Here is a 72089-nt window from a genome sequence, read left to right as displayed (position 1 = left end):
TTGTGCACTCTGAGCCATTTGGCAAGGAGGCTCGGTTGCTATGGAACTTGGAGGGGCTGGCCGAGAGCTTCATGAGGCCGGAGCTAAGTATGATGCTAGCAAGACCTTAGTGCCGGAGGTGAATGGTTTATCACAATTTTGTGAGGGCCGAACGGCAACAGGTATTTCTTTGGCTCCCTCCTCTTTTGGTTTTAATCTAAGTGTGGTTGATGTACAAGATGCACCATTTAACCATCCTAATCGGCAAGTCCATAATGGGCAAGTTGGTCATAAGACCCATGGGGGTGATAATCCTAATCGGCTACTCCGTGGTGGGGGGGCTGGTCATAGGACCCATGATGGTGGTTTTTCGAGTACATCTACTGCACTTAGAGGGCAAGAAATGCAATACAAAGATGAGGGTTTTGTAGCTAAATCCCCATGTGTCTCTTCTTCAATCTTGCAAAGTTTGGGAATTGCTCCGTCCACTAATCACTCTACACCTAGAGCTTCGGGTTTGGGTAATTTGGAGTGGTTGGGGCTGGGCAATTTTCGAGCATAAATACAAGCCTAAGTGTTGGTAACATGATAACTAAAAGCCATGACATGGGAGGTAACACTTCAATATTGTTTGGCCGTTTTGGGGACATGTTGTCGACACCTAGTAGCTTAGGGGATAGTATTGGTGTGGGTGGTTTGGAAGCTACACAAACTAGTGAGCCCATGTCATCTTTGCATACCCCACAAGAGGGTGTTATTAGGGGCAAGCAAAATCTATTGCTCACCCCTAATAACACCCTAAACCCGAGACATGCCACCAATGGAAAAGGTGAGCATGCCTCGGGTTCTGCCGTGTCCAATGCTTGGGCACGGCTTGCTGCTTTGCACGCTAAGAATGCCACCCCAAAGGTGGCATCATGCTTGGATAATACGGCCCAGGTAAGTAGCTCGGCATTGGCCATGAGCTCAAGTACACCTCCTTCCGTTGCTAGTCTTTTTGCTTCTACGGGTCTGCCAGCTCAAAAGGTTAATGTAGGCCTTAACCTGGGACTCTGTATTTAAGAGAAAATGGTTGAAATTTATAAAGGGGAGGCCTGCATAACCTTTGAGGATAAAGAGGTGCAACAAATGAATAAAATAGGGGAAACCTTGCTTATTGGAAAATTCTCTTATGGCAGGCCCGTTCTTTCCGTTATAAGGGAACACTTTGCCAAGCGTTTAAAGTTGAAAGGAACTGTGACTATTGGCTTAGTGGACCCGCGCCACGTGTCTCTTGCTTTCTCTAATCCGGAAGATTGCATTAACACGTTGGTTAAGGGTCAAATTCTCTTTAACGGAAATTGACCGATGCGGCTCTTTAGGTGGACAATGGACTTTGACACAAGGTATGAGACGTCATTGGCTCCGGTGTGGGTGCTTTTGCCTAACCTTAAAGCCAATTGCTTCTCAGAACCTTGTCTCAAACAGATTGTTAAACCTATTGGCAAGTTGCTACAGGTGGACACGCCTACGGCTAAGTTTACTCGGCCAAATGTGGCTAGAGTTAAAGTTGAGATTGATTTGCTGAAACCCCTATGCCGTAAGGTGTTTATTCGGTTAGGGACTGCACGCCCGGACTGGGAGCCCGTGGGGTTTTGGCAAATGATTGAGTATGAGCGTGTCCCCCCGTACTGTTTGAATTGCAGGAAACAGGGCCACTTGGCGAATAGTTGTCGTGTTTCTGGTGGTGGAGCCCGCGCCCCGCGCACTACGGCTCCGCAAGTGCCGGCATCAGTGGTTGATGTTGGTCCTTGTCCCACGGTGGAGGCCCATCAGGCTGACCCGAAATCGGGTGGCCAGGGCCGGGGCACAGCTACCGTGTTGGATCATCGGGACATGACTGCTAATCAAAGAAAAAAGCAAAGTAATAAAGAAAGACAGGTTAAAGGCAAGTCCCCGGTTGTTGATAATAGTCGGGGACCAAGTGCAGGTACGGGTAATCTAGTGTGGCAGGCCCAATCTACTAGCCGGGCTAGTGCCCCGGTTCCGGTTAGTAATGGGTTTGCTGCGCTACAGGATGACAGCCTTGCCTCTGAGGAGGTTATTGTGGAGGCTTCAGAGAATGGCCAGGTGCCATCCACCCCGGTTGAGGCCGGGAAATCTGTTTGTATGACACCGTATGGAATGGGGAGTGGTCTTTCATCTGGCCGCTTGTCTACTATTCCAGAGGGTAACGAGGATGCGAGCCTCTATACGGGAGAGCGGGCGGATATTCAGAGCCCGCAGCAGGTATCTTTCTCTTTTACTCCTTCTCCTGTTTCGAATCCTATTTTTTACGGTCCCCTCGAGCTGGGGACGCCGCCATGCACACCTCCGAGTGATACTCTTTGGTTGGCGGCTCAAACGCCCGATTTTGCCCCGGAGGCCCCGTGGGGGTCTAGGAGGGGGAGGGAAAGGGCGTGGTCAGATACTGACGTCCCGGTGGCTGATCATGAACCGGAGGAATGGGCCTCGGGTTCTGACACAGAATATGAGAATCTAGACCTCTGGGAAGGGATTGGCTCAGTGAGACGTCGGTATAGCTTTATGAGGCAAGAGGGGGACCCCCCTGAAGGGCTGGGTGTTTTATCTTCTATATGAAACTAGTTTTATCTTCTATATGAAACTACTCGTCTGGAATGTGAGGGGGGTGTCCTCTCGGGGTTCTTCTCGCAGGATCCGTGTCTTGTTGAGAATGCATTCTCCTTTTATCTTATGTCTGCTCGAGCCTTTCAGTTCGCCTGATTGGCTTGAGTTTTTTAGAATTCGCTTTAATTTTGATAATGTTTTTTCTTCTGCTAGTAATAAAATTTGGCTTTTCTGGAATAATGATTTTGCAGTAACATTTGAGAGTCAAACTGAGCAGTGTGTTACGATTTCATGTGTACATTCTACCGTGCTCATGCCTTTTTGGCTCTCATTTGTTTATGCCAAAACCAAGGAGCGCCTCCGGGACCCGTTGTGGGCTGAGTTGAAACATGTATTCTCTTTGATTCCTGGAGGGGTTCCTTGGTCAGTCGCAGGTGATTTTAATTGCTTGTTAAGTGTGGACGAGAAAAAAGGTGGGCTCCTGTATTCACATCGGAAGACTACTGACTTTCAGGAGTGTGTCAGTGCGTGTGACTTGATTGACGCAACCTACTACGGCTCTTGTTTCACTTGGTGGAATGGGCGGCGTAGGGAGGCGGCTATATGGATGCGTTTGGATCGGTTTCTCTTTACTTCGGTATGGGAATCGGTTTTCAAAACGTCTGTACGGCACTTGTCAAAGTCCACGTCTGACCACAGTCCATTGCTGATATCCTGTGATTTATTGAGTACGCAGGTAATACCGAAGCACTTTGTGTTCTTAAATGTGTGGATCAAGCACGAGGGCTTTTTGAGGGTGGTGCGTGATAGCTGGGAGGTCCCTGTGGAGGGGGGCCCTATGTTTGTAATGGCCACCAAGTTGAATAGATTGAGTAAGGTTCTGAGCAGGTGGAGCAAGACTGAATTTGGGGACATTTTTGTAAAGCTCCGGGAGTATGAGGATAGTGTTCCGACCCTTGAGGCTGCCTTGCAGCAACACCCGGATGATGAAAATGCTTTAACTGAATATAAAAAGGGTGTTGCTTTGCTGCAGAAACAGATTGCAATTGAGGAGGAATATTGGCAGCAAAAGGCGCGTGTCACCGAGGTTCAGGATGGGGATAGGAACTCCCGATTCTTTCACTCTATTGTTAAGGAACGCAGGCGTAAGCTATACATACACAGGGTGAAAAATGGGGAGGGGGTTTGGCTGGAGGACAGGCAGGGAATTGCTGATCAAGCAGTTTCTTTCTTTGAGCATATGTTTACTGCCGAAATTGGAGGGTTTGATTTGGACAGATTGGATTGTGTCCCGCGGTTGGTTACTGACGAGGATAATGAACAGTTGACAGTAGTGCCAGAAGTGGGTGAGATAAAAGCGGTGGTTATGCAGATGAACTCTTCGAGTGCGGCAGGGCCGGATGGTTTCTCGGGGGCCTTTTATAAGGCTTGCTGGGATATTATTCAGGATGATGTTGTTAGTATGGTTCGGAGCTACTTTGCAGGGCAGGACTTTACCAGGGCTATCACGCACACATCCATCGTCCTTTTGCCAAAGAAGCCGAGCCTGGAGACTTTTGCAGATTATAGACCTATCAGTTTGTGCAATTTCAGTAGCAAGTTGGTTACGAAGCTCATGGTGGTTCGGATGGCTACGGTTTTGCCCCGAGTGTTGTCCCCGCAGCAGAGTGGGTTTGTAGCTGGTCGGTCCATCACGGACAATGTTCCGCTCGCTTCTGAGATGTGCCATGCTTTGAGTTTGCAGAACCTGGACATTGTGCTGAAACTGGATATGGCTAAGGCATATGATCGGGTTTCGTGGTTTTTCTTGACTTCGGTGATGCGCCGCCTGGGTTTCAGTGAGATTTGGATAGATATGGTGTTCCGGGCTGTGTCGAATGTTTGGTACTCCGTGATTGTAAATGGGGTAAAGGAAGGTTTTTTCACATCTACGCGGGGCCTCAAGCAAGGGGATCCTTTGTCCCTGACTTTGTTTGTGATTGCAGCCGAAGTTTTATCTGTTTACCTTGCTCGGGTTTATGATGGCACCGCTGTGCCCCGGTTTACACAGCCGCCGGGGACACCTCATATACATCACCTGGCTTATGCGGATGACGTGATTATTTTTAGTACAGCCAGGTTGGGTGCGATTCAGGAAGTAATTAAGGCATTGAAGGAGTACGAGGAGATTTCGGGACAGTTGGTGAGCTTTCAGAAGAGTGCATTTTATGTGCACCCTTGTACTCCGGCTTGTGAGATTGACAGCATTCGCAGGGCAACAGGTTGTGTGCATAAAGAGTTTCCATTTACCTATCTGGGTTGCCCTGTATATCTGGGCCGCAAGAAATGTATCTATTTCGCCTCCGTTGTGGATAAAGTTAAGGCTAAATGTTTAAGTTGGCAACGGCGGGTGCTTTCGAAGGGTAGGAAGGCGATCTTGATATCCTTAGTTCTACAGGCCATTCCTTTGCACCTTTTCTCGGCCTGCGCACCCCCTAAGCAGGTAATCAGGGACTTGGAAAGATGCTACGCGAGTTTCTGTTGGAAAGAATCGGGGGGTGCCCGGTATCATTGGAGTTCGTGGAAAACTCTGTCCCGTCCCAAAAAGGAGGAGTTGGTTTCCTGGACTTGGATATCATGGTAAGAGCAGCCAGCGCGAAATTGTGGTGGAATTTCCGCACGGAGCATACACTTTGGTCAGATTTTATGAGGGCCAAGTATTGCAGCCGGGTGCACCCGGTTGCTAAGTTGGTTCAGACTACTGATTCGCACACCTGGAAGCGGATGTTGATGGTTCGTGATGAGGTTGAGGGGGTCTTGACTTGGCGGTTGTTCCGAGGCTGGGTTAATTTCTGGTGGGACAACTGGTCGGGTCTGGGCCCACTCGGCAGACTGTATCCATCTCGGGGGGTTTCCTACTCCCGGGAGTTGCTTCTGGATTATGTGCGGGACGGTGAGCTTGATTTGACTGGCCATGATGACTTGGCTTATGCGGGGGTTAATGCGGACTTGTCCCGAATGGGGCAGGGACCGCGTGACATCCCACTTTGGACCGTGGCTTCTGATGGTATGTTTTCTTACTCCTCTGCTAAGGCCTTCCTTAGGCCTGCTATGCCCACTGCACCGGATCCTCTCTTAGCTAAATGTTGGCGCAAACACCTTCCGTTTAAGGTGTCCTTCCTGGCTTGGAGAGTGTTCCGAGGGCGGCTTCCCACAGATGACATCTTGTCTCGTTTCGGTCATGTGATTGTTTCGAGGTGTTGGTGTTGTCCAGCCCCGGTTCCTAAGTCTATTGATCATATTTTTTATTCCGGGGAAACGGCAGGATCTGTTTGGAGATATGTTTTGGCGTCCCTTGGCCTCCAGTCGCGACATCGGAGTCTTGGGACATTGATTGCGAGTTGGGGCCGGGGAGGGGCGCGTAACCCTTTATTTTCCTTTGCTGTTAGCAGGTTGCCGTATTTGATTTTGTGGGAGCTGTGGAAACACCGTAATGGGTGTATGCATGGACGGGACACCCCTAGCATTGTGCGAGTGATGCATGGGGTCGCAAAGGGGGTGGCGGAATGTCTGTTTAGGCGGTGGCCTATGCAGCATATCCTACCCTCTAATTGGAGGACGATTGTGGCATACTTGGAGGCACATGTGCCGAGGAGGGTTGTTAGGACGGTCAGGTGGTCACCTCCCGCTGCTGGGGCATTAAAGATTAATCTATCTCTTTCAGCGGCAGTAGGGGGGGGGGGGGCTGCGGCCGTGGTGCGCAATCAGGCGGGTGGTTTTTGCTATGGGATTGCCTGGTCTGGACATGGGGAGCATGCTCGGGGGATGTTCCGGGTCCTGTTCTCGTGTCTGGAGTGGTGCCTGGCCGGGGGTTATACAGAGATTGTAATGGAGTCCACGTGGGCGGAGCTGTGTAGTTATGTTGATCTTTCTTTTCGCCCGCCGTGGTTTCTGGACGACGTGGTGTCCAGGCTTCGATTCCTGTGTTCCTGTGGGATAGTTACTGCTGTCTTGTGCCCGTCTAGGGCCAATCTTCCTGTACGGACATTAGCTGATTGGGTGGTTGACAAGCCGGGGGAGGCCATTTTCGGGACCTTAATGATCTGCCGCCTAGGGTGCGGTCTCTGTTGATACACGATGACATACCCTATGTGTTTTTTGAGATAGATGATCCCCCGTGATTCTGGCCTGCTTGTGTCTTTCTTTGATGTTTTGAAAAAAGTTTTGAAAAATGAAAAAAGAAGAAAATGAAAAAATGGAAAAAAGAGAAAAAAGAGATTGAAAAAAGAGATAAAAGAAAAAGAGGGAATGAAAAGATATGAGTGGAAAAGAATTTGAGAGAATGGAAAGAATTTGAGTGGTAAAATGAGGGATTGGTAGGAAAAGAAAGAGCGGAGTTGAGCTAAAAACAGAGAGTGTGTGAGGTGTTCCTGGAGGCTATGAGGTTCCGCTGGTCGGGACTGAGTCTCAACGTAAGGTGTTGGCGGTATAACATGGCACCCTAGTCCGGGCTGAACGGTGCACCGGGCAGGACTAATCAAATCCGTTGACCTAGTCAGGCTTGCTGCTGGCCAATAGTAGCCGAGTTCCCTCCGGGCTCCAGGGGGGATGGGACTTGGAGGCTATGAAGTTCTGCTGGTCGGGACTGAGTCTCAACGTAAGGTGTTGGCGGTACAACATGGCACCCTAGTCTGGGCTGAACGGTGCACCAGACAAGACTAATCAAATCCGTTGACCTGGTCAGGCTTGCTGCTGGCCAATAGTAGCCGAGTTCCTTCTGGACTCCGGGGGGGACGGGTCCTATTTGGGGGGTTGCTGTTTGTTCACGTCAGCCTGTTAATACCTATACACTCACCTGATGGGAAAGATGGAAATAGCTGGGGTCGAGGAAACATGATGCTTGCTTGTTCTATCTTGTTTTCTATTTTGCAGGTTTGTTTCTTTGGCCTCCGAGGCATATACTGGTCTATAGGTTTTTTTGGTTCCGCCTTTGTAGGCATTCTTTGAGATAGACCAGGCCTCAACGTTAGTGCAAGCGGTAAGAAATTGCATCCTGGCCCGGGCTGAACGGTGGCCGGGTAGGTGTTTTTCAAATCCGTTGGCGGTAGTTCAGGCTTGCTGCTGGCCCATAGTAGCTAATCCCGTTAGGTTTGGTTCTGGTTCGTGCTGGTGCTGATCGGGGTTCGATGCTATTGGCTGCCTTGTTCTATGTTGCTTTATCTGTTGGCCTGTGATTGCCTTGTACTATTTATGTATTGTTTTGACCGAGGCCTGTGTGCCGGCATTTCTGAGTGATGTTAGGCCTTTACCATATTTTGCTGGATTGGTGTGTATTATTGCTTTTAACAGGGCAGTCAATTGCACCCTAGGAGATGTTGCGTTTGTGGTTGCAGCCCGGTTGGACTGCATTGTAGTGCCGTGATGCTATGTGCAGTTGGCAGGGAGGCGCTATGGTTCGTGACAGGCAAGTGGCTGTTCCCCTTGTCACTTATCTCCACGCTTATATGGTGGACCGTGATGCAGCTGGGTTATATTTACATTCATATTTTTTCGAGCAGCTGCGCATTTACTTAGTAGTATTTTGTGATTTTCGTTTTCATTGTAGTCTTTGGTCTAGTGTTAGTCATCTAGCATGGGACTTGGGGCATGTATGTTATAGCCCCGGGGGCCTTCGTTATGTAATCTCGTTTTATTTTTCTAGCTTAACATTAAATAGTGGGATTTTGGTCATGTGTGGCCTAATCCCTTGGACGTTGTATTGGCTTCGGCCTTTCTTTTGTTATTAATAAAGTATGCTTTACTTAAAAAAAAAATCCCTAAACCCTAAACCCTAAACCCTGGTTCTATAAAGCTCAATTTTTCATATTCTGAGGCGTTGGGTGGGTCTGCTGCCTTGGTACGTAATCGGGGGGGGGGGGGGTCTCTGCTACGGCCTAGCCATTTCGGTAGACGACGGGTTTCGGGACTTTTTCCAGGTTATGCACCGCTCTCTTGAATGGTGTTTGGCCGAGGGTTTTAGATCCCTGGTCCTAGAGTCTGTTTTGCCCGAGCTTAAGGGTTATGTAGACCCCACTACACCTAGTCCATGGGTCTTTGACTCTGATGTGTCACGACTCCGGTTTCTTTGTTCCTGTGCATCTGTTTCTGTTCATCAGTGTTTGCCGCAGGGTAATCTCCCGGTGGCTGCATTGGCAGATTGGGTTGGGGACAAGGATGGGGAGTTTATTTTCCGTAATTTGTCAGATTTACCACCGAGGGTGCGTGCGTTGCTGCTTCATGATGATATCCCATCGGTGGTTTTTGATGATTACGACCCGCCTTGAGCTACGGTTTGCTTTGATGAATTGTATCACTTTTTGTAATGAAAAAAGAGAAAAGAAAATTTTATTAGAAAAAAAAGAAAGAAATGAAAAAGAAAAAAGAGAAAAAAGAGAAATGAGGAATGAAAGAAATGAGGGGAAAAGAAGATGAGAGAAAGAAAGAGTGGTAAAATGACGGAATACAGAAAGGAAAAGAAAGAGTTGAGGTGAGCTAAAAACAGAGAGTGTGTGAGGTGTTCTTGGAGGCTATGAAGTCTTGCTTGTCGGGACCGAGTCTCAACGTAAGGTGTTGGCGGTACAACATGGCACCCTAGTCTGGGCTGAACGGTGCACCATGCAGGACTAATCAAATCCGTTGACCTGGTCAGGCTTGCTGCTGGCCAATAGTAGCCGAGTCCCTTCCGGGCCCCGGGAGGGACGAGACTTGGAGGCGATGAGGTTCTGCTGGTCGGGACTGAGCCTCAACGTAAGGTGTTGGCGGTACAACATGGCACCCTAGTCTGGGCTGAACGGTGCACCAGGCAGGACTAATCAAATCCGTTGACCTGGTCAGGCTTGCTGCTGGCCAATAGTAGCCGAGTTCCTTCTGGACTCCGGGGGGGACGGGTCTTAATTTGGGGGGTTTGCTGTTTGTTCGCGTCAGCCTGTTAATGCCTATACACTCACCTTATGAGGAGATTGAAATAGTTGGGGTCAAGGGAACAGGATGCTTGTTTGTTCTATCTTGTTTTCTATCTTTGCAGGTTGTTGTTTCTTTGGCCTCCGAGGCATTGACTGGTCTATAGGCTTCTTTGGTTCCGCCTTTGCAGGCATCTTTTAAGATAGACCACGCCTCAACGTTGGTGCAAGCGGTAAGAAATTGCATCCTGGCCCGGGCTGAACGGTGGCCGGGTAGGGGTTTTTCAAATCCGTTGGCGGTAGTCCATGCTTGCTGCTGGCCCATAGTAGCTAATCCCGTTAGGGTTGGTTCTGGTTCGTTGCTGGTGCTGATCGGGGATGATGCTACTGGCTGCTCTGTTATATTGGCCTGTGAGCTGTCTTGTGCTACTTATGTTATTTCTGGACTTAGGCCTCTGTGCCGATATTTGCCTTTATATTTAGATGGGGAGGTGTGTATTATTTCTTTGTAACAGGGCAGTCAATAGCACCCCAGGAGATGTTGCAGTTGCGGTTGCAGCCCGGTTAGATTGCATTATAGTGCTGGGACGCTATGGTGCAGCTGGCGGGGAAGTGCTATGGCGCATGACACGCAAGGTGGCTTTTCCCCTTGTCACCCATCTACATGTATATGATGGGCTGTGATGCTGACATACTATACTTGATTCTCATTCATCGAGCAGGCGTGCAATCTACATACTACATACTACTTTAACATTCTTTTATTATTTATTATTACTTAGCCTAGTGTTTGGTCTAGTGTTAGTGTTATGCTAGCATGGGACTTGGGGCCGCGCATAGCCCCGGGGGCCTTCGTCTGTAATCTTTATTTACTCTTTTTAGTTTAGGTTAGTTAGTAGGATTTAGGCCATGTGGGGTCTAAGTCCTTCCGAACGTTGTTTTGGCTTCGGCCTCTCTTTTTCTTTTAATAAAGTATGACTTTATTTTAAAAAAAAAAAAAAAAAAACCCTGGGGCCTTCGTTTGTAATTTTTATTTACTTGTTGTTTTTTGGGGGTTTAGGCCATGTAGGGCCTAACTCTCCTGGACCTTGTAATGGCTTTATGCCTTTGCTTATCAATAAAGTTATCTTTGCTTTAAAAAAAAAAAACCCTAAACCCTAAACCCTAAACCCTAATCCCCACCAAGCAGCTTTCTCTCTCCTGAGCTCTGGCGATTGCGAGAAAATTCGCGATTGCCATCGTAAATTTCCTACGGCCGAATTTGCAGAGATTGCCACCTTAATTCCGGTGACAACATAGTCCATTGGTGACAGCTTCTTCTTCGAGACGTGCATGGAGGTGGGTGACCCACCTCCGGAGCCTCCAGAGACCGTCGAACAGATGATTAGCGCGGAAGATTTTCTTCGACGATGCCTTGACGATCTGCGTCGCGCGGGCTTCGCGGTCCCAGTCTCGGCGATTACACGTATTGCGACAGGTCCGGATGCGATGTCGCAGCCGGAGTGCGATCGTCCATCCACAGGCGGCCTTCTCAATCGCGACTCTGTGTCGACACAGAGGACGCAAATCCATCATGGTAGATCGCAACACTCCCCTACGGTTTTCAATACGAATCCTAATCGGCAGGTCGCTTCTCATATTCAAGCAACCCGTTCGGAGACCATGGCTGTCTTAGTACCGCCCTTTGCAATATCGGTCGTGCATCAACCAGTCGAAGGCGACACGCAGGGCCCTCAGACTCAAGCTCCGGTGGTTCTCTCCCATCCGGCGTTGATCGCACACGCCAGAACTCAACCGGCGCTGGAGGTTGCAGCACCGGTCACCCCCTCTCCCTTTGTGTTCTCATCAACTAGCTCTGGAATGCGACTGCCTGTTCACGCCCCACAAATTGGTGATGGTGTGGTCACGGTAGGATATGCAAATTCGAACATAAGCTTGAGACCACAAACTGGAGTGGAGTCAGGTATTGCTCTAGCTGCATCTATGGGTACTGATTTATTTAATCCGCATGTTTTGAATGGCTTGGTTGCATCACATAATGCTAATCCTTTAAATAATGATGCCTTAGTGAATAATTTACCTACTTTTGATAATGTTGCTATTGGCAGACATAATGATGCTTTGAATTTGTTGGGTAGTGGTACTAACTTGCCTGCCACTACCACTTTTAATGAGTTTGCTGTTAGTCATGTTACTTTGCCATTTTTGCATGCTTCAAATTCTTTAAATAATCCCACAGATATTACTTTCCCTACTTCTACAATGGTGGGCAGTGATGGTACAATAACCTATGCTGCCATTCCATCTAATGTGGGTGATAATGCCACGCTAGTGGCAGTACACCCAAATAATCCATCTAATATTAGCTTGGCCACTTTGGATGGCAATGCTACGGGAAATGCACTTAGTATTGAGAATTTAGTAGAAAGTAACAATGCTCCTAACACAAATAGCACTGTGGAATTATATAATAGGGTGACACCTATGCAGACTGTAGCTAGCAGTTCTGCCCCTGATGCTTTAAATAATGCTACTAGGAATATTTTGTCTATTGATTCAAATTTGCAAGGTACTCGCCCCCCCTCCTAATTCGAACCCCATAGCAAATACTAATAATGTTTCTACGGTTGGGGCGAACAATGGCAACTTGCATATTCCTACTAACCATTCAGGTCACGGCCATAATTCACGTGCGGCTCAAGGTGGTCAGAGGTTAAATCAACCTCATTCGCGCTTAAATGCACAAGTTCCAGGTATGCAATCACGTTCCTTTGCTCAATTATTTACAGCTTCAAACCCGGGCGGTCATAATGTGTCAATTTCGAGTCCAATCCCCGTGCCCATTATTTCTGAAAAAGTTGTTGAAATGCATCGTGGGGAACCATGCATTACATTTGAAGATAATGAAATCCAACAAATGAATAAAATTGAAAATATTATGCTAATTGGTAAATTTTCGCATGGTAAACCGCTTCTAGCTGAAATACGGGCCTATTTTGCCAAAACTTTTGTGTTACGTGGGACTGTTGAAATTGGTTTGATGGATCCTAGACATGTGTTTTTGGCATTCTCAAATCCTGATGATTGTGTGGATATTTTGATCAAAGGTCAAATTTCTTTTAATGGTAAATATCCTATGCGATTGTTTCGTTGGACTGCAGATTTTGATACTCGTTTTGAAACTTCTTTGGCCCCTGTGTGGGCTTTGTTGCCTAATTTAAAAGCTAATTGTTTTTCTATTCCATGCCTGAAACAAATTTTTAAGCCAATTGGCCGATTTTTACATGTTGATGCTGCAACTGCTAAATTTTCTAGGCCTAATGTGGCTAAGGTTAAGGTAGAGGTTGACCTCCTTTTGCCACTAAGGACTAGAATGTTCATCAGAATGGGTAGTAAAAAACCTGGTAAAGAGGATGAGGGATTTTGGCAAAATATTGAATATGAGAAAGTCCCCCCTTATTGTCTAACCTGCAGGAAACAAGGGCATTCAGCCCCTTCATGCCGTTCCGGAGTTAGGCCTTCAGGTCCCTCTGGTGGTCATGGCCAACCACCACGAGGTCCACCACCAGGCCAACCACCTGGCCAACCACCAGGCCCATTACCACCAGACGGTGGTGGAGGCGGTGGTGGCCCCACTAATCCGCCCCTGCCCCCCGTGCGGCCCCGCCTTCTGGTGGAGGCAATCAGGGGATAGGAGGTGGGGTTGGTCGGCAACCGGGCACTCAGAACCATGCACCTCAGGAAAATGCAGGATGGAATCAACGCCAAAGGAGAAATACATCTAAAAGACGGAGACAAGATAAGGGCAAGGACCCGGTTATTGATCGAGGACGGGATCATGTGACTTTCTCACTCCCCCAAGGTAGGGATATGCCTGGAATTTCAGGTGTTGCACCTGAGCTAGGCTTGTCACGTTCCCAACCTCCGGCTCCAGCCCCTATCTTTACTAGCAATGCTTTTAATCTTTTGCAGGATGAACAGGTTACAGAACAGGCTCAAGAGGTCCATACTCAAAATGATCAGGAACTTGAGTTGGCCCAGGATTTTGATACGGCTTTAGATGACCACTTGGCCTCGGTTCTCGGTCAGGGTGAGGTTCCTCAGGACCCTAATGCTCCATCGCAAGAGGACCGTATAAATCAGTCACTTGAGGGGCTGAACACACAGTCCCAAATAAACATGGGGCCTTTATCTGCTCAGGGCATTGCCCAGGATTCACCACAGGTAGATACTCGATCACAAGAGGGTCCTCACTCTCTAGAGGGGATGAATATACAGTCTCCTTTACCAGCTGGTCAGGGCTTAGCCCAAGTTCCATCACAGGTAGATAATCAGTCCCCGAATAATGGGGGAGGTTCTTCTAATCTTCTATCTACTCCAGGAACTGCTAACTCTACTGGTCAGGTTTGTTCTACTCCTTTAATTGCTCCAGACTCTGAGGGCCTGTTGACGCCAGTACGGGGTGGGGGGACTGGATTGTGTAATTTGAACACAACCCGGAACACCATTCCCACCGTGTCTCCAGGTGTCCAGCCGGTTAGGCGCCCTCGGAGGACTCGGTCAGCGTCGGAGCGCTCCAACGTTGCTGGGTTCTACCGCGAGGCGTCTGATGATGATGATAGTGATTCTTCCGTCGCCGGTAGAGTTGCTACCTTTGAGTCTGTGGGGCGTAATAGGAAGCCGGTAGGTCATGGCTCGCCTCCGAGGGTCATTCGTGCGCCCTTCGGTGGCAAGTTTACTACATCTCAAGTACAGCGGGAGCGGAGTAGTGCGGCCTTAGGCACGCCTAGCTCTACTCAGTCCCCATCCTTTTGATGATGCAGTTCCTTATTTGGAACGTGCGGGGTATTGCCTCGCAGGGCTCATTTCAGAGATTGCATCTGCTGCTCAGAAAACATAAGCCTTTTATTTTATGCCTCCTTGAACCGTTTTGTAGTAATGATAGGTTGGATGGCTTTAGACTGTGACTTGGCTTTGACTTTGCTTTTGCAGGGGTTAATGACAAGTTATGGCTCTTTTGGAACTCTGACCATGTTTTGAATTTTGAATCTGATTCTGATCAATCGGTATCTGTCTCTTGTGGTCATGCTACTATTCCTTCTGCTTTCTGGCTTTCATTTGTGTATGCTAAGACTAGGGATCGCCTAAGGGTTCCTTTATGGGATGAGCTAATCGCAGTCTCAAATAGGATCCCTGCTGGTGTCCCTTGGTCTGTGGTGGGGGATTTTAACTGTTTGCTTAATGTGGACGAGAAAAAAGGGGGGCTTCCTTATTCTCATAGGAAGACCACTGATTTTCGAGAGTGTGTCAGTGCATGTGATCTGATTGACTCTTCGGCCTACGGCTCCCCTTACACTTGGTGGAATGGGAGGCGTAAGGACGATGCCATATGGATGCGCTTGGATCGATTTCTTTACACTTCAGTGTGGGAATCGATATTCAGGTCATCCGTTATGCATTTGTCTAGGACCACGTTTGACCACTGTCCGTTACTTGTTACTTTTGAGGTTATAACTACCCAACCTATTCCAAAACACTTTAGCTTTCTTAATGTGTGGACCAAACACGAGGATTTTCAGCGTGTGGTTAGAGAAAGTTGGGATGCGCCTGTTGAGGGTGCTCCAATGTATGTCTTGGCTACTAAGCTGTCCAGGTTAAAGAAGGCCCTTGCTCCTTGGAGTAGGGAAACCTTTCGTAATATTTTTTCTAAGTTGCAGGAATTGGAAGATAAGGTGCAGGCATTGGAAGAGGTGTTACAACAAAATCCAAATGATGATAGGGCACTCATTGACTATAAGGAGAGCGTTGCTCTTCTGCAAAGACAGATTTCTATCGAGGAAGAATATTGGCAACAGAAGGCTCACATGGTGGCCGTTCAGGAGGGTGACAGGAACTCCAAGTTTTTTCACTCGACGGTAAAAGAGCGAAGAAGGAAACTCTATATTCATAAGGTAAAAGATGACACAGGACAATGGATTGAGGATAGACAGGGGATAGCACAAAATGCTGTCTCCTTTTTTGAAAGTCTATTCACTGCGGAGGCAGGTAACTTTGATTTGTCTAAACTTGACTGTGTACAACGTCTTGTGACTGATGATGAGAATGCTAGGCTTATTTCTATCCCTGAGGAGGAGGAGATTAAAAATGTTATGTTTGCCATGAATTCTGTTAGTGCCGCAGGCCCAGACGGGTTTTCTGGGGCATTCTATAAATCTTGTTGGGAAATTGTTAAGGGGGATGTGGTTAATATGGTCAGGAGTTACTTCCTTGGTAGGGAGTTCACCAGGTCCATTACTCACACCTCTATTGTGCTATTGCCCAAAAAAGCAAGCCCGGAGACATTTGCTGACTATAGACCAATTAGCTTGTGCAATTTTAGTAGTAAAATTGTCACTAAGTTAATGGTAGTCAGGTTGGCTCCTGTTCTCCCGAGATTGTTGTCTCCTCATCAAAGTGGTTTCGTCTCGGGGCGGTCAATCACTGATAATATTCTACTTGCTTCTGAGATGTGCCATGGTATTACGCTAGGAAACCAGGATGTAGTGCTGAAGCTAGACATGGCTAAGGCCTATGACCGGGTATCTTGGTTTTTCCTTGTATCTGTGATGCGTAAGATGGGTTTCTCTGAAGTTTGGATTGACTTGGTTTATCGTGCTGTTTCTAATGTGTGGTACTCTGTCATTGTCAATGGGGTCAAAGAGGGTTTCTTTACCTCGTCCCGTGGATTGAGGCAAGGAGACCCACTTTCCCCTAGTCTTTTCATAATTGCTGCAGAGGTACTCTCTACTTTCCTCGCCCGAGTCCATCAGGACGAGGCTATCCCTAGATTCTCTCAGCCTCCTGGTACTCCTCATATTCATCACTTAGCTTACGCTGACGATGTTATTATTTTTAGTACTGGGAGACAGGGGGCAATCTGCAAAGTTATCCGTGCTTTAAAAGATTATGAAGGGATTTCTGGCCAAATGGTCAGCTTCCCTAAGAGTGCTTTTTATATGCACCCTGACACCTCGGATCGGGTAATTCGTAGGATTGGGGACATCACTAGATGCATACATAGATCCTTCCCTTTCACTTATCTTGGGTGCCCTATTTATGTGGGGAGGAAGAAATGTGTTTATTTTTCATCTGTTGTGGACAAGGTAAAGGCCAAATGCCTTGGGTGGCAGTGGCGGCTGCTATCTAAGGGGGGGGGGGGGAAAGCAATTTTAATTACTTCTGTTTTGCAGGCTATTCCTTTACATCTTTTTGCAGCTTATGCTTCTCCTAAGCAGGTTATTCGGGACCTGGAGCGGTGTTTTGCCGCCTTCTTTTGGAGGCAATCAGGAGGTGCACGCTACAATTGGGCTTCATGGAAAATGCTCTCCCTACCTAAAAAAGAGGGGGGAGTGGGCTTCCTTGATCTCGACCTGATGGTGCGGGCATCTAGTGCAAAGCTTTGGTGGAATTTCCACAGGGTGTATTCACTTTGGGGGAGTTTCATGACTGCTAAGTACTGCAGTCGAGTTCACCCGGTGGCGAAACTAGTGCAAAGCTCCGATTCACACACTTGGAAGCGAATGCTCAGCGTCAGGAATGAGGTAGAGGCAGTATTAGGTTGGCGCCTGACTCACAGGGATGTTAATCTCTGGTGGGATAACTGGTCCGGCCTCGGCACACTAGGGCGCCTTTACCCCTTCCCGGGGGTGGATGTAACACCCCTGATTTTCAAGACATTTAAAACTTAATAATAAAGGTAACATCTCATTAAATCCCAAAGCGTAACATAAGTGTACGGGGTGCTATGCCACACCTGGGCTAGAGAACCCAGGTGCACAGGCTGTCTAACTACTATCCTCCGAAATATAAATGCATAATATGGCACGCAGGCCGAAAGGGAAACTATACTACTTCTACGCTCCAGTTCTAGCGCGCTCCAGTGCTCTAATCCTCTGTGCCTGAAAGCCAAATATATCTGTTCAGCGAGAGATGCTGGTAACCCACTCCAACGCGTTGAAATACAATACATATAGAGATATATATAGATATACGAAAACCATTTTGAGCATGAAGATATATCCTACGAACTCTAGCTTTAAAACCGGGAATGACTCGACAGATAAGGCCATACACGAGCAACAGTCATAACGAGCATATGCAGTTTACAACAGATAAGGCAGTTAAGGCAAGGCATAGACAATAATCATAACCCAATATGAACAATCCCCAATATAAATCCCATAGTCACAACCCCAAGATACTCATAATAACAACTCATCCATATCTCATCACATAGCACACTTTGTTGGCGCCACAGGACCAATCGCATGCCCATACATGAGGGTCAGCGCATATAGCTCTGACACGGCCCCGCAGCACCCTGCCCCGTATCCACACGGAGGAGTTGTTCGCTTTGGCTCCCAATGAACCACAGCTCACAAGAATGTGTAATCTGACTGTAGCCAGGAAACCCATCTGACTACAGCCAGCTTCCGAGCCGCTGCTCGGGAGAATGTCATCTGATTGCAGCCAGGAATTCCCATCTGACTACCACCAGCTTCTGGGCCGCTGCCCAGGATAACGTCACCTGACTGCAGCCAGGAAACCCATCTGACTACAGCCAGCCTCCGAACCCTCTGTTCGGGATAACCAATCCGATCCTTTACCGAATTGGCCACACGCACACATAACACATAGCAAACACATGCAACCCACATTACACGTTGGGAAGGGGAATAAACGTATAACGAAACCTATGCGTGATCCATCACATACTAAGAATAGCCCTAAGGGGTTCATACTTCTTCCACCTAGGCCAACCGGGTACCAATTCAACCAGCATGCAATATAACAGACTCATAAACCTACGAACGGTACCCGAAACATCAAACTAGACATACGCACGATAAACGGGGTCCGTTGGGACACCACGGGGGTCGGGGAAACATCAAACGGGGAAGCCGGGGTCCCAAGGGGGGGTTAATTCCAGCGGGTAGCCGGTGGGTGGGGGTCACCCGCCGGCTGCCCGCCGGAACAGTATTTCCGGGCAGCGGGTTGCCGGTGGGCAGCTGCCCGCCCGCCGGCTGCCCGCTGCCGGAACAGTAAAACCGGCCGTGGGTAGGTGGCGGGTCCCCTACCCCCCACCTACCCCCCACTGACTCCTTTCACAACTTTTTCGTCCCGGGAACCGATGTGGAACCCGAAACCATGCTTAGACACCGTACAACGCAATTAACGGCAACACGTAGACAATAAACGGATCGAATATGAGAAACGAGCAACACTTATCCTATCATGCTTTTCTAAACATAATCAACTCCCAAACATGCGATTTCCCACCCGATAATCCCAGAATAACATCATACGATATAACCTAGGGTTCTAATCACTTTTACGTTAACAAGAATACGATTCGTCTTCTAATTGCAAGATTCGGTAAGAACAACACCTAATCATCAAGGATACCAATTAATCATCAAGAACATCATAATTATCAAGAACAACACATACTCATCAAGAATACCAATTAATCATCAAGAACATCATAATTATCAAGAAACTCCCAACATCAAGATTATCAAGATTCCCCATGGAATCATCAATTCAACATCAATAATAATACTCATCATAATCACGCCATTCATAATCAATTGGGGAAACCCTAAGGGAAATCATAACTATAAAAATAGGTTTTGTTGAGACATGGGTTACCTCTTAGCCTTAATTAATTCCTTGGCTATGAAGGATCTTCCTTTAAGCTTTCTTGCTTTCTTGATTTCTTCTAAGGGGATTCTTGGAGTTCTCCTGGGGTGATGGGCGTTTATGCGTGTGGGGGGTTTCTAGGTGCTCCCTAAGTTCCCTATTTATAGATCTAGGGGTTTATTTGGAGTTTATTCCTATTGGGTTTAGGGTTTGGGTTTATATAATTGGGCCCATGGGCTATGGTGGCCTTTCTCCCTAATTAACCAATATACTTTATTCTTTCTCCTGGTTTATTAATTAATTAATTAATTAATCCGTTGGTTTTAGGATCCGTAACACGGGGTGTTACACTCTCCCCCCCTTAACAGGAAGCTTCGTCCCCGAAGCTTGGCCCCGGGTGACAGAAAGAAAGGAAAGTTTTCCCTTAGTTACCTGGAGTGAACAGCTCGGGGTACCGCTCCTTCATTGTGTCCTTAAGTTCCCATGTGGCTTCCTCGGTCCCGTGGTTGGTCCAGAGAACCTTCACCATTTCCACGACTCGGTTCCGGGTAGTTCTTGTTTTGGTGTCCAGGATTCTTACGGGTTTCTCTTCGTATACTAGTGACTCGTCGAGGTCCACGGTCTCGTGTTGGAGTACGTGGCTTGGGTCGTGTATGTATTTCTTTAGCTGAGATACGTGGAACACGTCGTGTACTCGTTCCAGCTCGACGGGTAAGGCGAGACGGTAGGCCAATTCTCCGATTCTCTCCACGATTTCGTACGGCCCGATGAACCGGGGGCTGAGTTTCCCTTTTCTCCCGAACCTCATTACCCCTCGTGTGGGCGAGATCCTTAGCCAGACCTTGTCCCCGGGGTTGAATTCGGCTTGCTTCCACTTTAGGTCGGCGTAAGACTTCTGGCGGTCTTGGGCGGCCTTCATCCTTTCCTGGATGTGTTTGACCTTAGCTATGGTGTCTTGTAGGTATTGGGGGCCCAGTGTTACCGGGTTGACCATATCTTCCCAACATAATGGGGTTCTACATTTCTGACCATACAATGCTTCGTAGGGTGCCATGCGAATGCTCGCGTGGTAGCTGTTGTTGTACGAGAACTCGATGAGGTCTAGGTGTTCTTCCCACGTCCCTCGGAAGTCGAGCGTGCAGGCTCTTAGCATGTCTTCGAGGGTTTGGATGGTTCTTTCGGTTTGGCCGTCTGTGGTGGGGTGAAAGGCTGTGCTTAGCTTTAGTTGCGTCCCCAACGCCGCTTGTAGTGATTTCCAGAATTGCGAGAGGAACCTGGAATCTCGGTCGGACACAATGTTTCGGGGAACTCCGTGGTATTTCACTACCCGGTTTACGTAAGCTTGGGCTAGTTGCGTCATCGTCCATGTTTCTTTCATGGCAATGAATCGCGCTGTCTTGGTCAGTCGATCCACTATGACCCAGATTTTATCCTTACCGGTTTTCGTTGGCGGTAGCCCTCCGACGAAGTCCATGGATATGGAATCCCATTTTCCTTGTGGTATTTCAAGGGGTTGTACGAGTCCCTTGGGTTTGCATCGTTCGGCTTTTACCCTTTGGCAATTCAGACACTTGGCCACAAACTCTGCGATTTCCTTTTTCATATTCGGCCACCAAAACGATTTCTTTATGTCTTGGTATAATTTGTCACCGCCTGGGTGGACGGAGTAAGGGGAGTTGTGTCCTTCCTCCAAGATCCGCTGTTTCAAGTGGGGGTGCGTTGAGGGTACACACCACCTCCCTTTGTAGCGGAGGCTGCCGTCTGGGTGTGCTTCGAAGGGGCCCTCTTTCCCTCGGGTTAGGTCGTGGCGGATTTTATCTAGTTCCGGGTCCTGTTGTTGTCCCGATTTGATTTCCTCGAAGAGGGTGGGCACGGCCTGTGTGTTGAGTAGATAGGCATTGGGGCGAGTTTGTCCCTGCTCTATTATTTCCAAGTGTAGCCTTTGGAAGTCCCTGTACAGATGGTCCGGTAGGACCCACGTGGTGTTAAGGGAATGATTCGTCTTTCGGCTTAGGGCGTCCGCCACCACGTTGGCTTTTCCCTCGTGGTATTGAATGTCTAGGTCGTAGTCCTTTATGAGTTCCAGCCATCTTCGTTGTCTCATGTTTAGGTCTTTTTGTGAAAAGATGTACTTCAGGCTCTTATGGTCGGTGTAGATCTTGCATTGTACCCCATACAAGTAGTGCCTCCAGATTTTTAGTGCGAATACGATAGCGGCTAGCTCGAGGTCATGGGTGGGGTAATTCTCTTCGTGGGTTTTGAGTTGTCTGGATGCGTAAGCTATTACCTTGCCATTTTGCATTAGTACGCATCCTAACCCCTTCTTGGATGCGTCGCTGTAGACTTCAAACCCTTCCGATCCGGAGGGTATGGCTAGCACGGGTGCAGTGGTTAGTTTATCCTTTAATTCTTGGAAGGCCGAGATGCAGCCGTTGTCCCAACGGAAGGGGGTTTCCTTTTTCATGAGCTTAATGAGGGGTTGGGCTATCTTGGTGAAGTCGGGTACGAACCTCCTGTAGTAGCCCGCTAGACCTAGGAAGCTTCGGACTTCCGAGAGTGAGTTCGGCGTGGTCCATTCTTTAACGGCGCGAACCTTAGCGGGGTCCACCCTAATCCCTTCTTTGGTTATCACGTGGCCCAAGAAGGCTACACTGTCTTGCCAGAATTCGCACTTGGAGAATTTAGCGTAGAGTTGGTTCTCCCTGAGGGTTTGCAGAGATATGCGAAGGTGCTTCTCATGATCTTCTTTATTTCGGGAGTAGACTAGGATGTCGTCAATGAACACGATGACGAAGTCATCCAGGTGAGGTCGGAATACTCGATTCATGAGGTCCATGAATATGGCAGGCGCGTTAGTGAGGCCGAAAGGCATTACGGTAAACTCGTAGTGGCCGTAACGTGTCCGGAAGGCCGTTTTCTGGATGTCTTGTTTGGCCACTTGGATTTGGTGATACCCGGATCTTAGGTCGATCTTTGAGAATACCCCTGCCCCTTTGAGTTGGTCGAATAAGTCATCTATTCGGGGAAGGGGGTACCTATTCTTTATAGTAACTTGGTTGAGTTCCCGGTAGTCGATGCACAGGCGCATGCTCCCATCCTTCTTCTTAACGAATAGTACTGGTGCCCCCCATGGAGAGGTGCTGGGCCGGATGTAACCCTTATCTAGCAGTTCTTGGAGTTGTGTTTTCAGTTCCTTCATTTCCTTTGGTGCTAGCCGGTAGGGTGGTTTAGAGATCGGGGCGGCGCCCGGCATGAGGTCTATGGTGAACTCGACCTCTCTGGTCGGGGGTGCCCCGGGAATCTCGTCTGAGAAGACGTCGGTGAACTCGTTCACCACTGGGATGGCTTGTGGTTCAGGTGTTTTGGCGTTGAGGTCTTCGACTGAGCATAAGAAGACCTCGTTTCCTTGGCCCAGATACTTCTTAATTTTCATCATGTTTATCAGCTTGATCCCTGGATCCTGGCGGGCACTGCGGTACGACACCCTCTTACCGTTTGGCCCCCGTAGGACCACCTTCTGCTCTCCGCACAGGATTTGTGCTTGGAACTTCCCTAGCCAATCCATGCCCAAGATCACTTGCATCCCATCCAATTGAAACTGGATCAGGTTACTGGGGAATTCCACTCCCTGAATGGTGATCATTACCTGCTCGTACATGCGATCACATTTTATGACCTCGCCTGAGGCCACCTTGACTTGGAGTCGGACCTTGGTGGTGGCGTTAAGACCGAGCTGGGCGGCGAACTCGGTTGCTATAAACGAGTTGGTAGCCCCTGAGTCGAATAATATGACAGCTGGGGTGGCGTGCACTAGGAAGGTTCCGGAGACTATGTTGCTGTCTCCGATCCTGGCCTTGCTTAGGGTGAGGATTCTTCCCCGGGTAGTCGGCGCGATGGTTTGGTCAAGTGAGGCGGTCTTGGGGTTCTTAGCTTCCTTGGCGAGAATTGGGCGACTACCTTCGGGTTTCCTTTTATACCCCAGTCGCATCCCTGGAGGCGGGTCCGCTATCTGTTGTAGTTGACATGCCTTGGCATAGGCCTCTCCGAGGGTCTTCGGTTCTTGGGCGGCCAAGGACCTCTGGTGTTCGGGCTTGAGGCCTGTTAGGAATTTCCTGACTTTGATCCCTTCGGTGGGTACTAGCTCGGGGGCGAGGCGAGCCAGTTGGCAGAATCGTCGGTAGTATTCTGAGACCGGGGCCGTCCCCTGTCTTAGATTGAGGAATTCCTCGCACATGGCGGCCTTCAGGTGATTGGGGTAGAACTGTTCTCGTAATCGCGTCTTTAAGTCCTCCCAGTTGAATCCGGGGTCTTGCTCGTACATAGGCCCCTCGCGGGCCCACCAGTTGTCGGCCTCGTGCTTGAAATAGAAGGAGGCTATCCTGACCCGGTGGCGTTCGGGGCATTGGGTCGTCCTGAGCACCTTGTCGAATGTCTCAATCCATTCTTCGAGGGTTGTGGGGTCTTCGTCTCCCGAGAGGGTGGGTGGTCGGTGTGTCGAGACTTGGTGGTGGATTTCCAAGTTCTCGTCTGTTGGCAGAGGTTGGGGTGCGATGGTACTTAGTGCCTGGGCAATTTGGGTCAGGCGTTGTAGGGCTTGAGTCAAGATTTCTTGAGAGGGGTGTCCCGGTGCTCCTGACTGTTTCTTCTTGGGTGCCATTCCTGGCGATTAAAGGTTGATGTTATTTTGTGTTTCGATCTTGATATAATAAGTGGGGAAGGGATTCCTAATAGTAGAGAGGAATAAAGTGAGGGGAGGTTATGTGTAGGTTTCACAGTCTCACCGCGCGTCCTAAGATTCCTGAGTCCTATGTTCCTAAATACTTAGAGTTTCAAGCTTAATGTCCTAAAGTCCGGTCTTAAGAATCTTTCCTAGGGTCAAACTTAGGCTCTGATACCAACTGTAACACCCCTGATTTTCAAGACATTTAAAACATAATAATAAAGGTAACATCTCATTAAATCCCAAAGCGTAACATAAGTGTACGGGGTGCTATGCCACACCTGGGCTAGAGAACCCAGGTGCACAGGCTGTCTAACTACTATCCTCTGAAATATAAATGCATAATATGGCACGCAGGCTAAAAGGGAAACTATACTACTTCTACGCTCCAGTTCTAGCGCGCTCCAGTGCTCTAATCCTCTGTGCCTGAAAGCCAAATATATCTGTTCAGCGAGAGATGCTGGTAACCCACTCCAACGCGTTGAAATACAATACATATAGAGATATATATAGATATACGAAAACCATTTTGAGCATGAAGATATATCCTACGAACTCTAGCTTTAAAACCGGGAATGACTCGACAGATAAGGCCATACACGAGCAACAGTCATAACGAGCATATGCAGTTTACAACAGATAAGGCAGTTAAGGCAAGGCATAGACAATAATCATAACCCAATATGAACAATCCCCAATATAAATCCCATAGTCACAACCCCAAGATACTCATAATAACAACTCATCCATATCTCATCACATAGCACACTTTGTTGGCGCCACAGGACCAATCGCATGCCCATACATGAGGGTCAGCGCATATAGCTCTGACACGGCCCCGCAGCACCCTGCCCCGTATCCACACGGAGGAGTTGTTCGCTTTGGCTCCCAATGAACCGCAGCTCACAAGAATGTGTAATCTGACTGTAGCCAGGAAACCCATCTGACTACAGCCAGCTTCCGAGCCGCTGCTCGGGAGAATGTCATCTGATTGCAGCCAGGAATTCCCATCTGACTACCACCAGCTTCTGGGCCGCTGCCCAGGATAACGTCACCTGACTGCAGCCAGGAAACCCATCTGACTACAGCCAGCCTCCGAACCCTCTGTTCGGGATAACCAATCCGATCCTTTACCGAATTGGCCACACGCACACATAACACATAGCAAACACATGCAACCCACATTACACGTTGGGAAGGGGAATAAACGTATAACGAAACCTATGCGTGATCCATCACATACTAAGAATAGCCCTAAGGGGTTCATACTTCTTCCACCTAGGCTAACCGGGTACCAATTCAACCAGCATGCAATATAACAGACTCATAAACCTACGAACGGTACCCGAAACATCAAACTAGACATACGCACGATAAACGGGGTCCGTTGGGACACCACGGGGGTCGGGGAAACATCAAACGGGGAAGCCGGGGTCCCAAGGGGGGGTTAATTCCAGCGGGTAGCCGGTGGGTGGGGGTCACCCGCCGGCTGCCCGCCGGAACAGTATTTCCGGGCAGCGGGTTGCCGGTGGGCAGCTGCCCGCCCGTCGGCTGCCCGCTGCCGGAACAGTAAAACCGGTCGTGGGTAGGTGGCGGGTCCCCTACCCCCACCTACCCCCCACTGACTCCTTTCACAACTTTTTCGTCCCGGGAACCGATGTGGAACCCGAAACCATGCTTAGACACCGTACAACGCAATTAACGGCAACACGTAGACAATAAACGGATCGAATATGAGAAACGAGCAACACTTATCCTATCATGCTTTTCTAAACATAATCAACTCCCAAACATGCGATTTCCCACCCGATAATCCCAGAATAACATCATACGATATAACCTAGGGTTCTAATCACTTTTACGTTAACAAGAATACGATTCGTCTTCTAATTGCAAGATTCGGTAAGAACAACACCTAATCATCAAGGATACCAATTAATCATCAAGAACATCATAATTATCAAGAACAACACATACTCATCAAGAATACCAATTAATCATCAAGAACATCATAATTATCAAGAAACTCCCAACATCAAGATTATCAAGATTCCCCATGGAATCATCAATTCAACATCAATAATAATACTCATCATAATCACGCCATTCATAATCAATTGGGGAAACCCTAAGGGAAATCATAACTATAAAAATAGGTTTTGTTGAGACATGGGTTACCTCTTAGCCTTAATTAATTCCTTGGCTATGAAGGATCTTCCTTTAAGCTTTCTTGCTTTCTTGATTTCTTCTAAGGGGATTCTTGGAGTTCTCCTGGGGTGATGAGCGTTTATGCGTGTGGGGGGTTTCTAGGTGCTCCCTAAGTTCCCTATTTATAGATCTAGGGGTTTATTTGGAGTTTATTCCTATTGGGTTTAGGGTTTGGGTTTATATAATTGGGCCCATGGGCTATGGTGGCCTTTCTCCCTAATTAACCAATATACTTTATTCTTTCTCCTGGTTTATTAATTAATTAATTAATTAATCCGTTGGTTTTAGGATCCGTAACACGGGGTGTTACAGTGGAGTACTCTGGTGATCTACAGTCTGACTTCATTCAGAACGGGGAGTTGGACCTTTCACCGTATGATGATCTTCTGCCGCCTGGACTGGAGGCTGACATGTCCCGGCTTGGTCAAAGAGTAGCTGACATCCCTATTTGGCGGGTGGCTACGGACGGTTTGTTTTCTTTTTCCTCTGCAAAATCTTTATTGAGACCTGAACCGCTCCATTCAGATCCTCTTTTGAGTGCATGTTGGCATAAGCATTTTCCCTTTAAGGTGTCATTTCTTGCTTGGCGTGTGTTAAGGGGTCGCTTGCCCACTGATGATGCCATGGCTAGATTTGGGCACCTTATCGTTTCCAGATGCTGGTGCTGCAATAACCCTGTTAGGGAAACTATTGATCACATCTTTTATGCGGGAGACACTGCTAGGGATGTATGGGGGTTTTTTTATGGGATCACTCGGCTTGCGGTTCAGTCATCGAGGTCTACGGACGCTCTTGACTGGGTGGAAGCGAGTGGTTTCGCATAACCGTCTTGTTGCTTTTGTTATTTGCAGGTTGCCTTATCTTATCCTTTGGGAGTTATGGAAGCACAGGAACACATGCTTACATGGCAGAGGGTCGCCCAGTGTATCTCGAGTGGTGTATGGCGTTGCCAAAGGGGTGGCAGAATGCCTCTTTAGGCGATGGCCGCAGGAACACATCCTGCCACCTAATTGGCCGGTCATTCTGTCCTACATTGATTCCGCTGTACCGCGGCGAGTGGTTCGGGCTGTTAGATGGGATCCCCCTCCCGATGGTTCTATAAAGCTCAATTTTTCATATTCTGAGTTGTTGGGTGGGATTGCTGCCTTGGTGCGTAATCGGGGGGGGGGGGGGGGGGGGTGGTTTCTGCTACGGCTTAGGCATTTCTGCAGTCGATGGGCTTCGGGACTTTTTCCATGGTATGCACCGCTCTCTTGAATGGTGTTTAGCTGAGGGTTTTAGGTCCCTGGTCCTTGAGTCTGTATTGCCTGAGCTTAAGGGTTATGTAGACCCCACTGTACCTAGTCCATGGGTTTTTTACTCTGAGGTGTCACGACTCCGTTTTCTTTGTTCCTGTGCATCTGTTTCTGTTCTCCAGTGTTTGCCACAGGGTAATCTCCCGGTGGCTGCATTGGTCGATTGGGTTGGGGATAAGGATGAGGAGTTTATTTTCCGTAATTTGTCAGACTTACCACCGAGGGTGTGTGCGTTGCTAGTTCATGATGATATCCCATCGGTGGTTTTTTATGATTATGACCCGCCTTGAGCTACGGTTTGCTTTGACGAATTGTATCACTTTTTGTAATGAAGAATGAGAAAAGAAAATTTTATTAGAAAAAAAAAAGAGAGAAAAAAGAGAAATGAGGAATGAAAGAAAAGAAATGAGGGGAAAAGAATATGAGAGAAAGAAAGAGTGGTAAAATGAGGGATTACAGAAAGAAAAAGAAAGAGTTGAGGTGAGCTAAAAACAGAGAGTGTGTGAGGTGTTCTTGGAGGCTATGAAGTCTTGCTTGTCGGGACCGAGTCTCAACGTAAGGTGTTGGCGGTACAACATGGCACCCTAGTCTGGGCTGAACGGTGCACCAGGCAGGACTAATCAAATCCGTTGACCTGGTCAGGCTTGCTGCTGGCCAATAGTAGCCGAGTGTAACACCCCGTGTTACGGCCTTCAATCCCGGATTAATTATTAAATTAATCCCGTTAATAATAATTAAATATGATTTAATTCGGTTAGGTTTCCTTTAATTAATTAATAAAGGTCCACCATGAACCGTGAACCCTTGCCTAAATTAGAGTCCTAAGCCTATTAGGAATAAAGAAAGTAAACCCTTTACTATTCAGATTCTAATTAGGAATCCTAGACCTAGTTATCTATTAGGAATAAAGGAAGTAGGCCTTTTACTATTCAGACTACGATTAGGATTCCCTTTAATTAATTAATATGGTCCACTATGGACCATGGACCCTTATCCCTAAACCCAATCCTTAGTTCCAAAAGGAATAGAATTAGCAAGCCTATAATATTAGTTCCTAACCAGGACTCTTAAATATATAAATAGGGGACTTAAGAGGCACCTAGAACCCCCCACCATAATAAACGTTCCACCACCCCAAAGTGCTCCAAGAATCCCCTTAGAAGAAATCAAGAAAGCAAGAAAGCTTAAAGAAAGACCCTTCATAGCCAAGGAATTAATTAAGGCTAAGAGGTAACCCATGTCTCAACAAAACCTATTTTCATAGCTATGATTTCCCCTTAGGGTTTCCCCCATATTATTGTGAATGGCGAGATTATGGTGATTATTATTGATGTTGATTTGATGATTCCATGGGGAATCTTGATAATCTTGATAATTGGGAGTTTCTTGATAATAATGATGTTCTTGATGATTAATTGGGATTTTGATGATTATGTGTTGTTCTTGATGATTATGATGTTCTTGATGATTAATTGGTATCCTTGATGATTATGTGTTGTTCCTACCGAATCTTGCAATTAGAAGACGAACCGTATTCTTGTTGATATAAAAGTGATTAGAACCCTAGGTTGTATCGTATGATCTTATTCTTGGATTATCGGGTGGGAAATCGCATGTTTGGGTGTTGATTATGTTTAGAAAAGCATGATAGGTTATGTGCCGTTCGTTTCTCGTATTTGATCCGTTAATTGGCTACGTGTTGTCGTTAATTGCGTGGTAAAGTGTCTAAGCATGGTTTCGGGTTCCACAACGGTTCCCGGGGCGCAATTGATGAAAAAGAGTCAGTGGGGGGTAGGTGGGGGGGTAGGGGACCCGCCACCTACCCACGACCAAGAATTACCGCCTGGCAGCGGGTCGCCGGCGGGCGGGCAGCTGCCCGCCGGCGACCCGCTGCCCGGAACAGTAAAACCGGCGGGCAGCCGGCGGGTGGCCCACCACCCACCGGCTACCCGCTGGAAATTCGTCCCACCCGGGACCCCGGCTTCCCCGTTTGATGTTCCCCGTTCCCCGTGGTGTCCCAACGGACTCCGTTATCGTGCCTATGTCTAGTTTGATGTTTCGGGTACCATTCGTAGGTTTATGAGTCTATTATATTGCATGCTAGTTGAATTGGTATCCCGTTGACCTAGGTGGAAGAAGTATGAACCCCTTAGGACTATTCTTAGTATGTGATGGATCACGCATAGGTTTTGTTATACGCTTTCTCCCCCTTCCCAATGTGTAATGTGGGTTGCATGTGCTTGCTATGTGTTATGTGTGCGTGTTGCCCCAATTCGGTTGCGATCGGATTGGTTATCCTGAGCTGCGGTTCAGAAGCCGGCTACAGTCAGATGGGAATTCCTGGTTGCAGTCGGATGACGGTATCCTGGGCTGCGGTCCAGAAGCTGGTTGTAGTCAGATGGGAATTCCTGGCTGCAATCAGGTGACATCTTTCCTGAGCTGCGGTTCAGAGGCTGGCTGTAGTCAGATGGGAATTCCTGGCTACAGTCAGATGACACACTCCCTTGGGCTGCGGTCCACTGTTTGGTTGCGATCAAACACTATGATGAGCTGCGGTTCATCGGTCGGTTGCGATCGACCCCTCCGTGTTGCGATACGGGGCAGGGTGCTGCGGGGCCGTGTCAGAGTTATATGCGCTGACCCTCATGTATGGGCATGCGATTGGTCCTGTGGCGCCAACAAAGTGTGTTATGTGTTGTGATATGGATGAGTTGTGATTATGAGTGTCTTGGGGGATGTGACTATGGGATTTATATTGGGGATTGTTCATGTTGGGTTATGATCATTGTTTATGCTTTGCCTTATCTGCCTTATCTGTTGTGAACTGCATATGCTCGTTATAACTGTGCTTGTGTCTGGCTTTATCTGTCGAGTCATTCCCGGTTTTAAAACTAGAGTTCGTAGGATATATCTTCATGCTCAAAATGGTTTTCGTATATCTATATATATCTCTATATGTATTGTATTTCAACGCGTTGGAGTGGGTTACCAGCATCTCTGGCTGAACAGATATATTTGGCTTTCAGGCACAGAAGATTAAGTCACTGGAGTGCGCTAGAACTTAGAAGTAGATAGTTTCCCTTTTGGCCTGCGTGCCACGTTTACATATTTACGGTTTGAGGATATTAGTTAGTTAGCCTGTGCACTTGGGTTCTCTAGCCCAGGTGTGGCATAGCACCCCGAACGCTTGTATTTATATCTTGGGATTTAATAAGATTCTACCTTTATTATAAGTTTTAAATGTCTTGAAAATCTGGGGTGTTACAGTTGGTATCAGAGCCTAAGTTTGACCCTAGGATAAGACTCTTAAGACCGGACTTTAGGACACTAGGCTTGAACTCTAGGTACTTAGGAACATAGGATCCAGGAATCTTAGGACGCGCAGTGAGATTGTGAAACCTACACATAACCTCCCCTCACTTCATCCCTCTCTAACTTAAAGGAACCTCCCCCTACGCTTACCACACCAGGTAAGGGTGCGAATAGATAAGTTTACTTCCACAACTGGGTAACGTACACTTACCCGATAAATCGCCTCGTCCTAACTCCCGTCAAAAGACTTGACAAGGACCCTGACCAAAGAAAAGGAAGATTTGGATGACTACTAAGAAGAGGCGTTACAGTCAGGACTGCTAAAAGGGACGGACTGCAATACGCACCAACCCAGGGTAACCACGATAACCCCCGAGTCAGACAAATGACATGCACCTTCCGACAAGTTGCCTTATCTCGGCGAACCCGGGTTGCGGCTACAACAAACAGGAAGGAGAACTAGGACACCTATTAAAGTAGCAAAGGAACGACACCATTAGTCGAATCCTTGGGTGCAAGGTAAGTACATCGCGACACCTTGAAACCCCACCACCCCAATTTAAAATATCATCCGCCCTGAAACCCCAGCATCTTGATACCCCTATTTGTTGAAAACACCCACCCCGAATCCTTAATTACCTTAAGAGAAAATTCACAACCGTCATGACCTTGCTCACCCTTTGTTACGCTTAACCCAAACCCTCGGAAACCCTAAATTGTTATTGCCCTTACTCTAAGTTCTTATCCTTACTCCGTTTGGAAACCCTGTTAAAAACGTAGAGCAGCATAAGGCCCTTACCCTGCCTAGGGGCGTGAAGAACCGACATTCATTGATTCAATATTAAAATAAGTTGTTAGATAGGAATCGGCGAAGTAGGTGGAGGTTACGAATACGTATCACCCCACCCTTGCACGAAAACTGTGAAGGCTTCACGAGAAATCATAGCCTGTACGTACGCCACCGAAGAACGCCATGCATTGACAAGAGCGGGCAAACAAATACGTTCAATGTGTCAGGGGCCCTCGCTACAGAAAACATCGTCAAATAGGTGCAACAGGCCGAACCTCGAGGAGGACATAAATACTTGCTAAGAATTTCATCCACCAAGGAAGGGATGAAACCCAATAGAACAAGAAAGACTAACCCGAAACCCCCCTTACCCTTAAGAACCCTCGGCGAGGATTAGGAGTCAAGACCTAGGGGTTTGACCCACTAAACCGACTGGGTCCAGACTTCTGGACATCCGAGGGGAACGTGCACGGAAACCATCACGAGAATTCCCCTGGAAGCCATAGAAACGAAGGGGACTTCGACACGGGAAGAGAAGATCAAACGAAAATCTTAGAATCAAACAAAGCCAAGGAAAAGGGATCACCAGTTCGACTGCACGCCAAAACCAAGCCCCAAACAGGCATAATCACTCAAAGCCAAGAGTCCTTAGTCCCTTTCCCTCCCCTTGCCAATCAAGTACCATTTCGTTAAAGAATCCGTCCTATCACTCCAAACCTCGCTCTTGATCCCTCATTACAGACGAACCCGTACAAGGTGGCAACCTTCCTTCCTGTATTACGACCTTGAGACATCGACCCTATCCGCCCCTCGACTTTGAAACCTAGCCCTTGCACTCCTTACACCCCTTTAAACCCAGACCAAGAAAACATAGATATATATATATGTATGTATATCTACCTCTAGAACTCGTGCTTAAGGATCAATGAACATTGTACGATGGGTCATCCTATGTATCCAAGTCCCTTTTATTGTGCACAAGGGCGTGGGACTTGTCAGGACATGAATCTGTGCATTTTTGGGGTCTTTCCCGAAGGAATTGACTATTCCTAATCACTTTCCCGCGGGTCCCCAACGGGTCCTTGACGGGACCTTGGCGGGTCCTTGGCAGGAGCTTGGCAGGCGGACGACTGCCCACCTCGCGCCCACTGGTACAATGTGCTGATTTCTTAACCCCTCATTTTATTGATTTGTGGCGCACTTGTGTGCCTCGATTGAGGAATGTGAGTCTTGGGTAAGGAACCATGGACCACCTAAACATAGTGTCCTACGTAAAAGACCTTGACGCACGAGACACCATCGGGAAATCACAATCAATTACATTGCACGAGTAATTGAAATCGGATCCTACGATACAACCGACTAGGGATGTTTGGCGTAAAGGATTGCGCAAACCAAGGAGGCGAGTTGGGAACTCGTACTAAGAACCCACGAAAACCTTAAAAGTCAAATGCTAAGGAGGGATCGGGACTCCTCCAAACCATGGACATCGTTCGAGCAAATCAGAGGACTCCTTACAAGTTGTATGGAATCAAGAACTACGTATCCCATGGTGCTAAGCAAAAGGGTGAAGAACACATTTCGCACCAAGACTTCAAGGGTCATTAAGGACCTACAAGGAGATGGGGTGACTCGTAAATTCGCCGAGTCATCCCACAACGAGATTTGGTAACCGACTGCGCTTTAAAAGAAAAAGGGCACGCAAGGACACCTTCATCATTAAGAATAACACAAACAGGGCACAACAATGCTGAACCTCGGGTAAGACATGAAGTCTTACTAAGAATTTCATCCACTAAAGAGGAGATGAAATTCAATAAGAAGAGAAATTCAACCCAAAATCCATCGACTCCCAAGAGACTTTGGGAAGAATTTGGGAAATGCACCCTAAGAGATTGGCTTGGTTGACCCAACTCGCTCAAGACCTTGGGCGCATTAAAGAAGTAAGTGTTGAATCACCACGGGAAATTCCCTCAAGAAAGAAGAGAAGGATGAAACCTTAGCCTGGGAAGCAAGGTCTAACAAGGATCTTAAAGTCAAGCAAGCACCAACACCAAGGAAGGAGGATCATCAGCTCGTCGGCGCATCGTGATCAAAGCATCTAACCAGATTATTCACTTGGGATCGAGAAACCTTAACCCATCCTAGCCGAATTCCTTTCCCTCCCTCGGAAAATCGGCCCCTTCCTTATTTCAAAACCCTTTCTACCCTTCAGACCCCATTCTCAATCCCATGTTTTAACGATTCCATACAAGTGGCAACCTCACAACCTAAGTTGCAATCTCGAAAACTTGATCCTAATTCCTGAATTCACCATGTCCTCAAGTTTGAAACCCACTCTCGTTAACCCTGCAATGATTTCCAAGCTTCGGGGATGAAGCTTCTTGTAAGGGGGGAAGAGTGTAACACCCCGTGTTACGGCCTTCAATCCCGGATTAATTATTAAATTAATCCCGTTAATAATAATTAAATATGATTTAATTCGGTTAGGTTTCCTTTAATTAATTAATAAAGGTCCACCATGAACCGTGAACCCTTGCCTAAATTAGAGTCCTAAGCCTATTAGGAATAAAGAAAGTAAACCCTTTACAATTCAGATTCTAATTAGGAATCCTAGACCTAGTTATCTATTAGGAATAAAGGAAGTAGGCCTTTTACTATTCAGACTACGATTAGGATTCCCTTTAATTAATTAATATGGTCCACTATGGACCATGGACCCTTATCCCTAAACCCAATCCTTAGTTCCAAAAGGAATAGAATTAGCAAGCCTATAATATTAGTTCCTAACCAGGACTCTTAAATATATAAATAGGGGACTTAAGAGGCACCTAGAACCCCCCACCATAATAAACGTTCCACCACCCCAAAGTGCTCCAAGAATCCCCTTAGAAGAAATCAAGAAAGCAAGAAAGCTTAAAGAAAGACCCTTCATAGCCAAGGAATTAATTAAGGCTAAGAGGTAACCCATGTCTCAACAAAACCTATTTTCATAGCTATGATTTCCCCTTAGGGTTTCCCCCATATTATTGTGAATGGCGAGATTATGGTGATTATTATTGATGTTGATTTGATGATTCCATGGGGAATCTTGATAATCTTGATAATTGGGAGTTTCTTGATAATAATGATGTTCTTGATGATTAATTGGGATTTTGATGATTATGTGTTGTTCTTGATGATTATGATGTTCTTGATGATTAATTGGTATCCTTGATGATTATGTGTTGTTCCTACCGAATCTTGCAATTAGAAGACGAACCGTATTCTTGTTGATATAAAAGTGATTAGAACCCTAGGTTGTATCGTATGATCTTATTCTTGGATTATCGGGTGGGAAATCGCATGTTTGGGTGTTGATTATGTTTAGAAAAGCATGATAGGTTATGTGCCGTTCGTTTCTCGTATTTGATCCGTTAATTGGCTACGTGTTGTCGTTAATTGCGTGGTAAAGTGTCTAAGCATGGTTTCGGGTTCCACAACGGTTCCCGGGGCGCAATTGATGAAAAAGAGTCAGTGGGGGGTAGGTGGGGGGGTAGGGGACCCGCCACCTACCCACGACCAAGAATTACCGCCTGGCAGCGGGTCGCCGGCGGGCGGGCAGCTGCCCGCCGGCGACCCGCTGCCCGGAACACTAAAACCGGCGGGCAGCCGGCGGGTGGCCCACCACCCACCGGCTACCCGCTGGAAATTCGTCCCACCCGGGACCCCGGCTTCCCCGTTTGATGTTCCCCGTTCCCCGTGGTGTCCCAACGGACTCCGTTATAGTGCCTATGTCTAGTTTGATGTTTCGGGTACCGTTCGTAGGTTTATGAGTCTATTATATTGCATGCTAGTTGAATTGGTATCCCGTTGACCTAGGTGGAAGAAGTATGAACCCCTTAGGACTATTCTTAGTATGTGATGGATCACGCATAGGTTTTGTTATACGCTTTCTCCCCCTTCCCAATGTGTAATGTGGGTTGCATGTGCTTGCTATGTGTTATGTGTGCGTGTTGCCCCAATTCGGTTGCGATCGGATTGGTTATCCTGAGCTGCGGTTCAGAAGCCGGCTACAGTCAGATGGGAATTCCTGGCTGCAGTCGAATGACGGTATCCTGGGCTGCGGTCCAGAAGCTGGTTGTAGTCAGATGGGAATTCCTGGCTGCAATCAGGTGACATCTTTCCTGAGCTGCGGTTCAGAGGCTGGCTGTAGTCAGATGGGAATTCCTGGCTACAGTCAGATGACACACTCTATTGGGCTGCGGTCCACTGTTTGGTTGCGATCAAACACTATGATGAGCTGCGGTTCATCGGTCGGTTGCGATCGACCCCTCCGTGTTGCGATACGGGGCAGGGTGCTGCGGGGCCGTGTCAGAGCTATATGCGCTGACCCTCATGTATGGGCATGCGATTGGTCCTGTGGCGCCAACAAAGTGTGTTATGTGTTGTGATATGGATGAGTTGTGATTATGAGTGTCTTGGGGGATGTGACTATGGGATTTATATTGGGGATTGTTCATGTTGGGTTATGATCATTGTTTATGCTTTGCCTTATCTGCCTTATCTGTTGTGAACTGCATATGCTCGTTATAACTGTGCTTGTGTCTGGCTTTATCTGTCGAGTCATTCCCGGTTTTAAAACTAGAGTTCGTAGGATATATCTTCATGCTCAAAATGGTTTTCGTATATCTATATATATCTCTATATGTATTGTATTTCAACGCGTTGGAGTGGGTTACCAGCATCTCTGGCTGAACAGATATATTTGGCTTTCAGGCACAGAAGATTAAGTCACTGGAGTGCGCTAGAACTTAGAAGTAGATAGTTTCCCTTTTGGCCTGCGTGCCACGTTTACATATTTACGCTTTGAGGATATTAGTTAGTTAGCCTGTGCACTTGGGTTCTCTAGCCCAGGTGTGGCATAGCACCCCGAACGCTTGTATTTATATCTTGGGATTTAATAAGATTCTACCTTTATTATAAGTTTTAAATGTCTTGAAAATCTGGGGTGTTACACCGAGTCCCTTCCGGGCTCTGGGGGGGACGGGACTTGGAGGCGATGAGGTTCTGCTGGTCGGGACTGAGCCTCAACATAAGGTGTTGGCGGTACAACATAGCACCCTAGTCTGGGCTGAACGGTGCACCAGGCAAGACTAATCAAATCCGTTGACCTGGTCAGGCTTGCTGCTGGCCAATAGTAGCCGAGTTCCTTCTGGACTCCGGGGGGGACGGGTCTTATTTGGGGGGTTGTTGATTGTTCGCGTCGGCCTGTTAATACCTTATACACTCACCTTATGTAAAATTTATCGGAAATAGCTGGGGTCAGGGGAGCAGGATGTTTTTTTGTTCTATCATGTTCCTATTTTCTGCAGGTTGCTTCTTTGGCCTCTGAGGCACTTGACTGGTGTATAGGCTTTTTTGGTTTCGCCTTTGCAGGCATCTTTTGAGATAGACCAGGCCTCAACGTTGGTGCAAGCGGTAAGAAATTGCACCCTGGCCCGGGCTGAACGGTGGCCGGGTAGGGGTTTTTCAAATCCGTTGGCGGTAGTCCAGGCTTGCTGCTGGCCTATAGTAGCTAATCCCGTTAGGGTTGGTTCTGGTTCGTTGCTGGTGCTGATCGGGGGTTGATGCTATTGGCTGCATATTGCATTGGCCTGAGTGCCGAAGTTTCGGCCTGTGATCCGTTCTGTATTAGTCATGTTATCTTTGACTTAGGCCTGTGTCCTGATATTTCTATATGTTAAAAAAAAAACTTTATACTTAGCCGGGAGCATGTGTATTGTTGCTTTTATTCAGGGCAGTCAATAGTACCCCAGGAGATGTTGCGGTTGTGGTTGCAGCCCCGTTGGATTGCATCATAGTGCTGGGACGCTATGGTGCAACTAGCAGGGAGGTGCTATGGCGCGTGACAAGAAAGGTAGTTGTTCCTCTTGTCATCCATCTACACGGTTATATGGTGGGGCTGTGGCGCTGGTGAGCTACATTTGCATTTACATCCTTTCGAGCAGCTGTGCAGTCTACCTTTTACTTAGTAGCTTTTATTAGTATTTTATCCTAGCCTATGGTCTAGTTTTAGCTGTATGACTAGCATAGAACTTGGGGCCACGCATGTTATAGCCCCGGGGGCCTTCGTTTGTAATTTTATTTACTTGTTGTTTTTTGGGGGTTTAGGCCATGTAGGGTCTAACTCTCCTCGACCTTTTAATGGCTTTATGCCTTTTGCTTATTAATAAAGTTATCTTTGCTTAAAAAAAAAACCACCAAGCTAACGAAAGGTTAACAATCGCAGTTTGTGCGATTAAACTCCATCACCAAGCTACGGTCAAAAAGGAGAAAACTGGGAGCTCGGAGGAGGAATCAAAACCGGAGTCTCAGAACATGGATGTCACGGTGAAGGCGATCCCAGAGAAGACAAGGATCGCTCAAAATTCTCAACCCCCACATCTTGTTGGTGGGGAAATAAATGAAACTCAGATCGAAAACCAGCCCCCACCTCTTGTGGAGCAGCTTGGGGAAGAAAATAACCCAAGAATGAATAATCCTAAAGATCCGGCTAAGGAGCCATCCAAAGAGACCACTGGAAAGGCTCAAAAGACAGTGACCTTCGTAGAGGAGCAATCCAAAGAGGAACCTGCTGTAAAAGCGTCAGACAAAGGAAAGGCACCAATGGTGGACGTCGGAGAAACTATGGGAATTGGTAAGACCTCTAACCCCGTCTATGGTCGTGAGAATGCTCAGAAGGGGGCTGGTCCATCTCGGACTGGCCCTAGTAGCAAGGGAACCTCCACTGGACCAAACAATTTCAGACCTCCCCAAATGCAGAGTGCACAGCCTCAAAACTATGCATCTCTATTTCCAGGGGATATGGAAAAGGCTGGTTATGTCTTTGGAGGTCTCCCCCAAGTGGTAATTGCTGAGAAATCTCCTGGAATCCACAGAGGGATACCAGTAGTTAGGTTTGGAGATGGGGAAACATCACAATTGAAGGCAGTAGAAGGCCATCTCCTAATTGGGAAATTTTCCTGGGGCAAGCCACCCTTAGAGGATATAAGAAAGTACTTTGCTACGAATTTTATCCTAAAAGGGACCCTTGTAGTAGGATGGCTTGACCCTAGGCATATAACTTTAGCATTCTCTCAAGAAATAGATTGCATTAAAATTTTGTTGAGAGAACAGCTGCAAATAGGCCACTATGCAATGAGAATATTTAGATGGTGTTTGGGATTTAGCACTGAGAAGGAGTCAAGTATTGCCCCAGTGTGGGTAAGACTTCCCATGCTCAGTGCTCACCTCTTTAATGTGACAGCTTTGAAACAATTGTGTAAACCTATTGGAAAGCTGCTAGCTGTGGATCATGCTACTCTCCACTTCACCAGACCAAGTTATGCTAGGGTGAAAGTGGAGATTGATTTAATTGCACCTAGAGTAGGAGAAATTTTTGTTGGCTTTTTTGATAGTCCAGGTAAAGAAGATGAAGGCTATGTACAAAAGGTGGTGTATGAGAGAGTTCCTCATTATTGTGGGGTGTGTTTCAAACAAGGCCACTCTGAGGAGCATTGCAGACAGAAAGCTAGACTGGGAAACTTTAAACCTACAGAAGCTCAAACTGGAGCTGCCAGCCAGGGGAGGCCTACTGCAGAAAACCTGGAAAAAGGAAGAAATATAATGAAAGGGGAAAGTAGCAGAGGGAGGAGGGACAATAACCAGGGAGGAGGCTGGCAATAGGGTAGAGGAGGGCAGATGAATAGGGGTAGAGGGAGAGGAAGGGGAAGAGGTGGCCCATGGGAACAAGTGAAAAGTGATGATGAGTTACTTCAAGGGTGGAAATATGCTCCAGAAAATGAGGCAAGAAAAAAATACTTGGGCAAAGGATCAAAACAAAAAATCTGAAATGAAGAATAAGGGTAAGGTGATTAAAGATCAGGATGAAATAAATGTGGAGAGAGGGAGGGAAATATTGAGAGAAATGGTGGAAAAGGAGGGGGTGAAAAAGAATCAGGAGACTATAGGAGGTTGGGGAAGACAAAAAGAAAATGTCTCTGAAACTGGGAAGAGTAATGTAGGAATAACAATTGAGAACAGAACAGAAAATGATAACAATGAACAGGACAGAAGCCTGGGAGATAAGGAAAGTGGAAAAGATTGGGATGCTTCTAATACCTGGGAGGAGATTTATGAGGAGAGGGGCAATGAGATAGATGGTAAAGGGGAAAAGGCTGATATTGATCCAGGAGATGAGATTGAGAATCAAGAGATTAAACAGGAGGAAGTGAAGGAGCAAAACAGCAAAATTCTGAAACAACTTAATGTGGATCAGTCATCTGACATCACTGTTGGGAGGCTGACCAGATCCAGGTTTAAGGAGGGTGATTCCCTCCTTCAAGGCTTTAAATGAAGATTCTTTGTTGGAATGTGAGAGGAGTGGGCTCCCAAGGCTCCTCTCACAGGTTCAAAAACTTGGTGAGAGTATTCAATCCAAAGGTTATGTGTCTCCTGGAACCTTTTAGGGACCATAGTCAGATAGGTCAATTTGCTATGACTGTTGGGTTGGATAGCAGTAGATGCTTTGGCAATAAAAAGATCTGGATATTTTGGACTGGAGATGTTAAAACTTAGATATGGGAAATTGACACTCAGATGGTAACTCTGCAGGTGGAGCTGCCTGAAATTGGGGAAGTTTTCCTCTCATTTGTGTATGCAGATTGTGACAGAAGGATTAGACAAGTAGTGTGGAATCAAATTGAAAATATGGCAAGGGGGGTGGTGGGAAAGGGTCTTTGGGCAGTCTTGGGGGATTTTAACTGCATCTTGAAGGGTGAAGAGAAGCAAGGGGGTCTGCCTTACCAGATAGCTAAGAATAGGGAATTTCAGCACAGTGTGGACAATGCAAGTTTGAGGGAGGTATCATACTATGGTAATCCCTTTACTTGGTGGAATGGGATAGAGGGTAGTCAGGCAATTTGGAAGAGATTGGATAGAGCCTTGGTGAGTGAAAAATGGGAGGGATCTTTGAAAACTTATGTACAACATTTATCCAAGGTGACATCAGACCATGCCCCTTTAGTTATGGACCTGGAAACTCAGGTATTTTCAAGCAGAAGGCCCTTTACTTTTATCAATGCCTGGACTGAGCATGAGCAATTTCTGACAATAGTTCAACAGACTTGGGAAGGAAGGGTGGAGGGGAATGCTATGTATAGGTTTGTCTCAAAACTTAAAAGGGTCAAATCTGCCCTGATTGAATGGAATTGGACTGTGTTTGGAAACATTTTTGATAAGGTTAAGGAGTTAGAAGAGAAAGTAAGGGTTGTGGAAGATGCTCTACAGAATAATCCAACACAGGAAAATCTGATGGAATATAAATTAGCTCAGGCTAAGTTGCAGAAGCAGGTGGTGATAGAGGAGAAATTTTGGCAGCAGAAAGCTCATGTTCAGTGGGTGGTAGATGGGGAAAGAAACACAAAATACTTTCAGGGCTTGGTGAGGGAAAAAAGGAGAAAGCAAATAATTCATAGAATAAAAAATGAAGAGGGAGTTTGGGTGGATGATCAGGAACAAATAAGGGAGCTGGATGTGAGGTTCTTTGAAAAATTGTACACTGCTAAGGCAGTTTCCTCTGACCAAAGTGTGCTTAATTGTTTGCAGGTGCTGGTGACTCCTGAGGAAAATCAAAGGCTGATTGGAGCACCCTCTGAGGAAGAAATCAAAAGCTGTGTTTTTAGCTTGGGGGCAAACAGTGCCCCAGGCCCTGATGGTTTTGGAGGGGGGTTCTACCAATCATGCTGGGATATAATCAAGGAAGACCTGATTGTAATGGTAATAAGTTTCTTTGAGGGGAAGAGTCTAACAAAAGCAATAACTAGCACATCAATTGTGCTAATTCCAAAGACTCCTAACCCCTCAAGTTTCAGTGATTTTAGGCCCATAAGCCTGAGTAATTTTTGTAGCAAGGTGATAACCAAGGTCATGGTGGTTAGGTTGGCAGATATCCTCACTAGGATTATATCACCTAACCAGGCAGGTTTTATGAAGGGAAGAAGTATCATTGATAATGTGCTTCTGGCCCAAGAAATCTGTCATGGCATGAAAACTTATAGTGAGGATATTATTTTAAAATTGGACATGACTAAGGCATATGATAGATTGGATTGGGGGTGTATATCTTCTGTGTTGAAAGGTGTTGGGTTTTTGTGATGCATGGGTAGACCTTGTGAATAGAACTATTAATAATATCTGGTACACTGTTGTGGTAAATGGATCACAAAAAGGTTTCTTTCATTCTACTAGAGGTTTAAGGCAAGGGGATCCATTATCCCCTAGCCTCTTTGTGCTAACAGCTGATCTTCCATCCAGGTTAATAAACAGGGAAATGTCTCTATTTTCACAGCTCAGAAGGGGCCTCAAGTGAGCCACTTAGCTTTTGCAGATGACATGATTGTATTCACCACAGGGAAGTGGGGAGGTATTCAGGAGACTATGAGGGTGCTGGAGATGTATGAGAGGCAGTCTGGGCAACTGGTTAACAGAGAGAAAAGTGCCTTTTACATGCATAAGAATACCATAGGAGAGGTGGTGGAAAGAGTGGGAGAGCTTACAAGATGCCAATTTAGGGAATTCCCATTCACATACCTTGGCTGCCCAATCTACATGGGGAGGAAGAAAGTGAACTTGTTTGAATCTGTGGTTTCAAAGATAACAAGTAGATGTAAGGGCTGGCAAACAAGGCTGCTGTCCCAGGGGTGGGGGGAAATCAGTTTTAATTAAATCTGTGCTACAAGCTATCCCATCCCATGTTTTCTATGCAATGAACCCCCCAAAAGCAGTAATAAAACAGATAGAGAAAACATTTGCTAATTTCTTTTGGGGGTGTACTGAGGGTAAGCCTAGATATCATTGGAGTTCTTGGAAAAATTTGGCTAAGCCTGTGAATGAAGGGGGGGTAGGCTTCACAGGGATGCAAGAGATGGTTGATGCAGCAACAGTTAAGATGTGGTGGAATTTTAGGAAGGGGGAATCCATGTGGAGCCAGTATATGATGGCTAAGTATTGTAGTAGGTCCAACCCTGTGGTCAAGGGATGGCAGTATAGTGATTCCCACATTTGGAGAAGGATGGTGGAGGTAAGAGACAAGGCTGATGCTCAAATTGGTTGGACTGTGGGGGCAGGTGAGGTAAGTTTGTGGTGGGATGACTGGACTGGAGGGGGTGCCTTAGCTAGGACTATGAACTTGAATGGGATGGAAAAGGAAAAAGACAAGTTGAGATATGCTGTAGTAGATGGAAATCTGGATCTAAGTAGATGGGGGATCCAAGGCTGGAACAGAAGAGTTAATCTCAGGCCTGGGGTCAAGGATAAAATTGTTTGGAAGCCAACTGAAGGGGACTTTAGCTTGGCAACTGCAAAGAAGATGATGAGAGAACAGGATTGGGCAAGCAGGAATGCTGATTTGACATGGTGCAGAAGGTTGTGGGTCAAGGGGGTAGCATGGAAAATGGTTTTTTTTAACATGGAGAGTTTTCAAGGGTAAGATACCTTCTGATGAGCATATGATAAGGTTTGGATACAACATAGTGTCTAGATGCCCTTGTTGTGTGCAGCCTGACTTCTGTAGCTTGCAGCACATTTTCTGCAGAGGTGAAACTGCTAGGGAAGTTTGGAGCTTCTTTGCAAGATCTATGGGATTTAGAGTTCAGATATTTGGGATAAGGCAAGTCTGCCAGGCCTGGTGGAAAGGGAGATGGAAGAATAGAATGATGAGATTCATAGCTGAGAGGTTTCCAATGCTTGTGGTTTGGGAGTTGTGGGTTCACTTCACTCAATGCAAGTATGGAGGTGACCTACCTTCTGTCAAAAGGGTGATTTTCAAAGTGGCAAGGGACATGGCAGAATGCATAGGGAGGAGATGGCCTGCTTGGGAGCCTATTCCTCCTAATTGGAAGTTTATTTTAAAGAAGGCTGATAGTTTTAGTTGTATGAGGCTTGTTAAGAAGGCTGGGTGGTGTAGACCAGAGAAAGGGTGGGTCAAAATCAATGTGGCAACAAATAGAGATGGGAAAGGATGCAGTTTCTTTATAAGGAACTGCAGGGGTCAGTTCTGATTGGCTGGAGCTTATGAAGAGAGGGATAAATTAGATCTCAGATCCCTTCTTGTTATCATGATCCAGGACTGTTGGGCCTGGTGCAGAAGAAAGAAGATAGGGAATGTTATAATGGAGGAGGACTTTGGTTTTGAACAGAGTTTATGCCAGCCTCCACAGGAGATAAATGTGGTTTGGAAGAAATATAGTAGCCAGGTTAATTGTGTGGCTATATGTTTGGCAGAAAGCTGTAAGGGCATGGATATCATTTTTAATAGATATGAGGGGTTGCCATCAGGGTTCTGGAGAGTACTTGCTCTGGAAGGACTTCCCCATTTCTCTTTTGCTCCTGGGCCTGATTTTGTAAGATGAATGGTTTCTGGCTTGGGTCTAAGACATGGGTCCCTGGGATCTGAGTGATGATGGAGTTTAAGAGTGAGTCCAGGGTTCTTAACCCAATGATGATAACTGAGGGTTATGTGCCCCTGGCCTATTGAAAGGGGATGGAGGGAGTATAAGGAAGGCATGAAATGGTTTTGAAGGGAGAATCTATTTTGAGGGTGGCACAAGGAAGGGGTTAATGAGAGTTTTGAGGGTGGTGAGGGTGTTATAAGGAAGGAGATAAGAGCAGATCTGTGGCTCTTCCTCAGAAAGAAAGGGGTTATAAGGGGTTGAAAGAGTGGTGAGAATATGAGAAAAAGGAAGAGAGAAAAGTAAGGGGAGGGAGATATAAGGGAGGTGTAGAGCTGCCTTCATTCCAAGTTTGTTTGCTTGAGGGAACATTCTAATGAGATCCAAGATTGTGGAGGTGAGGGATGTTCTGCTCATAATGCTGGTCTGTGTGAATAGAGGGGCACTAATACCTTGGGGAGCAGATCAGTGAGGTGAAGGACTGAGGTCTGTTCTGCCCAAGAATGAGCCTCTAAGCTTCTTGATAAAGATGGAGAATGTGCCTGGGAAGCCAAATGGTAGAGGCACTTTCTGTCCAACCTTTGGGTAGTGCATCCCAGTGATAGACTGCTATATGGGCAGTTTGGAGGGGTGCACAGTTAAGCTGATTTAATGAGGGGGAATTGGTTAATGATGTTGAGGCCAACTGAGACCAGTTCTGCCCACCTACCAGTCTTAGAGGATGCATGAAACCCCAATGATGGCTGCTTGCCTGGGCAGACTTGAAGGTGCACAGGCCTGGGGAGCAGGTTTAGGAATAACCGAGATCTGTTCCCCAGTGGCTCATGGGCCCAATGATGGCTGCTTGCTGGGCAGTTCTGAGGGTGAAACAGTATGCTGAGGGTACTAACAGCAATTTTGCGGGGCAGATGTTGTTTGGTGGATCTACAATGGGTAGAAATGAAGCCATTTTGTTTTGCAGGTGGATGTTGTTTTGCAGATGGATGGAATATTGAAGATGAAGGCCTTGGTTGATATAGGTTAAAGAGATCCCGGTTCTATTATGTGCATATTTGTTTCCTGGGGCAAAAAGCTCGCTAGAAGAGATTCTTGGGGTAGCTTTTAGCCTTAGGGGCCCATTTGGGTTTGTGCCATGAATGGTGGGGTCTTTGTAGGCTCCAAGTATAGCACACACTCGGAGTTGGGAGTGTCTTTAGCTCTATTGGATCCATAAGTTAGGAAAAAAGGAAGAATGGGAAAAAAGAGAAAGATGGAAAAAAGAAAGATCAAGAGAGTATGATTGGTGGATGAGGGGGAATAAGGGGGAAAATGCATATGATAAAAAGAAAGAAAGAGGGAAAAGATGAAGGTCTTGAGGGAAGGGGAGAGTTGGAGGATAACCATCGCTTAGGTCGGGGTCATAAAGGTTCCCCGGGCTTAAAACACGGTACGCCGTGCCGTGGGAGTTGACCTTTGGCCTAAGGGTTGTAGGGGAGGGAGCCATCGCTCCTGTCGGGACCTCAAAAGCTCCCCCGGGCAAAACATAGTACGATATGCCGAGGGGAGTTGGTCTTGGGCACGAGGGTGGGGGTGGTGAGTACTACCGCTCAAGCCGGGACCCGCAAAAGTCCCCTCGGGCTAAACCACGGTACGCCGTGCCGGAGGGGATTGGACTTTGACTTGAGGATAGTAGGGGTAGACTAAAATAGATTGGATTCATGAGCTTAGGCATCGTTCCCAGCACTTGTGTGGGACGGGGAGCCTATTTTGACTATGATTGAGGATGAGTTTGTGAGGATTGGGGCCTTAAGGCTAGAATCTACCTTGGAATCCTTTTAGTTTGAGTTTATTAGCCTTAGTTTACATATTTGCTCATTTGATGAGTTGGGAGTTCTTCTTGGGGGTGGTCACTTTCGGACCACCCCTTGTATATATATGATTTTGTTTGTGTTGTTGTTATGGCCGAAAAGGCCAAGGACTTATTTGAGCCATAGTCCACTTTTGGGACTATGGCGTATGCTTGTAGACTCTTGGTTTTTGTTGGAATAAATGTACAGTTTTTATTAAAAAACAAAACAAAACAAAACAAAACAAAAACTTTATATTTAGCCGGGAGCATGTGTATTGTTGCTTTTAATAGGGCAGTCAATAGCACCCCAGGAGATGTTGCGGTTGTGGTTGCAGCTCGGTCGGATTGCATCATGGTGCTGGGACGCTATGGTGCAGCTGGCAGGGAGGTGCTATGGCGCGTGACAAGCAAGGTGGCTGTTCCCCTTGTCATCCATCTACACGGATATATGGTGTGCTGTGGCGCTGATGAGCTACGTTTGCATTTACATCCTTTCGAGCAGCTGTGCAGTTTACTTTTTACTTAGTAGCTTTTATTAGTATTTTTATCCTAGCCTATGGTCTAGTGTTAGCTATATGGCTAGCATGGGACTTGGGGCCACGCATGTTATAGCCCCGGGGGCCTTCGTTTGTAATTTTTATTTACTTGTTGTTTTTGGGGGTTTAGGCCATGTAGGGCCTAACTCTCCTGGACCATGTAATGGCTTTATGCCTTTGCTTATCAATAAAGTTATCTTTGCTTAAAAAAAAAAAAAAAAAAAAAACCCTAAACCCGCCTTGAACTCCTGTACTTTGTGTGGGCCTGCATGCCTGTATTTTGGCCTGCGAGCCGCTTCTTTATGTTCCTTATTTATCTTTCATGTACTATTACTTCATGCTGGAAATGAAAAGAAAAATGAAAAAGAGATGAATAAAAAAAATGAAACGAACAAAGAAAAGGGATTTGAGAAAACGAGAAAAGAAAGAAAAGAAATGAGGGAAAAAGTATGAGTGGTAAAATGAGGGATGGATAGGAAAAGAAAGAGTTGGGGTGAGTTAAAAAACAGAGAGTGTGGGAGGTGTTCCTAGAGGCTATGAAGTCCTGCTGGCCGGGACCGAGTCTCAACGTAAGGTGTTGGCGGTACAACATGGCACCCTAGTCCGGGCTGAACGGTGCACCGGGCAGGACTAATCAAATCCGTTGACCTGGTCAGGCTTGCTGCTGGCCAATAGTAGCCGAGTCCCTTCCGGGCTCCGGGGGGGACGGGACTTGGAGGCGATGAGGTTCTGCTGGTCGGGACTGAGTCTCAACGTAAGGTGTTGGCGGTACAACATGGCACCCTAGTCCGGGCTGAACGGTGCACCGGGCAGGACTAGTCAAATCCGTTGACCTGGTCAGGCTTGCTGCTGGCCAATAGTAGCTGAGTCCCTTCTGGACTCTGGGGGGAGGGGGGTGGGGGTGGACGGATCTCTTTCCTGGGGGTTTGCTGTTTGTTCGCGTCAGCCTGTTAATACCTTATACACTCACCTTATGTAAAATTTATTGGAAATAGCTGGGGTCAAGGGAGCAGGATGGTGTTTTTGTTCTATCATGTTCCTATCTTTTGCAGGTTGCTTCTTTGGCCTCCGAGGCACTTGACTAGTCTATAGGCTTCTTTGGTTTCACCTTTGCAGGCATCTTTTGAGATAGACCAGGCCTCAACGTTGGTGCAAGAGGTAAGAAATTGCACCCTGGCCCGGGCTGAACAGTGGCCGGGTAGGGGTTTTTCAAATCCGTTGGCGGTAGTCCAGGCTTGCTGCTGGCCCATAGTAGCTAATCCCGTTAGGGTTGGTTCTGGTTCGTTGTTGGTGCTGATCGGGGGTTGATGCTATTGGCTGCCTTTTGCATTGGCCTGTGTGCCGAAGTTTAGGCCTGTGATCCGTTCTGTATTAGTCATGTTATCTTTGACTTAGGCCTGTGTGCCGATATTTCTGTATGTTTAAAAAAAAACTTCGTATTTAGCCGGGAGCATGTGTATTGTTGCTTTTATCAGGGCAGTTAATAGCACCCCAGGAGATGTTGCGGTTGTGGTTGCAGCCAAGTCGGATTGCATCATAGTGCTGGGACGCTATGGTGCAACTGGCAGGGAGGTGCTATGGCGCGTGACAAGCAAGGTGGATGTTCCCCTTGTCATCCATCTACACGGTTATATGGTGGGCTGTGGCGCTGATGAGCTACATTTGCATTTATATCCTTTCGAGCAGTTGTGCAGTCTACATTTTACTTAGTAGCTTTTATTAGTATTTTATCCTAGCCTATGGTCTACTGTTAGCTATATGACTAGCATAGAACTTGGGGCCACACATGTTATAGCCCCGGGGGCCTTCGTTTGAAATTTTTATTTACTTGTTTTTTAGGGGGTTTATGCCATGTAGGGTCTAACTCTCCTGGACCTTGTAATGGCTTTATGCCTTTTTCTTATTAATAAAGTTATCTTTGCTAACAAAAAAAAAAAAAAAAAAAAAAACCCTAAACCCTAAACCCTGAAATAGTTGGGGTCAAGGGAACATGATGCTTGTCTGTTCTATCTTGTTTTCTATCTTTGCAGGTATTTGTTTCTCTGGCCTCCGAGGCATTGGCTGGTCTATAGGCTTTTTTGGTTCCGCCTTTGCAGGCATCTTTTAAGATAGACCAGGCCTCAATGTTGATGCAAGCGGTAAGAAATTGCATCCTGGCCCGGGCTGAACGGTGGCCGGGTAGGGGTTTTTCAAATCCGTTGGCGGTAGTCCAGGCTTGCTGCTGGCCCATAGTAGCTAATCCCGTTAGGGTTGGTTCTAGTTCGTTGCTGGTGCTGATCAGGGTTGATGTTATTGGCTGCTCTGTTTTCTTTTATATCGGTCTGTGTGCTGAAGTTTTAGCCTGTGAGCTGCCTTGTACTACTTATGCTATTTCTGGACTTAGGCCTGTGTGCCAATATTTTCCTTTATATTTAGATATTTAGATGGGGAGGAGGTGTGTATTATTGCTTTGTAGCAGGGCAGTCAATAGCACCCCGGGAGATGTTGCGGTTGTGGTTGCAGCCCGGTCAGATTGCATTATAGTGCTGGGACGCTATGGTGCGGCTGGCGGGGAAGTGCTATGGCGCGTGACACGCAAGGTGGGTTTTCCCCTTGTCGCCCATCTACACATTTATATGATGGGCTGTGATGCTGACATACTATACTTGATTCTCATTCATCGAGCAGGCGTGCAGTCTACATACCACATACTACTTGGTAGCATTTTTTATTTTTTATTTTTTATTTTTTATTTATTATTACTTAGCCTAGTATTTGGTGTAATGTTAGTGTTATGCTAGCATGGGACTTGGGGCCGCGCATGTTATAGCTCCGGGGGCCTTCGTCTGTAATCTTTATTTACTTTTGTTTAGATTAGTTTGTTGGATTTTGGTCATGTGGGGTCTAAGTCCTTTCGAACTTTGTATTTGGCTTCGGCCTCTCTTTTTTTTATTAATAAAGTATGACTTTTGAAAAAAAAAAAAAAAAAAAAAAACCTAAACCCTAAATGTAACACCACCAAAACAACAAGACCTAAAAACAAGTCTTAACACATGCAGATTAACAACAAAACTAGCACATCGGAAGATAAACGGAAACTGGATAAAAGAAATCAAAACAGGGGTGTTATGCCACGTATACCACACTAGGTAACGCTAAGGCGACAATCTGCAAGTGTATCACACTAACCCAAAACATAAGTCTAAAACAGTCTAAAACCATTGGCGCGCAGGCCACAAAAACACAGTCTAAAGATACAGGTGCTAAGCTACCAGGCTCTAGACATCGCGCTCGACTACTCAACACCTGAAAGAACACAAAGATAAACATCGGGGCGACGCCCGGTCAGCGAAAGATGCTGGTAACCCACCAATACCGTTAAGTATCATAAATAGGTAGATATAAGATATAAAAACCATTTTCGAAACGGAATACATATATATAAGTCAAAAGCCAAGATCAAAAGACAACACAAGACTCACCACTCACAAAGATAACACCGGGAACACGTCCCAACCACAAAGGTTAACCACACACAAGGATAAAGACTCACCCAACGGCAACACATGCCAAACAACACAAGCCTCCGTGACTACACACGTCACGAGAGAAGATAACACAACAACGGCTACACAAGCCCTCGTGACATCACCCATCACGAGTTGATATGCCTTCCTTATGCCCTGTTCCAACCTTATTGCTACCCCCAACCTTGTACCTTCAAGCCAACCATTGCCTCCAGAAATCCCCTGTACAGCCAAGTCCAACCTTATTCCTCCGGGACCGTCGTCCCCAACCAACAGACCACCAACGAACCACCACCAATCACGGCAACACATGCCCGGATAACACAATGTTATCCCCCAATCACGTGAACCTTTCTCGAAGGAACACAACTCCATAATCACGTCACGGCCACCACGAGGACCGCTGCAATACCTTGGTGACTAGCGTCCCATACCACTAATCGTGCAATCCAGGTAGAGCCACACACGCACCACCACTCACACGGATCAATCAACGGATTGCAAAGAAGGTATGAAACTTACTCAATCAAGGAACGGGTTACAACCCAACGACAACAACGATGAATAACACGAGTTATCATCAACCAATCGGAAGGTACAAACAACGCACACGCTAGCATTAAGACAACAAACTAGCATGCTTAACAAAGGGGAAACTCAAGATAGTTCCGAGGAACACACAAGACACCTCTTGGTTCAACGAAACACAATGTTGAACACTTAGCACGATTCAAGACACCAAAGATCCTACATGGATACCTACCATATAGCTCTAGACCTACGGAACATCAAGAAGACACTCAAATAGTTCCACAAAAGAACAACGGGAAGCCAAAAGATCAAACACCAAGACAACCGAATCACGGGGAACAAATCCCGACATCGCCACAACTATGTACCCGCGGGTGGACCCACGGGTAGCGCCCCACCCGTGGTCCCGCCCGCGGGAACAAGATCCCACGAGGCTGTACCCGCGGGTAGGCCGGCGGGTGGTGCCCCGCCCGCCGTTCTGCCCGCGGGAACGTCCCGATATCACAACAAATCCCTTCGGGGATTTTCTCCTCCAAACACAAATTCAAGTCCAAAACACACCAAATCTCACCAAACACAACAAAATGACTTGAACCAAGGAACATGCCAAGCACTGGCACAAAGGAACCCTAAACACAAGCTCTAGATATGCAATATCACAAGATAAATGCATAAACACTCACATTTCATAGCAAAACACAAGTAGAGTCCAAGAAATCATATATAGGTAAGCAAAATATGTTTTGTAGAGCATGGGTTACCTCTTGAAGACCAAAAGACTTCTCTTACACCACAACAAGCTCTCCACTAAGCTCACTAGCCAAACCCACTTCAAGATCAAACCAAAAGATCATAAAGATCCTACCTTTAAGAAAAAGACAACTAAGATGGAACCAAAAAGACTAGACAAGCTTAGATCTTACCCTTCTAGATGCCCAAATAGGTGAAAGATTGAATCTTGGAAGCATAACTTGGAATCTTGACAAAGGTCTCACTTGGCTTGAAGAACAAGCTACTCTTCTTTTCTAGAGAGAAGGTAGAGATATTTTTCTAGGAATTGTAAGGAATGAAATGAAGAAGTCTTCTAGGTTTAGATTACAACACTAGCTCTTGGTGAAAAGACAAGGATACCTTTACTAACTCTTAGAAAGTGTAAGGAACAAGGGAACTCCTCTCAAAGCACAAGGTACAACACAACTTAAAGATTGACTAGTCAAATACTAGTCCTTGAGTATTAAAAAAAATCAGGATTTTAGGAATCAATTCCTCAAGAGAAATAGAATTAATTACTCAATTAATTCATGGATTGGAGTGTGGATTTTTGGGTGTCACATCCTCTCCCCCTTCAAAGAAGTTTCGTCCCCGAAACTTGGGTACAACGAGTTAAAACGAAGGTAACAAGGAAACAAAATTGTGACAAGAAATTTCAAGAATATCCCTTTTGGTCAAAACTCCAAAAGTTATCACAAAGTTCCAAGGCAAAGAAGAAGACATTTATGGATTCAAGGATTGGCAAGGGGTCAACAAACGGATAGATTGAGCATCAAGAACTCTAACCTCAACACAACAACCAACTTCTAGCCAACAACCAAGAACCCAACAACTAACCCAAACACCAACTAACAAACTAGCTAAACAACAAGGCAACAAACAAAACAAGCAAGCACACAAAGCACACAACAGCCTAACACCAAGCTACAACTGTTAAGAAACAACAAGGAAGAAGCGAACGGGGTTACCACAACACCACTAGAACTCCTCACTCTCCGACTCTTCGGCCTCTTCAGACTCTTCTTCTTCGGCTTCATCTCTGTGACTTGAACTAGCTTCAATATGATCCAGCCTCTGATGCACTGCGACAAACTGAGACTTCACAAACGCAAAGCCCTCGACGATCAAACTACTCTGCTAACGAAGCAAAGAGACGACGTCCTGCTCCTCTCTTGGTGCGAACTTCTTTCCTTTTCCGGCTCTCCTCACTGACTGATTCACTTACTTCAGCTTCGGCGGTCTCCGGTGCTCCTTCCTCTTCTTCTTGATCTGCTTCCTCCTTAACTTCTTCGTCACCACCCAAACTCTAGACTGCAAGGCTCAACTTCCTGGCATGGATCCCAAGCCCGGCAGCTAACTCTGCTCTCTCAACAGGTGCTTTCCTTGCAACCTCTTCAAGCGTGATGTACTCACCACTATCCAACTGAAACAGATTACAACTCCGGAGATTGGCGGTATCCAACACCATCTTTCCAACAGCCTTCGGGAGACAACCATCCACACTAACACCTTTCTTAACCAAAATCCAACTTAGCACCATTCCATACGGCAAACTCTTCCGATTGTGATCCCGGCAAAACAGCATGTGTTGCATCATCAAAGCAGGCAGGTTGAACTTAACCATATTCTTCAGACAGAAAGCAAAGGTACACTCCAACTTACCCAACAAACTGCTCTTATTGTTGTTAGGCAACAAACAATCTGACACCAACATCACCAAGATCCTTTGTTCCGCAGACAAACACTTCCTTTCCGGCCTCGAAGCCTGAGTGAAACCACTCGTACGGCCAAACAGATAACTCAAATAGTCACGGTACCCCATGGTATCCGTACTAATCCAAGAATGACCACTGTACTGAGCCACTCCAGTAGCAGACAAACTCAACAACTGAGCCAACCTCTTCTCAGACAACACAACCTTCACACCTCTCACCTTAGAGGTGATCTCAAGCCTTTCACCTTCCTTCGTCACAACCATGTGACGGTAAAACTCCTTCACCAAACTCGGGTAAGTCTCGGCCCTTATGGCGAGAAACCCATCCAACAAACCATGAAACTTAAGCAAATCCAACAAGGAACTTGAAAAAGATTCCGGATCAAAAGCTTTACCTTCAAGCACAAGGTAATGGGCATCCACCCATTCCGCTTTCCTAGCCAAACTTGACCTTCTAGGCATGGTAGGAGATGATCCAAAGCTCAACAAACAAAGCCAACAACTTCTTCTTCTTCTTCTTCACTCACGCTGCCTCTCTCTCTCTCTCTCTCTCTCTCTCTCTCTCTCTCTCGCGCGCTGCTCGGCGACACGGCACAGCAGAATGGCGGCGGCGGCGGCGAGGCGGCGGCGAACAGCGACGGGCCGGTTGGTGGTGGCGGGTTGCGAAGGAGCGACGGGGTGGGGTGGTGTTGGGTAGCTCACGGGTAGGGAGAAGGAAAAAGAGAAGAGAATATGGGAAATGAAATTAGGGATTTGGGTGAGATTGGGGAAAAAGATGATTAAATTTGGGGATTTTGAACAAAGGAAATGGGAATTTAAGGTTTAGGTGGAATTAAAATTGGTTAGGTTTCAAGAAAGATATTTGGCTTAAGTGGTTTAAAGGTTGGGTAGAAAAGAAATAGGCTAAGGTTTGAAACTCAAGGGCTACAATTAAACATTAGGCTTGACTTTTAGGCTACACAAGGAAAGATTTTGGGTAGGGATTTGCTATTTTCCAAATCAAAGAATACTTGGAAAATTTAGGGAAAAGCACAAGGAATTGTTGTAAGAACAACCAAGTCCAAAGGTGAAAGGATTGGGCTACACACAAGATAACTCAAGGATAGATGGCTACCACAAACAAGATAACAACTAAAGGGAAACACTTAGCAAGAAAAGAGTCTATACTAAGCATCCAACGAAAAACTAACAAGGAAAGCATGCCAAGGATTGCCAAACAAGGACAACTACGAAACACAAGATAACACCCAAGGCAACAAAGAACACAACGCTCTCGGGGACACAAGGATAGGCTCAAAAACAAGGGTTACCTGCTAACTCCTCCTCCACCAGACCCTCCGACTCCGCCTGCGAACGCGCCATCACAAAAACTCTCCCAGGCGGCCTAACTCCGACAGCTCCGCGACCTGAACTCCCTCCTGGTGCTCCTCCGGCTCCCGGGGGTGGCGGCAACGCTCTCTGACCGGCAAGCTGGGGACACTCCGCGACGCTATGACCAGCAACCCCACAACGAAAACACTTAAACACCTGGCCATAGCAAACTTGGCCCGGATGCACCTTCCCACACTTGCGATAACCAACCGACTTAGCTTGAATCGGAGGCTCCACCCTAACAGGTCCTTGAGAAGAAGATGACACAACTCTAGCTGGAAAACTCGGTCGGGGCTTCTTGAAAGCAAAAGAAACTCCACTCTCAACTCTCTTCCTAGCCAACTCAAGCGAACTCTTCTAAAGCTGCTAAACACGAAACAGATCCGCGGCACACAAATACGCATCCTTGAGGGAACTGGGTCTACTCACCGTCAACGATTTTCGTGCCTCATAATTCAGACCGGCAACGAAACGCTCAACCTTAGCAAGCTCTGTAGGCACCAACACCCTCACGATGCGCGCCAGCTCTAGGAACTTCTTGTGGTACTCCACCACAGATAGAGGTCCTTGCTGCAGATGAAGGAACTCATCAAACATGGCGGCTCGCACATGCGCTGGGTAGAACCTTTCGCGCATTCTGTCCTTGAGCACGGTCCAATCAAACCCAGGCTCTTCAAGAAAGGTCGGACTCTCATGAACCCACCACAAATCCGCTTCTTGGCAGAAGTAGAACGTTGCCAGTTCTACTCTCCTCTCTTCGGGACAGCCCACCACGGTAAAAATCTTATCAAACACCCGTAGCCACTCTTCAAGGACTACAGGGTCTTCTTCACTAGCAAAGGAAGGCGGCCGATGCCCGGACACTAAACGACCCACATCGCGGTGCCCAACCGGAGGCGGTGGCGGCGCAGCTTGATTGTTGTTCAACAGAGCTTCACTGAGAGACTGCATCGTCTGCGTCAGTTGATGGAGATTCTGGGCGAGCTGCTCGTTGGTCGGGGTCTCTGGGGAGCGAGCGCGAGGACGAGGACGCATCGCACTTCTGCTACAACAACAAGGTTACCAAAAGAGCAAGCAAGCAAGCAAGACAGAAAGCAACACACAGCTCACCGTGCAACCTAGAACCCTAAGCCTAACACTTAGCTTCTTAAGGTCGCTTAGAGGTCTCAAAAACACACTTAAACACCTAGAAATTCTAGACTTAACTCTTCCTAGGCTCTAAACCAAGGCTCAAAACCTAGGCTCTGATACCAACTGTAACACCCCCCAAAAACAACAAGACCTAAAAACAAGTCTTAACACATGCAGATTAACAACAAAACTAGCACAGCGGAAGATAAACGGAAATTGGATAAAAGAAATCCAAACAGGGGTGTTATGCCACGTATACCACACTAGGTAACGCTAAGGCGACAATCTGCAAGTGTATCACACTAACCCAAAACATAAGTCTAAAACAGTCTAAAACCATTGGCGCGCAGGCCACAAAAACACAGTCTAAAGATACAGGTGCTAAGCTACCAGGCTCTAGACATCGCGCTCGACTACTCAACACCTGAAAGAACACAAAGATAAACATCGGGGCGACGCCCGGTCAGCGAAAGATGCTGGTAACCCACCAATACCGTAAAGTATCATAAATAGGTAGATATAAGATATAAAAACCATTTTCGAAATGGAATACATATATATAAGTCAAAAGCCAAGATCAAAAGACAACACAAGACTCACTACTCACAAAGATAACACCGGGAACACGTCCCAACCACAAAGGTTAACCACACACAAGGATAAAGACTCACCCAACGGCAACACATGCCAAACAAAACAAGCCTCCGTGACTACACACGTCACGAGAGAAGATCACACAACAACGGCTACACAAGCCCTCGTGACATCACCCATCACGAGTTGATATGCCTTCCTTATGCCCTGTTCCAACCTTATGGCTACCCCCAACCTTGTACCTTCAAGCCAACCATTACCTCCAGAAATCCCCTGTACAGCCAAGTCCAACCTTATTCCTCCGGGACCGTCGTCCCCCACCAACAGACCACCAACGAACCACCACCAATCACGGCAACACATGCCCGGATAACACAATGTTATCCCCCAATCACGTGAACCTTTCTCGAAGGAACACAACTCCATAATCACGTCACGGCCACCACGAGGACCGCTGCAATACCTTGGTGACTAGCGTCCCATACCACTAATCGTGCAATCCAGGTAGAGCCACACACGCACCACCACTCACACGGATCAATCAACGGATTGCAAAGAAGGTATGAAACTTACTCAATCAAGGAACGGGTCACAACCCAACGACAACAACAATGAATAACACGAGTTATCATCAACCAAACGGAAGGTACAAACAACGCACACGCTAGCATTAAGACAACAAACTAGCATGCTTAACAAAGGGGAAACTCAAGATAGTTCCGAGGAACACACAAGACACCTCTTGGTTCAACGAAACACAATGTTGAACACTTAGCACGATTCAAGACACCAAAGATCCTACATGGATACCTACCATATAGCTCTAGACCTACGAAACATCAAGAAGACACTCAAATAGTTCCACAAAAGAACAATGGGAAGCCAAAAGATCAAACACCAAGACAACCGAATCACGGGGAACAAATCCCGACATCGCCACAACTATGTACCCGCGGGTGGACCTACGGGTAGCGCCCCACCCGTGGTCCCGCCCGCGGGAACAAGATCCCACGAGGCTGTACCCGCGGGTAGGCCGGCGGGTGGTGCCCCGCCCGCCGTTCTGCCCGCGGGAACGTCCCGATATCACAACAAATCCCTTCGGGGATTTTCTCCTCCAAACACAAATTCAAGTCCAAAACACACCAAATCTCACCAAACACAACAAAATGACTTGAACCAAGGAACATGCCAAGCAATGGCACAAAGGAACCCTAAACACAAGCTCTAGATATGCAATATCACAAGATAAATGCATAAACACTCACATTTCATAGCAAAACACAAGTAGAGTCCAAGAAATCATATATAGGTAAGCAAAATATGTTTTGTAGAGCATGGGTTACCTCTTGAAGACCAAAAGACTTCTCTTACACCACAACAAGCTCTCCACTAAGCTCACTAGCCAAACCCACTTCAAGATCAAACCAAAAGATCATAAAGATCCTACCTTTAAGAAAAAGACAACTAAGATGGAACCAAAAAGACTAGACAAGCTTAGATCTTACCCTTCTAGATGCCCAAATAGGTGAAAGATTGAATCTTGGAAGCATAACTTGGAATCTTGACAAAGGTCTCACTTGGCTTGAAGAACAAGCTACTCTTCTTTTCTAGAGAGAATGTAGAGATATTTTTCTAGGAATTGTAAGGAATGAAATGAAGAAGTCTTCTAGGTTTAGATTACAACACTAGCTCTTGGTGAAAAGACAAGGATACCTTTACTAACTCTTAGAAAGTGTAAGGAACAAGGGAACTCCTCTCAAAGCACAAGGTACAACACAACTTAAAGATTGACTAGTCAAATACTAGTCCTTGAGTATTAAAAAAAATCAGGATTTTAGGAATCAATTCCTCAAGAGAAATAGAATTAATTACTCAATTAATTCATGGATTGGAGTGTGGATTTTTGGGGTGTCTGTAACACCCCAGATTTTCAGGACATTTAAAAACTTATAAAATGAAGGTGAAATCTCATTAATTCCCAAAAACGTAACATAAAGAGTACGGGGTGCTATGCCACACCTGAGCTAGAGAACTCAGGTGCACAGGCCAACTACTAATATCCTTAATAAAGTAAATGCATAACATGGCACGCAGGCCGAAAGGGAAACTATCTACTTCTACGCTCCAAGATCTAGCGCGCTCCAGTGACTTATCCTTCTATGCCTGAAAGCCAAATATATATGTTTAGCGAGAGATGCTGGTAACCCACTCCAACGCGTTGAAATACAATACATACATACATACATACATATATATATATATATATATACATATATATATATATATATATATATATATATATATATATATATATATATATATATATATATACGAAAAGTCATTTCGAAGCATGAAGATATATCCTAAGAGACTCTAGCTTTCAAATCAGGGAACCGACTTGACAAATAGGGGTACACACAATCTACAGTCATAACCAAGTATATACGATTCTCGCCATAGGGCACAGTTATAGATAAACACAACCAATAATCACAATTTAAACATGTATAGTTTACTAGCAAGAATCCTATGGTCACGTTTTCATAACAGTCACAACATCAAACCTTCTTATCTCATCATATAGCACACTTTGTTGGCGCCACAGGACCAATCGCATGCCCATACATGAGGGTCAGCGCATATAGCTCTGACTCGGCCCCGCAGCACCCTGCCCCGTCTCACAATACGGAGAAGAGGGTTACTGGCAGCAGAAAGCTCATGCTCAGTGGGTTATTGAAGGGGAGAGAAACTCTAGATACTTCCATGGCATTGTGAGTGAGAGAAGAAAAAAGCAATACATCCACAAAATAAAAAATGGAGAGGGGTTCTGGGTAGATAGGCAGGATGAAATTGCTGAGCTGGCTATTCAATACTTCCAATCTCTGTATACAGAGGAGGAGGTGCATGCTAACCCCTTAGTTTTTGAATGTATGCAGGAGCTTGTAACAAAGGAGGAAAATGCTAAACTCATTGCAGTCCCAAGTCTTGAAGAGATAAGGGGTAGTGTGTTTAGCATGAGTACTTCTAGTGCAGCTGGGCCTGATGGTTTTGGGGGAGGGTTCTATCAATCTTGCTGGGACATCATCAAAAAGGACTTTGGTAAGCTTGTTCAGGAATTCTTTGAGGGGAAAACTCTGACTAGATCTATCACTCATACTGCAATAGTGCTGCTTCCTAAGGTCTCAAATCCAACAACATTTGCTGAATTTAGACCTATAAGTCTAAGCAACTATTGCAGTAAGGTGATATCTAAAATAATGGTGCAAAGGCTTGCTCCTGTTCTTGCTAGAATCATATCCCCCTGGCAAGCAGGATTTGTCAAGGATAGAAATATTATTGACAATATTCTGCTTGCACAGGAGATGTGCCATGGAATCACAGCCTCAAATGAAGACATTGTTCTAAAGCTAGACATGAATAAAGCATATGATATAATGTCTTGGTATTGTGTGAAATCTGTGTTAATGAGGCTGGGGTTCTGTGGCACATGGATTGGCTTGGTTGAAAGAACCATAAACAACATTTGGTATTCAGTGATTGTGAATGGGACACAAAAAGGGTTCTTTCATGCTACAAGAGGCTTGAGGCAAGGTGATCCTCTTTCACCTAGCCTATTCATTTTGGCAGCTGAATTGTTGTCTAAGCTTGTTCAAAAGAGTGGGGCCAGTTTCACACAACCAGTGGCAGGCCCCCAAATCCACCATCTTGCTTTTGCTGATGACATGGTGATATTCACCTCTGGTAAGAAGGGGGCAATGGATAGAACCATGGAGGCAATTAATCTGTATGAAAGCCAGTCAGGTCAGCTAGTTAGCAAGGCCAAGATGCATTTTATATGCATTCTAAAGCTACTCCTGAGGCTGTTAGAAAAGTGAGAGAGACCACTGGTTGTCAAAAGAAAGAGTTTCCTTTCACCTATCTTGGCTGTCCAATTTATGTGGGCAGGAAGAGGGTGAACCTATTCTCTGACCTGATTGCAAAAATGATCTCCAAATGTAAAGGTTGGCAGAATAGGCACTTGTCCCAAGGGGGCAAGGCTGTACTAATCAAATCTATGTTGCAGGCAGTCCCACTTCATGTGTTTTATGCAATAGGGCCCCCAAAAGCTGTGATCAAGAAGCTGGAAGGTGTCCTGGCTGATTTTTTCTGGGGACAGATTGATGGACATGCCAGGTACCATTGGAGCTCTTGGCCTAACTTGGCCAAGCCTGTGGAAGAAGGTGGTGTTGGTTTTACAAGCTTGGAAGTTATAGCTGAGGCTGCAGGCATGAAGCTGTGGTGGAATTTCAGAGCCAACAGCTCAATATGGGGAGAATTCTTGAAAGCAAAATATTGTGCAAGAGCCCACCCTGTGTGCTAGACCTGGCAGTATGGTGATTCACATGTGTGGAGGAGAATGCTGGAGGCCAGGGACAAGATGGAAAATGAGATGGTGTGGAAAGTAGGAAGAGGAGATGTGAGCATTTGGTGGGATAATTGGACTGGAAGGGGAGCACTGGCCAATGTCCTCAACATTAGGGGCAAGTCTCAGTCAAAAGAGAAGCTCAAGGACTTCTGGGATCTCGGCAGATGGAATACTGAAGGCTTGAGCAGCCAGGTGCAAGGCTTTCTGGAAGGGGTGGAGATAAGGCAGGATGTGATGGATGTTGTTCAGTGGAAGCCTGATAGGGGTGGTGAGTTCTCTCTAGCTAATGCTAAGAAATGGGTGCACAGAAGGAATAATGATCAGACAGCAAGCCAGTTTTGGCACAAGAAAGTCTGGGCAAAGCACACTCCATGGAAGGCCTCATTCTTGGCTTGGAGAGTGTTTAAAGGGAAGCTCCCCACAGATGATAAGTTGATCAAGTTTGGTATTCAGATGGCCTCAAGGTGCTCATGCTGCCAAAAGCCTGGAATAGAGAGCCTCCAGCACATCTTCTGCCTGGGGGAAACTGCAGCAAAGGTATGGACATACTTTGCAGATTCTTTGGGCCTAAGAATTCAGAGGAGAGGGGTGAGGCAAGTCTGCTTTGACTGGTGGGACAAAAGAATCAGAAACAGATTGGTCAAGTATATGGCCACCAGGCTGCCTGTCATCATCTTATAGCAACTGTGGGTGCACCTAAATCAATGCAAGTATGGAACAGAAAGGCCATCCAGCAAAAGAGTCATTTTCAAAATAGCTAAAGACATAGCAGATTGTGTGCAAAGGAGGTGGCCAGCATGGGAACCATTGCCTCCAAGCTGGGATCATATTCTGAAAAAAGCTAGTAGCTTTGGCTGTACAAGGATTGTAAGGAGGATCTGTTGGAATAAGCCCCCAAGGGGTTGGATCAAGATAAATATGGCATGGGCAGGGGGGACAGTAGGCTTTTTCATTAGAAATGCTCAAGGGGAATTTCTGTTAGCAGGAGTGAGTACAAAGTCTGGTGGGGATCCTGGACAAGCTCTGCAAGATTGTTTGCAATGGTGCAAGATGAGAAGGATGACACAGGTGCAAGTTGAAACATCTGAGAGGCTGGACTGTGAAGGAATTCAGCATGGGGGTCTCAGGGTGGTTTATCTGAGATGTGAACCCAGGGCAAACTGCATTGTTTCTTGTTTGATTGACAGATGCAAAGGATTGGATGTGGTGTATTTGAAACCAGCTGCACTTCCCAGAAATTTCATCCACTTGTTGGCTCTTGAGGGCCTTCCCCATTTCATTATTCTTCCTGGAGTTGATGTCCTGGGCATAACACCATCCAGGAGAACATGGGATCCTGGTATTGACTGAAGGATGCAGCAGAGCTGCCTGGAATTGGATGGGGCACAACCTGATGATGGGCTTTGCTGGAAGGCTTCTGAGGGTAGCCAGCAGTCAGGTCTAGGTCTTTGCATGCTCTGGAACAAGAAGAAGACTCAAGAGTGTCCAAAAGCTAGGAGCAGGAAGTAATGATCAGTTGTGGAACAACAGGGTGAGTGTAGCTTATCTTACTGGTCTGAGAATGTTGGTGGTTTTTACTTGGTTTGCAGGTCTGAGCAATTGCTTTATCTTGAGAAACCATTGCTTGGCTCATTAGGTTAAATGAGTCCCTTATGCAAGTGCCCATAAGGGTACCAGTAAGGGATTGCATCTAAAGAGCTAAGAATGGCTCCCTTGGCTATGTCCTTATGGTGTGCTGGGAGGAAGGCTGAGATACCAACCTAGGCTCTCTAAAGTGTGTCTCTTGAGTGAGGGCTTGTGTGGTTGAGAAAAGGATTGTGTGTAAAAAGGAATGTTTTTGAAAAAGAATGAAAGAGTTGAGAAAAAGGGAAAAGAAAGATGAAGAAAAGAAATGCTGCTATCTATGGGGCTGGTTTGGTGTGCATTACATGTCAAATCACATAGCTCACATGTTTATCTAAAATACACACTTACACGCATTCATGTATATATACAAAGCACGTTAGACAAAAACAGTATGTTATAAGGCGTCCCACTATACATATATACAATGTTATTGATTACAAGCAATCTACATATAAGTGTCAATACTTGTTATGTGATCACCCACCGTTACCCATGATGTACAAAATAAAGATCCTAATTCTATTGTCTCCCCAGAATTTATTTACCCCATAAAAAGCAAGAGCCTTCCTCCTAACTACTTACAATCTTTTCCTCAGAATCTAAATTTCGCTATTTGAATAATATTGTTATATGATTTACGACCCTCCTGAATTTATATGACAAAAGTTTGGTTATGCAATGATATTAAGCACATAAATTTAATTGTTAAATCATGCACAAGACTAACATGTGGAATAATACATATATGTGCTTTGTGATTCCATGGGACTAGCGATTATTTAAGACTTGAAATAGGCCCACATGCCTTCACACTCTATGCCTATAGACTTAAGAAATTGCATATTTAGCATAATTACGATTGAACACATATAGGCACGCCAACTTGCAGGTTTCGCATATAACATAAATAGCTAATTATCATACATGTTAGGCTTGTTATTTCGTAACTGTGAATATTTGGTATAACTGCTAAAGCACAAAGATTAGGCATAGGTCCGACATATATGGCATCTAGGATCACAACATGCTACACTACATAATTAAACACCTGCATCCATTCATAAATGAGGTTCGCCTGTGTTGATATATGTGCATATATACTTTATAATAATTATGTGACTATCCGAATCTGCACCGCATAATATTTTCCTCTCATTTAGGTACATAAATAATTACATGATCAGCCCAACTTGCGATCCTATATGTTAAATCATTATAAAATAATTAATTAAAGAATATTCCATGTGTAAGACTCCTATGTTATGTATTAGTCACCCGTAAAACTTACATATTGTATGTTGCATATTCATGACCTTGTTATTTGATGCATTTTAGTTAGGCTCAAACCCAGTGAATTTATATGTGTATGTGTATATATTTCCCATATAATACTTTCCTTATGAACTACTATACTAATTCGGGCTCTTTACCCCAAAATGATTTCTAAGCTTCGGGGACGAAGCTTCTTGTAAGGGGGGGAGAGTGTAACACCCCGTGTTACGGCCCTTAATCCCGAATTAATTATTTAATTAATTCCATTAATAATAATTAAAAAGGATTTAATTTGATTAGAAATCCCTTTAATTAATTAAACGTGGTCCACCACGGATCATGGACCCTTGCCTAAACTAGAGTCATAAGCCTATTAGGAATAAAGAAAGTATACCTTTACTATTCAGATTATGGTTAGGATTCTCTTTAATTAATTAATATGGTCCACCATGGTCCATGGGCCCTTATCCCTAAAGCCAACCCCTTAGTTCTATAAGGAATAGAATTAGTAAACCCATGCCACTTAGACCATAATTAGGACTCTTAATTATATAAATAGGGACATAGAAGGCACCTAGAACACACACCACAAATAATCCCTCACCACACAAGAAAGTTCCAAGAACTCCCGTAGTAGAAATCAAGAAAGGAGAAATCTTAAAGAAAGACCCTTCATAGCCAAGGAAATTAATTAAGGCTAAGAGGTAACCCATGTCTCAACAAAACCTATTTTCTTCGCTATAATCTCTTTCCTTGGCCTCCCTCTATATTCTTGTGTCTTGATTGATTTCTTCTATGATAATTATGATTGATAAGATGATTTATATGCTTTTTTGGGAATCTTGATGACCTTGATGTTAAAAAGAAGTTCTTGATTATGATATGATGATTCTTGACGAATCTTGATATTTTCTTGATGTTAAGAATAAAATATATTATTGATGATTTGGGTGGGATTAGAGCCCTAGGTTGGATTGGGAATTTGTATTGAGGATGTTCTTGATTTATATTTGGGTGGGAATTCGCATGTTCGGGTGTTGTTTATATTTAGCAGTCATAATAGGATAAGTCCTACATGATTATTGCTTTTGATCCATTAATTGCTTATGTGATGTCGTTATTTGCGTTTAAAAGTGTCTAAGCATGGTTTCGGGTTCCACAAAGGATCCCGGGATGAATTTGTGATGAATGAGTCAGTGGGGGGTAGGTGGGGGTGGGGGAACCCACCACCTACCCGCTGCCCAAAGAGGCGCTGCCCGGCAGCGGGCAGCTACCGGGCAGCCGGCGGGTGACCCCCACCCACCGGCTACCCGCTGGTCCACACCCCCACCCCGGGTCCCCGGCTTTCCCGTTTGATGTTCCCCGTTCCCCATGGTGTCCTAACGGACCCCGTTTGTCGTGCCTGAGTCTAGTCTGGAATTTCGGGTACCATTCGTAGGTTAAACAAGTCTTAGGAATTGCATGCTAGTTGAATTGGTAACCCGTGGACCTAGGTGGAAGTTATATGAGCCCTTAGGAACTATTCTTAGAATGTGAATGATCACATGTAAGCTTAATTATATGTTCCCCCTTCCCTATGTGAACAATGTGTCATTATGTGCTATTGTGTGTTACGTGATGCATGACCCCAACTTGGTTAAGACCAATTGGGCTATACAGGCAGTTGAATGGGCTGAGAACCATCCCAACTGTTAACTAGGCCGGTTAAGATCGGTCAGGGATATTGATATGATATAGGACTGAGGTCCACTATACGGGCAGTTGAATGGGTTGAGAACCATCCCAACTGTTAACCAGGCTGGTAGAGACCGGTCTGGTATATAAAGATTATGTATAGGACTGAAGGTCCACATGGGCCTCGGAGATATGACCCACCGACCGGGATGCGCCAGGCGGTATGGGGCCAACAAGCCGAGGAAGGTTGTAGTCCACCGACCTGAGTAATCAGGCGGTGTGTAGGGCTACGACTGGCTGCGATCCACCGAGTGGTGGGACATCGGTATGCAGGACCATAGTCTCCGAGGATCTTTGCCCACCGACTGAGTTTAGCTCAGCGGTGTGTCGGGCTTGATCCGCTACGGCCCGCCGATTGTGCGCACCAACGGTGTGTAGGGTCGTAAGTCCCCCCTTGTAAAGGGGATCACGGTCCACCGACTGGGCGCGTCAGCGGTGTGTCGGATCGTGGTCCGACGTTGAGTTCGTCAGCGGTTCTCCAAGGGTTGGTTGTGATCAACTGCCCTAGTACTGCGGTACTGAGGTAGGGTGCTGCGGGGCCGTGTTAATGCTATAGGCATTAACCCTCATGTTCGGGGCATGCGATTGGTCCCGTGGCGCCATCGATGATTATGTGATATAAATGATGATTGAATGATGATGTGTTTGAATTGAAAAGTGATCTGTGACCTTAGATGCGTATTCCTTATGATGTTATCTCTACTTAACCATTTATCATTGATTAATGTGCTTGTCCCCATTTGCTGAGTCTATTCCCGGTTTTAAAGTTAGAGTCTCCTAAGCATATATCTTCCTGCTTCAAAATGGTTTTCCTATATCTATATAGAGGTGACCACGGTTCCGGTTCAAACCGGAACCGTAACCGGAACCGTCACTGTGCTAACCGGAACCGAACCGGAACCGTCCGTACGGTTCCGGTTCTGGTTCTTAACCGGAACCTATAAGGTTCCGGTTAAGGTTCCTATAATATTGGAACCGGAACCGCCAGTTCCGGTTCGGAACCGGACGGTTCCGGTTCCAAACCGTGAAATCCCAAAAAAAAAAAAAAAAAAAAAAAAAAAAAGAAGAGGAGAAATTCCGGTTAGAACCGCCGGTTCTAACCGGAACCGGCGGTTCAAGAACCGGAACCGGAACCTTATATTAAGGTTCCGGTTCCGGTTCGCCCATTTTCGGAACCGGCAGTTCCGAACCGGAACCGAACCAGAACCGGAACCGTGGTCATGCCTATATCTATATCTATATATATACCTATATTGTATTTCAATGCGTTGGAGTGGGTTACCAGCATCTCTCGCTGAACAGATATATTTGGCTTTCAGGCACAGAGGAGTAGACACTGGAGCGCGCTAGAGATTTGGAGCGTAGAGTAGATAGTTTCCCTTTCGGCCTGCGTGCCATGCTCATGTATTTACATTATTGAGGATATTAGTTAGTTAGCCTGTGCACATGAGTTCTCTAGCTCAGGTGTGGCATAGCACCCCGTACTCTATTATATTATGTTTTGGGATTTAATGAGAATTTACCTTTATTTTATAAGTCTTAAAAGTTTCAAAATTTCGGGGTGTTACAAGATGAATGAGAATGAAATGAGCCAAGAAAAATGGGCTTTAATTGGGGACTTTAATTGTATCCTAAAGAGTGATGAAAAAAGAGGAGGGCAGGCCTATAATATGTGGAAAAGCAGAGATTTCCGGCAGTGCATTGATACAATCAACATGAGGGAAGTGGTATTCTATGGAAACCCTTATACATGGTGGAATGGAAGGAGAGGATCACAAGCTGTATGGAAAAGATTGGATAGAGGATTTGCTAATGAAAAATGGGAGGAGAGCTTCAAAACACATGTACATCACTATGCAAAGGCATCATCAGACCATGCTCCTCTCATATTGGATCTTGAACCAGTAATCAGAATAGGAGGAAAGCCATTCACTTTTATCAATTCATGGGGGGAACATGAGCAATTCCTGGGGGTTGTGAGAGAAGCCCGGAGAGAGGGTGTGAGTGGAAATGAAATGTACACTTTTGTTACAAAATTGAAAAGAGTGAAAGAAGTATTGAAAAAATGGAATTGGGAGGTTTTTGGTAACATATTTGAGAAGGTGAGGGAGTTAGAGGGGATGGTGAGGGAGGTGGAAGAAAAATTGCAAGAAGAACCAACAGATGAGAGAGTGATGGAATTTAAGTTATTGCAAGCAAGATTGCAGAAACAAATAAGAATAGAGGATAAGTTCTGGCAACAAAAAGCTCACTCACAATGGGTTGTGGAGGGGGAGAGAAATTCAAAATATTTTCAGGGTTTGGTGAGGGAGAGAAGGGTTAAACAAGTGATACACAAAATAAAGAGGGCAGAGGGAGTGTGGGAGGAGGATCAAAACCAGATTGCAGCAATAGCTGTGGAATACTTCTAACAGCTATATACTGCAGAACCAATTAACTTTGAGCCATGTGTGTTTGACTGTTTGCAGGTGATGGTTACAGAAGAGGAAAATCATGCACTTACAGCAGAGCCAACCCTTGAAGAAATCAGGTCCAGTGTCTTTAGCATGAATGCTAATAGTGCACCTGGACCTGATGGATTTGGGGGTGGCTTTTATCAGCTCTGTTGGGATATTATCAAGGAGGATCTGCACAAAATGGTAAGTAGCTTCTTTGCTGGTAAGAGCCTCACTAGGCCAATTACCAGCACTACAATTGTTTTAATTCCAAAGATCCCAAACCCTGCCACCTTTAATGAATTTAGGCCAATCAGCCTAAGCAATTTTTGCAGTAAAATCATAACCAAAATCTTGGTGCAAAGGTTAGCAGGGATCTTAGCAAGAATAATATCCCCAGTCCAAGCTGGATTTGTGAAGGGTAGAAGTATAATTGATAACATTTTACTTGCCCAGGAGATATGCCATGGAATGAAAGCCTCAAATGAGGATATGATCTTAAAATTGGACATGACAAAAGCATATGACAGAATGGACTGGGGATGCATCACTAATGTGCTTAGGAGACTTGGCTTCTGTCAAAAATGGATAGAACTGGTCTCTAACACAATTAACAATATTTGGTATTCTGTTGTTGTTAATGGGGAATCAAAGGGTTTCTTTCACTCATCCAGGGGATTGAGGCAAGGAGACCCTTTATCTCCAAGTTTGTTTATTTTAGCTGCAGAGCTGTTCTCTAGGTTGTTGAGCCAAAGGAGGTCTCTCTTCACACAACCAGTGGGGGGCCCAGGAATAAACCACTTAGCCTTTGCAGATGATATGGTGATCTTTACATCAGGGAAGAATGGAGGAATTCAGGATATAATGGAGGTTTTGGAGACATATGAAAAGCAATCTAGGCAACTTATAAACAAAAATAAAAGTGCTTTCTATGTCCACCCAAGAGCCCTTGGTGAAAACATTGAAAGAACGAGGGATATTACAGGCTGTCAGCATAAGAACTTCCCATTCACTTACTTGGGATGCCCCATTTACCAAGGCAGAAAGAGGGCAGAGATGTTTGATGGCCTAGTGGAGAGGATAGCTGAGAGATGTAAGGGTTGGCATGCAAGGGTCCTATCACAGGGTGGAAAAGCTGTTTTCATTAAAACTGTTCTTCAGGCCATGCCAACACATATATGCTATGCAATAAACCCCCCTAAGGCCATAATAAAGCAAATAGAGAAACTCTTCTCTGATTTTTTCTGGGGTAAGAGGGAAGATAGAAATAAGCACCATTGGGGATCATGGAAAACCTTGGCCAGGCCAACAAAGGAAGGAGGGGTGGGATTCTTTAGAATGCAGGAACTGGTGGATGCAGCTAGTGCAAAACTATGGTGGAACTTTAGGAAAGGGGGTACAATTTGGTGTGATTTCATGATGACTAAGTACTGTAGAGACACACATCCTGTGGTTAGAGGTTGGCAGTATAAGGATTCACACATATGGAGAAGAATGATTCAAGTAAGAGATAGGGTGGAACCTCAGATAACCTGGAGAGTGGGAAGGGGAGAGTTGAATGTATGGTGGGATAATTGGTCAGGAAGGGGGGCCCTGGCAAGTGTTATGAACCTGAGAGGGAAAAGGAAGGCAAAGGAGAAGGTCAAAGATGCAGTGGTGGATAATAGAGTGAATCTGCAAAGGCTAAGTGGTCAAGCTATGGGGCAAGTGCAGGACTGGAATATAGCAATGCAGCTGACAGAGAGGGAAGATAAGGCAATTTGGAGACCTACTGGGAAGGAGTTTAACTTTAGAACAACAAAGGATCTAATGAGGGAGCTTAGTACACATCATGTGGGTTGGTGGTGCAAAAAGATATGGGCAAAAGGAGTGCCTTGGAAAATGTCATTTCTTGGCTGGAGGGTGTTTATGAGAAAACTGCCAACTGATGATGTTTTAAGAAGGATGGGATACCAATTTTCTTCCAGATGCTCTTGCTGTATACACCCTGGATGTGATGATCTGCAACACATATTTGGAACTGGGGGTACTGCTAGGCATGTCTGGGATTACTTTGCAAAATCCATGGGAATGAGAGTTAGTGTGAGATCTGAAAGACATATTTGTTATGAGTGGTAGAAATTCAAATGGAAGAACACTACAAGAAAAATCACGATTCGCGATGGACAAATTCTGTAGCGAAAACGCGAAATTCCGTCACAAATCGCGTTTTGCGACAAAATTTTTCATTTTCGCGACAGAATCCATTCCGTAGTCTCAAGGCTTGTCGTATTTCATTTCGTGATGGAAATAATCCATCGCGAGCGATTGCGACGGAAAATGGTGACAGAATAAGTTGGCAACAGAAGTCATTCCGTCGCGAGTACGTCGCGATTTTGACAACGGAAATGTTTTTTTCTGTCGCCATTGCGTGAAAAAATATTCCATCGCAAAACTCATATTCCATTACATATTTCTGTCGTGAAATATAACGACGAAAATGATTATTGTCGCGAATCCGTCACTAACCTTTCCGTTGCAAATTTTGTATTCCGTCATAAAATTTCATCGTAAAAAAGCGACCAAACAAATTTTCGTCGCAAACTTTTCCGTTGCAAATTTCATCTTCCGTCGCACAAATTCGTCGTAAGAAAATGACGGAACAAATTTCCGTAGTAATTTCATCGCTAAAATTATATTTCATCACAATTCTGCTAAATTATTATTTTTTAAATATTTTTGTAATTATTACTATTTTATTAAAATTCTAATATTTGTATTTAAAATGTTAATATGCAAACTAAAATACAATATAATTAGTAATATAAAAGTGATACTACTTTATAGTTCAAGAAAAATTAAATGTTGTACTTAATACCAAATTCATGTCTAAACAACAATATAGTAGAAAAATCAAATCAAGGTGACTTTGGTCGTGATGAGGGTGATGATGAAGTACCAGCTCTCTCACTCTCAAGACAATTTAATCTTTGCTACATAAGAACCATAGAAGCCTTCAATTTCTCAATCTCATCATGGATCATTAAAGAAATAGCATTCTCTGATGGCTGCGAGGTTGATGTTATATTGTCCAATGTGTTAGCATTTATTGGACTACGAATGAACGTACCATGAGCCAAGTCCATAAACTCATCTTTTCTTATCATGCCCGCCAACTGCATCATAATACAATTGACTCTCATCTACTTCTTCTCCATGTTGTGTTAATACCTCCCGTTGCAATGCAATTTGTTCCAGCAAAAATTTTAAAATTTAGTACAATTTTTATAAAAATTCATATATATTCAAGGAAAATCAAGATAAATAAACTTACATGGATTTGTTTGTCTTTTTCAACTATAAATGTTTGGCCATAATATTTTTTGGTATATGTATGCTTGAACAATTCAAAATATGATGGACGACGACCGAATTACTTTTCCTAAAAATTAGTTAAAATAGAAACAAAATAAATTAAAAATTAAAACAAATAAGCATATAATATATAATATATCATAACCATATTTCAAACATCACTCAATAAGAAAAATATTATATAATCGCACTGTTTTTATCATAATAGTGCCAATAAAATATTTTATCACCATAACAATACATAATTATTATTTTAAAACGAACAAAATTAAAAAAAATAATCAGCAGAGTTTCCTTTATGAACAGAACTATCTCCCTACTTAATATATAACACAAACCTCTCAAACATGAACTCAATAGCTAGACACAATAAAATTAAATCACAATGATTTTTCATAATAGTGTCAATAAAAATTTCTACCAACACAGTAACACATAATTATTATATAAAACAAACGAAATTCCGATAAAAAAAATTCAACATAGTTTGAACTATCTCCCTACTTAATATATAATATAAACTCTATCATCAATTCAATAGGCACAATAAAATAAAATCACAATAAGTTCATCACAATAATATCAATAAAAGTTTCTACTAACACAATAACGCATAATTCAAACAATCCAAACATAATCACTTATAACTTAAACAATTCGAATGAACTTACAAGTTCAATGGCAATATTGGAATGAGGGGTTGATCATGTGGTATGCGTAGATTGGGCAACTCCATCTAAACACCCGCATGTCTATTTCTCTTAGCAAATTCTGATTTTTTCTTACTATCTTTAGAATTCCAAACATCATTCCACTTAGCCCATATTTCTTCGTTGATATAGGGAGATCTTGACTTGTTCTTCATTCTGTTTCGCATATCTTGTTTTTGCCTTCACTTCCCAAGCACTATACACTAAATTTGTTTTAGCAACACTCCAATCAAAATATTTCTGCAATACACAATATAAATAATATTAAGCATCAAAAGTTAGACATGTAAACAAAAGAATTTTTAGATATTAAAATATTACTTTGAACTCTTCCCAATAAAACTTAATTGTATCATCACTAAGTTGCGCTCATGCATAGCCACTGGGATCTGTTCGTTCCTGGAATAGCTTAGTAATCTTTCTAGCGCAAACATCAGAATGAGTCAACCTATAATAAAAGAAATTCATAGTTTAAAAGAAGTAATATATATTCAATTTTGAAATCTCATTTTACTTTAATTAACTTACATGCATCTTGCCTTGAACATCAATCGCTAAGCGTCTGTTATGTGTTATATTATCAACCCGATGA

At 45.4% G+C, this 72089-nt stretch overlaps 3 protein-coding genes and 1 pseudogene across 3 annotated transcripts; all 4 read left to right on the top strand.

The window, feature by feature from the left end:
• The first annotated feature begins 2692 nt into the window (after positions 1-2692).
• Positions 2693-7537, top strand: LOC109147878. The gene is made up of 3 exons (XM_019295536.1): positions 2693-4913; positions 5069-6680; positions 7498-7537. The coding sequence occupies exons 1-3, from the start codon at positions 2693-2695 to the stop codon at positions 7535-7537; spliced, it is 3873 nt and encodes a 1290-aa protein (XP_019151081.1).
• Positions 7538-13373: 5836 nt separating this feature from the next.
• LOC109147877 lies at positions 13374-27697 on the top strand (annotated as a pseudogene).
• A 12431-nt stretch (positions 27698-40128) lies between these two features.
• On the top strand, positions 40129-41685 carry LOC109147876. The gene has a single exon (XM_019295535.1). The coding sequence runs from the start codon at positions 40129-40131 to the stop codon at positions 41683-41685; it is 1557 nt and encodes a 518-aa protein (XP_019151080.1).
• Positions 41686-66569: 24884 nt separating this feature from the next.
• Positions 66570-67409, top strand: LOC109147875. Its single transcript, XM_019295534.1, has one exon. It carries the CDS (start codon positions 66570-66572, stop codon positions 67407-67409), a length of 840 nt encoding a protein of 279 aa, XP_019151079.1.
• The last annotated feature ends 4680 nt before the right edge of the window (positions 67410-72089 follow it).

Source organism: Ipomoea nil, unplaced genomic scaffold (genome assembly GCF_001879475.1).
Source record: "Ipomoea nil cultivar Tokyo-kokei standard unplaced genomic scaffold, Asagao_1.1 scaffold2036, whole genome shotgun sequence".
NCBI lineage: Eukaryota > Viridiplantae > Streptophyta > Magnoliopsida > Solanales > Convolvulaceae > Ipomoea > Ipomoea nil.
The sequence above is the reverse complement of the archived record's forward strand: the minus strand, read 5'-3'. Positions and strand labels throughout refer to the sequence as shown.

Bases quoted from the DNA above. Each gene is read 5' to 3' on its own strand.
- LOC109147876 (XM_019295535.1), top strand. From the start codon at position 40,129: ATGGTAACTCTGCAGGTGGAGCTGCCTGAAATTGGGGAAGTTTTCCTC.
- LOC109147875 (XM_019295534.1), top strand. From the start codon at position 66,570: ATGAATGAGAATGAAATGAGCCAAGAAAAATGGGCTTTAATTGGGGAC.
- LOC109147878 (XM_019295536.1), top strand. From the start codon at position 2,693: ATGCATTCTCCTTTTATCTTATGTCTGCTCGAGCCTTTCAGTTCGCCT. The intron at 4,914-5,068 runs GTATCTATTTCG...CCCCCTAAGCAG, and splicing joins ATATCTGGGCCGCAAGAAAT to GTAATCAGGGACTTGGAAAG. The intron at 6,681-7,497 runs GTGCGGTCTCTG...TCTATTTTGCAG, and splicing joins TTAATGATCTGCCGCCTAGG to GTTTGTTTCTTTGGCCTCCG.